The following is a 65,641-nucleotide window of genomic DNA, read 5'->3' on the forward strand; positions in this document are numbered from 1 at the left end:
CACACTAGCAAAGGAGCGTGGGGACATGCAGATGGAGCCACGGACCATCTCAAGATGCTAAGGACAACTCGGTGTCACGTCTCACATGACGTAGCTGTGTCTCCAGATGGGACAGACCATGAGACAGATGCTAAGTCACCACACCCTTGCCACCCTGCTGAAACTCAGAGCACCGAGGACAGAAGCCATATGGGCTTGTACCAAGCTCATGTTCCCATCGACTCCCAGGACCTAGCATAGCTCCTTCTCCATACCTGACTGTGGTTCGGCAGCAGGTCCGGGACTCTGCAAGCTCGGTTCTGTGGAAGAACAAAGCAAATTCATCTCAGTAGAGGCACACACAACAGTCTCCCAGTCACATCAGAAAGCAGGAACCAGCCTGATGTCCACCCAGGCATCACTCTCAGCTCCTGTGGAACCCCTGTTCTCCCTGAGGCACCAGAAGGAGACCTTGAGGCAGAATCAAACCAGGAGTGAGGAGTGATGGGTGGCAAGATCGCTTCAGCCTCTGAACCACACTATGGCTTCATGTCTGCCCACTGTGCAAGCTTGCTTCCTGTCCCTGGCTCTGGCTTGTGTGCAGCTCCCATTGCAAAAGGCACTCGAGAAGCACTAGGCCATGAAGGGCTCCAGATGTGGGCCAGGAAGGTGGTATTCAGAATACACTCTACATTGGACAAGTCTTGTAGACACAAAGGAACTTTCAGAGACATGAATGGTCTCCTAAGGAAGCCATCAGGATTCAGGCCACAGCTCTCTCGTGCTCGCTCTCACTTTCCTCAGTAAAGGAGTGCCACCGTTGTTTGTGGCTGTGGACACCCAGGAGGATACCAGATGTCCCCTGCCTTGCTCTCCAGGACACAGGGACAAACCTGCAGGCAGAAAGTGCCTCTGTTCTGGGCAGCTGTGAGCCATCTGAGCTGCTGAGGAAGGGTGGGCAGGCTCAGGGAACTTGGTCTGCAGTGGCTGTTTCAAGGCATGGGGTTGTGCCAAGGAGAAGCAGCCAGCTGGCTGTGCTCACCGCTCCCTCCAGTCCCTCAGGAGAGAGATGAGCCCTGATGCAGGTGGGCCCCTTTGCAGGTGCAACCTAGCCCCATTCACCCCCAGCGGGTAGGATGTGATCCAGCCCCACTGGTCAGCATGGGCTCACATTCACAAACAGGGATCAACACGCGAAAGCACACAAGCCCAAACTGTCTGGTCATGCTGCAGGAGATGGACTCGTCTCACAATCACAAGCAACAGGGGAGACTTGCCCTGCCCATCTCAGACACCCACAATGCTTCCGAGTCTTCTCGGAAGCTCATCTCAGCACAGGGAGAAGCTCAAAACCAGGCACACAGGATGGGATCCGACGCATACACGGAGTCATGTGGGAGCCGCACAGACTCCTTCCCCAAATCGGCTCCTGGGTGGCATTTCGGGGCACAAGCACACATAACCCTTGCTGGTTTCAGACACACCCCACGAGATCCACTGAATTGCCAGGGCCTTGGAGACTGTGTCCTAAGAAGCTTCCTAGCAGCTGAAACCTGACCAAAGTGGGCCCCTCAATCCCATGCTTCTGGGAACAGGACCGTCAAAATGCCATTCTTCCTGGGCACAAGAGCAATGCTAGGATGCACCAAGAAGGCCAACATGGCCACGGAACAAACCTGCCCCATAACCCTGAGCCTCGCAAGAGAAACCAAGCCATCTGCAGCTGCCATGTGGCTCGGTGACTTCCTGAGGAGCTCAGAAGGCAGAGGCTATGCTATGAGACAACTGCAGGCCCTGGCCAGCCAGGGTGTTCTGGGTCCTGGGCTGTTGCTTGTCATTGGGCTCACTCCCCTCCCTCCCAGGAACACCCCCTCCCCTCCACTACCATGTTCTGGACCAGGATCAGAAACCTACTCCTGCCTCCCCTGTACCTCCCGACCACAGAGGCCCCCGCATGTCAACTCACGCACCAGAAAATGTGCCAGGATCCAGAGGCCCATGGGCCACAAAAATGGATTTCTAGCAGAGTGCTCACACAGCCTCAACGACACACAACCGTGGAGCAGGAGAGGATGCACCAGGGTCCAAGCACGTCTGAGGGCACACACAGGCCCTTGCAGCTTCTTTCTGAGGGCATTCCAGTTGGCCCATGGCTGTCACCCATGTGCCCTGGGAGAGCTGCTGCACTTCCCCAAAGCACTGATGGAACTCAGCCCATTTATCAGGAGAAAGAGCCTTTCCAGGCCACGTCACACAACGATAGTGAACATGAAAGCTACTTCTCAGACAGGTGGCTGACAGGCACCCTTCCGTGTCTCAGTCACAGAGGAAGGATGACATAAGTGCCCCTCAAACATGGGCTTGGCATCACATTGTGCGAGGAGCCCGAGCTCTTTGTCCATACCTGCATCCATGTAAAAATCAAGTTCAGTGTGGCCGGCCAAGTTTAAGGAAAAAGCAAAACAAGAAGGCACCTGAGTGCATTTGCATAACACAGCCCCGCTTGACATCTGGACACAGCCACACACAGTCTCTTACCCCCTACTCCCACCATCTCCTAAGTGGACATGCAGGAGGGCTGTGAAGCATGTCCCACTGGAAATTCCCTGGCATGGCACACTAGCAAAGGAGCGTGGGGACATGCAGATGGAGCCACGGACCATCTCAAGATGCTAAGGACAACTCGGTGTCACGTCTCACATGACGTAGCTGTGTCTCCAGATGGGACAGACCATGAGACAGATGCTAAGTCACCACACCCTTGCCACCCTGCTGAAACTCAGAGCACCGAGGACAGAAGCCATATGGGCTTGTACCAAGCTCATGTTCCCATCGACTCCCAGGACCTAGCATAGCTCCTTCTCCATACCTGACTGTGGTTCGGCAGCAGGTCCGGGACTCTGCAAGCTCGGTTCTGTGGAAGAACAAAGCAAATTCATCTCAGTAGAGGCACACACAACAGTCTCCCAGTCACATCAGAGAGCAGGAACCAGCCTGATGTCCACCCAGGCATCACTCTCAGCTCCTGTGGAACCCCTGTTCTCCCTGAGGCACCAGAAGGAGACCTTGAGGCAGAATCAAACCAGGAGTGAGGAGTGATGGGTGGCAAGATCGCTTCAGCCTCTGAACCACACTATGGCTTCATGTCTGCCCACTGTGCAAGCTTGCTTCCTGTCCCTGGCTCTGGCTTGTGTGCAGCTCCCATTGCAAAAGGCACTCGAGAAGCACTAGGCCATGAAGGGCTCCAGATGTGGGCCAGGAAGGTGGTATTCAGAATACACTCTACATTGGACAAGTCTTGTAGACACAAAGGAACTTTCAGAGACATGAATGGTCTCCTAAGGAAGCCATCAGGATTCAGGCCACAGCTCTCTCGTGCTCGCTCTCACTTTCCTCAGTAAAGGAGTGCCACCGTTGTTTGTGGCTGTGGACACCCAGGAGGATACCAGATGTCCCCTGCCTTGCTCTCCAGGACACAGGGACAAACCTGCAGGCAGAAAGTGCCTCTGTTCTGGGCAGCTGTGAGCCATCTGAGCTGCTGAGGAAGGGTGGGCAGGCTCAGGGAACTTGGTCTGCAGTGGCTGTTTCAAGGCATGGGGTTGTGCCAAGGAGAAGCAGCCAGCTGGCTGTGCTCACCGCTCCCTCCAGTCCCTCAGGAGAGAGATGAGCCCTGATGCAGGTGGGCCCCTTTGCAGGTGCAACCTAGCCCCATTCACCCCCAGCGGGTAGGATGTGATCCAGCCCCACTGGTCAGCATGGGCTCACATTCACAAACAGGGATCAACACGCGAAAGCACACAAGCCCAAACTGTCTGGTCATGCTGCAGGAGATGGACTCGTCTCACAATCACAAGCAACAGGGGAGACTTGCCCTGCCCATCTCAGACACCCACAATGCTTCCGAGTCTTCTCGGAAGCTCATCTCAGCACAGGGAGAAGCTCAAAACCAGGCACACAGGATGGGATCCGACGCATACACGGAGTCATGTGGGAGCCGCACAGACTCCTTCCCCAAATCGGCTCCTGGGTGGCATTTCGGGGCACAAGCACACATAACCCTTGCTGGTTTCAGACACACCCCACGAGATCCACTGAATTGCCAGGGCCTTGGAGACTGTGTCCTAAGAAGCTTCCTAGCAGCTGAAACCTGACCAAAGTGGGCCCCTCAATCCCATGCTTCTGGGAACAGGACCGTCAAAATGCCATTCTTCCTGGGCACAAGAGCAATGCTAGGATGCACCAAGAAGGCCAACATGGCCACGGAACAAACCTGCCCCATAACCCTGAGCCTCGCAAGAGAAACCAAGCCATCTGCAGCTGCCATGTGGCTCGGTGACTTCCTGAGGAGCTCAGAAGGCAGAGGCTATGCTATGAGACAACTGCAGGCCCTGGCCAGCCAGGGTGTTCTGGGTCCTGGGCTGTTGCTTGTCATTGGGCTCACTCCCCTCCCTCCCAGGAACACCCCCTCCCCTCCACTACCATGTTCTGGACCAGGATCAGAAACCTACTCCTGCCTCCCCTGTACCTCCCGACCACAGAGGCCCCCGCATGTCAACTCACGCACCAGAAAATGTGCCAGGATCCAGAGGCCCATGGGCCACAAAAATGGATTTCTAGCAGAGTGCTCACACAGCCTCAACGACACACAACCGTGGAGCAGGAGAGGATGCACCAGGGTCCAAGCACGTCTGAGGGCACACACAGGCCCTTGCAGCTTCTTTCTGAGGGCATTCCAGTTGGCCCATGGCTGTCACCCATGTGCCCTGGGAGAGCTGCTGCACTTCCCCAAAGCACTGATGGAACTCAGCCCATTTATCAGGAGAAAGAGCCTTTCCAGGCCACGTCACACAACGATAGTGAACATGAAAGCTACTTCTCAGACAGGTGGCTGACAGGCACCCTTCCGTGTCTCAGTCACAGAGGAAGGATGACATAAGTGCCCCTCAAACATGGGCTTGGCATCACATTGTGCGAGGAGCCCGAGCTCTTTGTCCATACCTGCATCCATGTAAAAATCAAGTTCAGTGTGGCCGGCCAAGTTTAAGGAAAAAGCAAAACAAGAAGGCACCTGAGTGCATTTGCATAACACAGCCCCGCTTGACATCTGGACACAGCCACACACAGTCTCTTACCCCCTACTCCCACCATCTCCTAAGTGGACATGCAGGAGGGCTGTGAAGCATGTCCCACTGGAAATTCCCTGGCATGGCACACTAGCAAAGGAGCGTGGGGACATGCAGATGGAGCCACGGACCATCTCAAGATGCTAAGGACAACTCGGTGTCACGTCTCACATGACGTAGCTGTGTCTCCAGATGGGACAGACCATGAGACAGATGCTAAGTCACCACACCCTTGCCACCCTGCTGAAACTCAGAGCACCGAGGACAGAAGCCATATGGGCTTGTACCAAGCTCATGTTCCCATCGACTCCCAGGACCTAGCATAGCTCCTTCTCCATACCTGACTGTGGTTCGGCAGCAGGTCCGGGACTCTGCAAGCTCGGTTCTGTGGAAGAACAAAGCAAATTCATCTCAGTAGAGGCACACACAACAGTCTCCCAGTCACATCAGAGAGCAGGAACCAGCCTGATGTCCACCCAGGCATCACTCTCAGCTCCTGTGGAACCCCTGTTCTCCCTGAGGCACCAGAAGGAGACCTTGAGGCAGAATCAAACCAGGAGTGAGGAGTGATGGGTGGCAAGATCGCTTCAGCCTCTGAACCACACTATGGCTTCATGTCTGCCCACTGTGCAAGCTTGCTTCCTGTCCCTGGCTCTGGCTTGTGTGCAGCTCCCATTGCAAAAGGCACTCGAGAAGCACTAGGCCATGAAGGGCTCCAGATGTGGGCCAGGAAGGTGGTATTCAGAATACACTCTACATTGGACAAGTCTTGTAGACACAAAGGAACTTTCAGAGACATGAATGGTCTCCTAAGGAAGCCATCAGGATTCAGGCCACAGCTCTCTCGTGCTCGCTCTCACTTTCCTCAGTAAAGGAGTGCCACCGTTGTTTGTGGCTGTGGACACCCAGGAGGATACCAGATGTCCCCTGCCTTGCTCTCCAGGACACAGGGACAAACCTGCAGGCAGAAAGTGCCTCTGTTCTGGGCAGCTGTGAGCCATCTGAGCTGCTGAGGAAGGGTGGGCAGGCTCAGGGAACTTGGTCTGCAGTGGCTGTTTCAAGGCATGGGGTTGTGCCAAGGAGAAGCAGCCAGCTGGCTGTGCTCACCGCTCCCTCCAGTCCCTCAGGAGAGAGATGAGCCCTGATGCAGGTGGGCCCCTTTGCAGGTGCAACCTAGCCCCATTCACCCCCAGCGGGTAGGATGTGATCCAGCCCCACTGGTCAGCATGGGCTCACATTCACAAACAGGGATCAACACGCGAAAGCACACAAGCCCAAACTGTCTGGTCATGCTGCAGGAGATGGACTCGTCTCACAATCACAAGCAACAGGGGAGACTTGCCCTGCCCATCTCAGACACCCACAATGCTTCCGAGTCTTCTCGGAAGCTCATCTCAGCACAGGGAGAAGCTCAAAACCAGGCACACAGGATGGGATCCGACGCATACACGGAGTCATGTGGGAGCCGCACAGACTCCTTCCCCAAATCGGCTCCTGGGTGGCATTTCGGGGCACAAGCACACATAACCCTTGCTGGTTTCAGACACACCCCACGAGATCCACTGAATTGCCAGGGCCTTGGAGACTGTGTCCTAAGAAGCTTCCTAGCAGCTGAAACCTGACCAAAGTGGGCCCCTCAATCCCATGCTTCTGGGAACAGGACCGTCAAAATGCCATTCTTCCTGGGCACAAGAGCAATGCTAGGATGCACCAAGAAGGCCAACATGGCCACGGAACAAACCTGCCCCATAACCCTGAGCCTCGCAAGAGAAACCAAGCCATCTGCAGCTGCCATGTGGCTCGGTGACTTCCTGAGGAGCTCAGAAGGCAGAGGCTATGCTATGAGACAACTGCAGGCCCTGGCCAGCCAGGGTGTTCTGGGTCCTGGGCTGTTGCTTGTCATTGGGCTCACTCCCCTCCCTCCCAGGAACACCCCCTCCCCTCCACTACCATGTTCTGGACCAGGATCAGAAACCTACTCCTGCCTCCCCTGTACCTCCCGACCACAGAGGCCCCCGCATGTCAACTCACGCACCAGAAAATGTGCCAGGATCCAGAGGCCCATGGGCCACAAAAATGGATTTCTAGCAGAGTGCTCACACAGCCTCAACGACACACAACCGTGGAGCAGGAGAGGATGCACCAGGGTCCAAGCACGTCTGAGGGCACACACAGGCCCTTGCAGCTTCTTTCTGAGGGCATTCCAGTTGGCCCATGGCTGTCACCCATGTGCCCTGGGAGAGCTGCTGCACTTCCCCAAAGCACTGATGGAACTCAGCCCATTTATCAGGAGAAAGAGCCTTTCCAGGCCACGTCACACAACGATAGTGAACATGAAAGCTACTTCTCAGACAGGTGGCTGACAGGCACCCTTCCGTGTCTCAGTCACAGAGGAAGGATGACATAAGTGCCCCTCAAACATGGGCTTGGCATCACATTGTGCGAGGAGCCCGAGCTCTTTGTCCATACCTGCATCCATGTAAAAATCAAGTTCAGTGTGGCCGGCCAAGTTTAAGGAAAAAGCAAAACAAGAAGGCACCTGAGTGCATTTGCATAACACAGCCCCGCTTGACATCTGGACACAGCCACACACAGTCTCTTACCCCCTACTCCCACCATCTCCTAAGTGGACATGCAGGAGGGCTGTGAAGCATGTCCCACTGGAAATTCCCTGGCATGGCACACTAGCAAAGGAGCGTGGGGACATGCAGATGGAGCCACGGACCATCTCAAGATGCTAAGGACAACTCGGTGTCACGTCTCACATGACGTAGCTGTGTCTCCAGATGGGACAGACCATGAGACAGATGCTAAGTCACCACACCCTTGCCACCCTGCTGAAACTCAGAGCACCGAGGACAGAAGCCATATGGGCTTGTACCAAGCTCATGTTCCCATCGACTCCCAGGACCTAGCATAGCTCCTTCTCCATACCTGACTGTGGTTCGGCAGCAGGTCCGGGACTCTGCAAGCTCGGTTCTGTGGAAGAACAAAGCAAATTCATCTCAGTAGAGGCACACACAACAGTCTCCCAGTCACATCAGAAAGCAGGAACCAGCCTGATGTCCACCCAGGCATCACTCTCAGCTCCTGTGGAACCCCTGTTCTCCCTGAGGCACCAGAAGGAGACCTTGAGGCAGAATCAAACCAGGAGTGAGGAGTGATGGGTGGCAAGATCGCTTCAGCCTCTGAACCACACTATGGCTTCATGTCTGCCCACTGTGCAAGCTTGCTTCCTGTCCCTGGCTCTGGCTTGTGTGCAGCTCCCATTGCAAAAGGCACTCGAGAAGCACTAGGCCATGAAGGGCTCCAGATGTGGGCCAGGAAGGTGGTATTCAGAATACACTCTACATTGGACAAGTCTTGTAGACACAAAGGAACTTTCAGAGACATGAATGGTCTCCTAAGGAAGCCATCAGGATTCAGGCCACAGCTCTCTCGTGCTCGCTCTCACTTTCCTCAGTAAAGGAGTGCCACCGTTGTTTGTGGCTGTGGACACCCAGGAGGATACCAGATGTCCCCTGCCTTGCTCTCCAGGACACAGGGACAAACCTGCAGGCAGAAAGTGCCTCTGTTCTGGGCAGCTGTGAGCCATCTGAGCTGCTGAGGAAGGGTGGGCAGGCTCAGGGAACTTGGTCTGCAGTGGCTGTTTCAAGGCATGGGGTTGTGCCAAGGAGAAGCAGCCAGCTGGCTGTGCTCACCGCTCCCTCCAGTCCCTCAGGAGAGAGATGAGCCCTGATGCAGGTGGGCCCCTTTGCAGGTGCAACCTAGCCCCATTCACCCCCAGCGGGTAGGATGTGATCCAGCCCCACTGGTCAGCATGGGCTCACATTCACAAACAGGGATCAACACGCGAAAGCACACAAGCCCAAACTGTCTGGTCATGCTGCAGGAGATGGACTCGTCTCACAATCACAAGCAACAGGGGAGACTTGCCCTGCCCATCTCAGACACCCACAATGCTTCCGAGTCTTCTCGGAAGCTCATCTCAGCACAGGGAGAAGCTCAAAACCAGGCACACAGGATGGGATCCGACGCATACACGGAGTCATGTGGGAGCCGCACAGACTCCTTCCCCAAATCGGCTCCTGGGTGGCATTTCGGGGCACAAGCACACATAACCCTTGCTGGTTTCAGACACACCCCACGAGATCCACTGAATTGCCAGGGCCTTGGAGACTGTGTCCTAAGAAGCTTCCTAGCAGCTGAAACCTGACCAAAGTGGGCCCCTCAATCCCATGCTTCTGGGAACAGGACCGTCAAAATGCCATTCTTCCTGGGCACAAGAGCAATGCTAGGATGCACCAAGAAGGCCAACATGGCCACGGAACAAACCTGCCCCATAACCCTGAGCCTCGCAAGAGAAACCAAGCCATCTGCAGCTGCCATGTGGCTCGGTGACTTCCTGAGGAGCTCAGAAGGCAGAGGCTATGCTATGAGACAACTGCAGGCCCTGGCCAGCCAGGGTGTTCTGGGTCCTGGGCTGTTGCTTGTCATTGGGCTCACTCCCCTCCCGCCCAGGAACACCCCCTCCCCTCCACTACCATGTTCTGGACCAGGATCAGAAACCTACTCCTGCCTCCCCTGTACCTCCCGACCACAGAGGCCCCCGCATGTCAACTCACGCACCAGAAAATGTGCCAGGATCCAGAGGCCCATGGGCCACAAAAATGGATTTCTAGCAGAGTGCTCACACAGCCTCAACGACACACAACCGTGGAGCAGGAGAGGATGCACCAGGGTCCAAGCACGTCTGAGGGCACACACAGGCCCTTGCAGCTTCTTTCTGAGGGCATTCCAGTTGGCCCATGGCTGTCACCCATGTGCCCTGGGAGAGCTGCTGCACTTCCCCAAAGCACTGATGGAACTCAGCCCATTTATCAGGAGAAAGAGCCTTTCCAGGCCACGTCACACAACGATAGTGAACATGAAAGCTACTTCTCAGACAGGTGGCTGACAGGCACCCTTCCGTGTCTCAGTCACAGAGGAAGGATGACATAAGTGCCCCTCAAACATGGGCTTGGCATCACATTGTGCGAGGAGCCCGAGCTCTTTGTCCATACCTGCATCCATGTAAAAATCAAGTTCAGTGTGGCCGGCCAAGTTTAAGGAAAAAGCAAAACAAGAAGGCACCTGAGTGCATTTGCATAACACAGCCCCGCTTGACATCTGGACACAGCCACACACAGTCTCTTACCCCCTACTCCCACCATCTCCTAAGTGGACATGCAGGAGGGCTGTGAAGCATGTCCCACTGGAAATTCCCTGGCATGGCACACTAGCAAAGGAGCGTGGGGACATGCAGATGGAGCCACGGACCATCTCAAGATGCTAAGGACAACTCGGTGTCACGTCTCACATGACGTAGCTGTGTCTCCAGATGGGACAGACCATGAGACAGATGCTAAGTCACCACACCCTTGCCACCCTGCTGAAACTCAGAGCACCGAGGACAGAAGCCATATGGGCTTGTACCAAGCTCATGTTCCCATCGACTCCCAGGACCTAGCATAGCTCCTTCTCCATACCTGACTGTGGTTCGGCAGCAGGTCCGGGACTCTGCAAGCTCGGTTCTGTGGAAGAACAAAGCAAATTCATCTCAGTAGAGGCACACACAACAGTCTCCCAGTCACATCAGAGAGCAGGAACCAGCCTGATGTCCACCCAGGCATCACTCTCAGCTCCTGTGGAACCCCTGTTCTCCCTGAGGCACCAGAAGGAGACCTTGAGGCAGAATCAAACCAGGAGTGAGGAGTGATGGGTGGCAAGATCGCTTCAGCCTCTGAACCACACTATGGCTTCATGTCTGCCCACTGTGCAAGCTTGCTTCCTGTCCCTGGCTCTGGCTTGTGTGCAGCTCCCATTGCAAAAGGCACTCGAGAAGCACTAGGCCATGAAGGGCTCCAGATGTGGGCCAGGAAGGTGGTATTCAGAATACACTCTACATTGGACAAGTCTTGTAGACACAAAGGAACTTTCAGAGACATGAATGGTCTCCTAAGGAAGCCATCAGGATTCAGGCCACAGCTCTCTCGTGCTCGCTCTCACTTTCCTCAGTAAAGGAGTGCCACCGTTGTTTGTGGCTGTGGACACCCAGGAGGATACCAGATGTCCCCTGCCTTGCTCTCCAGGACACAGGGACAAACCTGCAGGCAGAAAGTGCCTCTGTTCTGGGCAGCTGTGAGCCATCTGAGCTGCTGAGGAAGGGTGGGCAGGCTCAGGGAACTTGGTCTGCAGTGGCTGTTTCAAGGCATGGGGTTGTGCCAAGGAGAAGCAGCCAGCTGGCTGTGCTCACCGCTCCCTCCAGTCCCTCAGGAGAGAGATGAGCCCTGATGCAGGTGGGCCCCTTTGCAGGTGCAACCTAGCCCCATTCACCCCCAGCGGGTAGGATGTGATCCAGCCCCACTGGTCAGCATGGGCTCACATTCACAAACAGGGATCAACACGCGAAAGCACACAAGCCCAAACTGTCTGGTCATGCTGCAGGAGATGGACTCGTCTCACAATCACAAGCAACAGGGGAGACTTGCCCTGCCCATCTCAGACACCCACAATGCTTCCGAGTCTTCTCGGAAGCTCATCTCAGCACAGGGAGAAGCTCAAAACCAGGCACACAGGATGGGATCCGACGCATACACGGAGTCATGTGGGAGCCGCACAGACTCCTTCCCCAAATCGGCTCCTGGGTGGCATTTCGGGGCACAAGCACACATAACCCTTGCTGGTTTCAGACACACCCCACGAGATCCACTGAATTGCCAGGGCCTTGGAGACTGTGTCCTAAGAAGCTTCCTAGCAGCTGAAACCTGACCAAAGTGGGCCCCTCAATCCCATGCTTCTGGGAACAGGACCGTCAAAATGCCATTCTTCCTGGGCACAAGAGCAATGCTAGGATGCACCAAGAAGGCCAACATGGCCACGGAACAAACCTGCCCCATAACCCTGAGCCTCGCAAGAGAAACCAAGCCATCTGCAGCTGCCATGTGGCTCGGTGACTTCCTGAGGAGCTCAGAAGGCAGAGGCTATGATGAGACAACTGCAGGCCCTGGCCAGCCAGGGTGTTCTGGGTCCTGGGCTGTTGCTTGTCATTGGGCTCACTCCCCTCCCGCCCAGGAACACCCCCTCCCCTCCACTACCATGTTCTGGACCAGGATCAGAAACCTACTCCTGCCTCCCCTGTACCTCCCGACCACAGAGGCCCCCGCATGTCAACTCACGCACCAGAAAATGTGCCAGGATCCAGAGGCCCATGGGCCACAAAAATGGATTTCTAGCAGAGTGCTCACACAGCCTCAACGACACACAACCGTGGAGCAGGAGAGGATGCACCAGGGTCCAAGCACGTCTGAGGGCACACACAGGCCCTTGCAGCTTCTTTCTGAGGGCATTCCAGTTGGCCCATGGCTGTCACCCATGTGCCCTGGGAGAGCTGCTGCACTTCCCCAAAGCACTGATGGAACTCAGCCCATTTATCAGGAGAAAGAGCCTTTCCAGGCCACGTCACACAACGATAGTGAACATGAAAGCTACTTCTCAGACAGGTGGCTGACAGGCACCCTTCCGTGTCTCAGTCACAGAGGAAGGATGACATAAGTGCCCCTCAAACATGGGCTTGGCATCACATTGTGCGAGGAGCCCGAGCTCTTTGTCCATACCTGCATCCATGTAAAAATCAAGTTCAGTGTGGCCGGCCAAGTTTAAGGAAAAAGCAAAACAAGAAGGCACCTGAGTGCATTTGCATAACACAGCCCCGCTTGACATCTGGACACAGCCACACACAGTCTCTTACCCCCTACTCCCACCATCTCCTAAGTGGACATGCAGGAGGGCTGTGAAGCATGTCCCACTGGAAATTCCCTGGCATGGCACACTAGCAAAGGAGCGTGGGGACATGCAGATGGAGCCACGGACCATCTCAAGATGCTAAGGACAACTCGGTGTCACGTCTCACATGACGTAGCTGTGTCTCCAGATGGGACAGACCATGAGACAGATGCTAAGTCACCACACCCTTGCCACCCTGCTGAAACTCAGAGCACCGAGGACAGAAGCCATATGGGCTTGTACCAAGCTCATGTTCCCATCGACTCCCAGGACCTAGCATAGCTCCTTCTCCATACCTGACTGTGGTTCGGCAGCAGGTCCGGGACTCTGCAAGCTCGGTTCTGTGGAAGAACAAAGCAAATTCATCTCAGTAGAGGCACACACAACAGTCTCCCAGTCACATCAGAGAGCAGGAACCAGCCTGATGTCCACCCAGGCATCACTCTCAGCTCCTGTGGAACCCCTGTTCTCCCTGAGGCACCAGAAGGAGACCTTGAGGCAGAATCAAACCAGGAGTGAGGAGTGATGGGTGGCAAGATCGCTTCAGCCTCTGAACCACACTATGGCTTCATGTCTGCCCACTGTGCAAGCTTGCTTCCTGTCCCTGGCTCTGGCTTGTGTGCAGCTCCCATTGCAAAAGGCACTCGAGAAGCACTAGGCCATGAAGGGCTCCAGATGTGGGCCAGGAAGGTGGTATTCAGAATACACTCTACATTGGACAAGTCTTGTAGACACAAAGGAACTTTCAGAGACATGAATGGTCTCCTAAGGAAGCCATCAGGATTCAGGCCACAGCTCTCTCGTGCTCGCTCTCACTTTCCTCAGTAAAGGAGTGCCACCGTTGTTTGTGGCTGTGGACACCCAGGAGGATACCAGATGTCCCCTGCCTTGCTCTCCAGGACACAGGGACAAACCTGCAGGCAGAAAGTGCCTCTGTTCTGGGCAGCTGTGAGCCATCTGAGCTGCTGAGGAAGGGTGGGCAGGCTCAGGGAACTTGGTCTGCAGTGGCTGTTTCAAGGCATGGGGTTGTGCCAAGGAGAAGCAGCCAGCTGGCTGTGCTCACCGCTCCCTCCAGTCCCTCAGGAGAGAGATGAGCCCTGATGCAGGTGGGCCCCTTTGCAGGTGCAACCTAGCCCCATTCACCCCCAGCGGGTAGGATGTGATCCAGCCCCACTGGTCAGCATGGGCTCACATTCACAAACAGGGATCAACACGCGAAAGCACACAAGCCCAAACTGTCTGGTCATGCTGCAGGAGATGGACTCGTCTCACAATCACAAGCAACAGGGGAGACTTGCCCTGCCCATCTCAGACACCCACAATGCTTCCGAGTCTTCTCGGAAGCTCATCTCAGCACAGGGAGAAGCTCAAAACCAGGCACACAGGATGGGATCCGACGCATACACGGAGTCATGTGGGAGCCGCACAGACTCCTTCCCCAAATCGGCTCCTGGGTGGCATTTCGGGGCACAAGCACACATAACCCTTGCTGGTTTCAGACACACCCCACGAGATCCACTGAATTGCCAGGGCCTTGGAGACTGTGTCCTAAGAAGCTTCCTAGCAGCTGAAACCTGACCAAAGTGGGCCCCTCAATCCCATGCTTCTGGGAACAGGACCGTCAAAATGCCATTCTTCCTGGGCACAAGAGCAATGCTAGGATGCACCAAGAAGGCCAACATGGCCACGGAACAAACCTGCCCCATAACCCTGAGCCTCGCAAGAGAAACCAAGCCATCTGCAGCTGCCATGTGGCTCGGTGACTTCCTGAGGAGCTCAGAAGGCAGAGGCTATGAGACAACTGCAGGCCCTGGCCAGCCAGGGTGTTCTGGGTCCTGGGCTGTTGCTTGTCATTGGGCTCACTCCCCTCCCGCCCAGGAACACCCCCTCCCCTCCACTACCATGTTCTGGACCAGGATCAGAAACCTACTCCTGCCTCCCCTGTACCTCCCGACCACAGAGGCCCCCGCATGTCAACTCACGCACCAGAAAATGTGCCAGGATCCAGAGGCCCATGGGCCACAAAAATGGATTTCTAGCAGAGTGCTCACACAGCCTCAACGACACACAACCGTGGAGCAGGAGAGGATGCACCAGGGTCCAAGCACGTCTGAGGGCACACACAGGCCCTTGCAGCTTCTTTCTGAGGGCATTCCAGTTGGCCCATGGCTGTCACCCATGTGCCCTGGGAGAGCTGCTGCACTTCCCCAAAGCACTGATGGAACTCAGCCCATTTATCAGGAGAAAGAGCCTTTCCAGGCCACGTCACACAACGATAGTGAACATGAAAGCTACTTCTCAGACAGGTGGCTGACAGGCACCCTTCCGTGTCTCAGTCACAGAGGAAGGATGACATAAGTGCCCCTCAAACATGGGCTTGGCATCACATTGTGCGAGGAGCCCGAGCTCTTTGTCCATACCTGCATCCATGTAAAAATCAAGTTCAGTGTGGCCGGCCAAGTTTAAGGAAAAAGCAAAACAAGAAGGCACCTGAGTGCATTTGCATAACACAGCCCCGCTTGACATCTGGACACAGCCACACACAGTCTCTTACCCCCTACTCCCACCATCTCCTAAGTGGACATGCAGGAGGGCTGTGAAGCATGTCCCACTGGAAATTCCCTGGCATGGCACACTAGCAAAGGAGCGTGGGGACATGCAGATGGAGCCACGGACCATCTCAAGATGCTAAGGACAACTCGGTGTCACGTCTCACATGACGTAGCTGTGTCTCCAGATGGGACAGACCATGAGACAGATGCTAAGTCACCACACCCTTGCCACCCTGCTGAAACTCAGAGCACCGAGGACAGAAGCCATATGGGCTTGTACCAAGCTCATGTTCCCATCGACTCCCAGGACCTAGCATAGCTCCTTCTCCATACCTGACTGTGGTTCGGCAGCAGGTCCGGGACTCTGCAAGCTCGGTTCTGTGGAAGAACAAAGCAAATTCATCTCAGTAGAGGCACACACAACAGTCTCCCAGTCACATCAGAGAGCAGGAACCAGCCTGATGTCCACCCAGGCATCACTCTCAGCTCCTGTGGAACCCCTGTTCTCCCTGAGGCACCAGAAGGAGACCTTGAGGCAGAATCAAACCAGGAGTGAGGAGTGATGGGTGGCAAGATCGCTTCAGCCTCTGAACCACACTATGGCTTCATGTCTGCCCACTGTGCAAGCTTGCTTCCTGTCCCTGGCTCTGGCTTGTGTGCAGCTCCCATTGCAAAAGGCACTCGAGAAGCACTAGGCCATGAAGGGCTCCAGATGTGGGCCAGGAAGGTGGTATTCAGAATACACTCTACATTGGACAAGTCTTGTAGACACAAAGGAACTTTCAGAGACATGAATGGTCTCCTAAGGAAGCCATCAGGATTCAGGCCACAGCTCTCTCGTGCTCGCTCTCACTTTCCTCAGTAAAGGAGTGCCACCGTTGTTTGTGGCTGTGGACACCCAGGAGAATACCAGATGTCCCCTGCCTTGCTCTCCAGGACACAGGGACAAACCTGCAGGCAGAAAGTGCCTCTGTTCTGGGCAGCTGTGAGCCATCTGAGCTGCTGAGGAAGGGTGGGCAGGCTCAGGGAACTTGGTCTGCAGTGGCTGTTTCAAGGCATGGGGTTGTGCCAAGGAGAAGCAGCCAGCTGGCTGTGCTCACCGCTCCCTCCAGTCCCTCAGGAGAGAGATGAGCCCTGATGCAGGTGGGCCCCTTTGCAGGTGCAACCTAGCCCCATTCACCCCCAGCGGGTAGGATGTGATCCAGCCCCACTGGTCAGCATGGGCTCACATTCACAAACAGGGATCAACACGCGAAAGCACACAAGCCCAAACTGTCTGGTCATGCTGCAGGAGATGGACTCGTCTCACAATCACAAGCAACAGGGGAGACTTGCCCTGCCCATCTCAGACACCCACAATGCTTCCGAGTCTTCTCGGAAGCTCATCTCAGCACAGGGAGAAGCTCAAAACCAGGCACACAGGATGGGATCCGACGCATACACGGAGTCATGTGGGAGCCGCACAGACTCCTTCCCCAAATCGGCTCCTGGGTGGCATTTCGGGGCACAAGCACACATAACCCTTGCTGGTTTCAGACACACCCCACGAGATCCACTGAATTGCCAGGGCCTTGGAGACTGTGTCCTAAGAAGCTTCCTAGCAGCTGAAACCTGACCAAAGTGGGCCCCTCAATCCCATGCTTCTGGGAACAGGACCGTCAAAATGCCATTCTTCCTGGGCACAAGAGCAATGCTAGGATGCACCAAGAAGGCCAACATGGCCACGGAACAAACCTGCCCCATAACCCTGAGCCTCGCAAGAGAAACCAAGCCATCTGCAGCTGCCATGTGGCTCGGTGACTTCCTGAGGAGCTCAGAAGGCAGAGGCTATGAGACAACTGCAGGCCCTGGCCAGCCAGGGTGTTCTGGGTCCTGGGCTGTTGCTTGTCATTGGGCTCACTCCCCTCCCGCCCAGGAACACCCCCTCCCCTCCACTACCATGTTCTGGACCAGGATCAGAAACCTACTCCTGCCTCCCCTGTACCTCCCGACCACAGAGGCCCCCGCATGTCAACTCACGCACCAGAAAATGTGCCAGGATCCAGAGGCCCATGGGCCACAAAAATGGATTTCTAGCAGAGTGCTCACACAGCCTCAACGACACACAACCGTGGAGCAGGAGAGGATGCACCAGGGTCCAAGCACGTCTGAGGGCACACACAGGCCCTTGCAGCTTCTTTCTGAGGGCATTCCAGTTGGCCCATGGCTGTCACCCATGTGCCCTGGGAGAGCTGCTGCACTTCCCCAAAGCACTGATGGAACTCAGCCCATTTATCAGGAGAAAGAGCCTTTCCAGGCCACGTCACACAACGATAGTGAACATGAAAGCTACTTCTCAGACAGGTGGCTGACAGGCACCCTTCCGTGTCTCAGTCACAGAGGAAGGATGACATAAGTGCCCCTCAAACATGGGCTTGGCATCACATTGTGCGAGGAGCCCGAGCTCTTTGTCCATACCTGCATCCATGTAAAAATCAAGTTCAGTGTGGCCGGCCAAGTTTAAGGAAAAAGCAAAACAAGAAGGCACCTGAGTGCATTTGCATAACACAGCCCCGCTTGACATCTGGACACAGCCACACACAGTCTCTTACCCCCTACTCCCACCATCTCCTAAGTGGACATGCAGGAGGGCTGTGAAGCATGTCCCACTGGAAATTCCCTGGCATGGCACACTAGCAAAGGAGCGTGGGGACATGCAGATGGAGCCACGGACCATCTCAAGATGCTAAGGACAACTCGGTGTCACGTCTCACATGACGTAGCTGTGTCTCCAGATGGGACAGACCATGAGACAGATGCTAAGTCACCACACCCTTGCCACCCTGCTGAAACTCAGAGCACCGAGGACAGAAGCCATATGGGCTTGTACCAAGCTCATGTTCCCATCGACTCCCAGGACCTAGCATAGCTCCTTCTCCATACCTGACTGTGGTTCGGCAGCAGGTCCGGGACTCTGCAAGCTCGGTTCTGTGGAAGAACAAAGCAAATTCATCTCAGTAGAGGCACACACAACAGTCTCCCAGTCACATCAGAGAGCAGGAACCAGCCTGATGTCCACCCAGGCATCACTCTCAGCTCCTGTGGAACCCCTGTTCTCCCTGAGGCACCAGAAGGAGACCTTGAGGCAGAATCAAACCAGGAGTGAGGAGTGATGGGTGGCAAGATCGCTTCAGCCTCTGAACCACACTATGGCTTCATGTCTGCCCACTGTGCAAGCTTGCTTCCTGTCCCTGGCTCTGGCTTGTGTGCAGCTCCCATTGCAAAAGGCACTCGAGAAGCACTAGGCCATGAAGGGCTCCAGATGTGGGCCAGGAAGGTGGTATTCAGAATACACTCTACATTGGACAAGTCTTGTAGACACAAAGGAACTTTCAGAGACATGAATGGTCTCCTAAGGAAGCCATCAGGATTCAGGCCACAGCTCTCTCGTGCTCGCTCTCACTTTCCTCAGTAAAGGAGTGCCACCGTTGTTTGTGGCTGTGGACACCCAGGAGAATACCAGATGTCCCCTGCCTTGCTCTCCAGGACACAGGGACAAACCTGCAGGCAGAAAGTGCCTCTGTTCTGGGCAGCTGTGAGCCATCTGAGCTGCTGAGGAAGGGTGGGCAGGCTCAGGGAACTTGGTCTGCAGTGGCTGTTTCAAGGCATGGGGTTGTGCCAAGGAGAAGCAGCCAGCTGGCTGTGCTCACCGCTCCCTCCAGTCCCTCAGGAGAGAGATGAGCCCTGATGCAGGTGGGCCCCTTTGCAGGTGCAACCTAGCCCCATTCACCCCCAGCGGGTAGGATGTGATCCAGCCCCACTGGTCAGCATGGGCTCACATTCACAAACAGGGATCAACACGCGAAAGCACACAAGCCCAAACTGTCTGGTCATGCTGCAGGAGATGGACTCGTCTCACAATCACAAGCAACAGGGGAGACTTGCCCTGCCCATCTCAGACACCCACAATGCTTCCGAGTCTTCTCGGAAGCTCATCTCAGCACAGGGAGAAGCTCAAAACCAGGCACACAGGATGGGATCCGACGCATACACGGAGTCATGTGGGAGCCGCACAGACTCCTTCCCCAAATCGGCTCCTGGGTGGCATTTCGGGGCACAAGCACACATAACCCTTGCTGGTTTCAGACACACCCCACGAGATCCACTGAATTGCCAGGGCCTTGGAGACTGTGTCCTAAGAAGCTTCCTAGCAGCTGAAACCTGACCAAAGTGGGCCCCTCAATCCCATGCTTCTGGGAACAGGACCGTCAAAATGCCATTCTTCCTGGGCACAAGAGCAATGCTAGGATGCACCAAGAAGGCCAACATGGCCACGGAACAAACCTGCCCCATAACCCTGAGCCTCGCAAGAGAAACCAAGCCATCTGCAGCTGCCATGTGGCTCGGTGACTTCCTGAGGAGCTCAGAAGGCAGAGGCTATGAGACAACTGCAGGCCCTGGCCAGCCAGGGTGTTCTGGGTCCTGGGCTGTTGCTTGTCATTGGGCTCACTCCCCTCCCGCCCAGGAACACCCCCTCCCCTCCACTACCATGTTCTGGACCAGGATCAGAAACCTACTCCTGCCTCCCCTGCACCTCCCGACCACAGAGGCCCCCGCATGTCAACTCACGCACCAGAAAATGTGCCAGGATCCAGAGGCCCATGGGCCACAAAAATGGATTTCTAGCAGAGTGCTCACACAGCCTCAACGACACACAACCGTGGAGCAGGAGAGGATGCACCAGGGTCCAAGCACGTCTGAGGGCACACACAGGCCCTTGCAGCTTCTTTCTGAGGGCATTCCAGTTGGCCCATGGCTGTCACCCATGTGCCCTGGGAGAGCTGCTGCACTTCCCCAAAGCACTGATGGAACTCAGCCCATTTATCAGGAGAAAGAGCCTTTCCAGGCCACGTCACACAACGATAGTGAACATGAAAGCTACTTCTCAGACAGGTGGCTGACAGGCACCCTTCCGTGTCTCAGTCACAGAGGAAGGATGACATAAGTGCCCCTCAAACATGGGCTTGGCATCACATTGTGCGAGGAGCCCGAGCTCTTTGTGCACACCTGCATCCATGTAAAAATCAAGTTCAGTGTGGCCGGCCAAGTTTAAGGAAAAAGCAAAACAAGAAGGCACCTGAGTGCATTTGCATAACACAGCCCCGCTTGACATCTGGACACAGCCACACACAGTCTCTTACCCCCTACTCCCACCATCTCCTAAGTGGACATGCAGGAGGGCTGTGAAGCATGTCCCACTGGAAATTCCCTGGCATGGCACACTAGCAAAGGAGCGTGGGGACATGCAGATGGAGCCACGGACCATCTCAAGATGCTAAGGACAACTCGGTGTCACGTCTCACATGACGTAGCTGTGTCTCCAGATGGGACAGACCATGAGACAGATGCTAAGTCACCACACCCTTGCCACCCTGCTGAAACTCAGAGCACCGAGGACAGAAGCCATATGGGCTTGTACCAAGCTCATGTTCCCATCGACTCCCAGGACCTAGCATAGCTCCTTCTCCATACCTGACTGGTGGTTCGGCAGCAGGTCCGGGACTCTGCAAGCTCGGTTCTGTGGAAGAACAAAGCAAATTCATCTCAGTAGAGGCACACACAACAGTCTCCCAGTCACATCAGAAAGCAGGAACCAGCCTGATGTCCACCCAGGCATCACTCTCAGCTCCTGTGGAACCCCTGTTCTCCCTGAGGCACCAGAAGGAGACCTTGAGGCAGAATCAAACCAGGAGTGAGGAGTGATGGGTGGCAAGATCGCTTCAGCCTCTGAACCACACTATGGCTTCATGTCTGCCCACTGTGCAAGCTTGCTTCCTGTCCCTGGCTCTGGCTTGTGTGCAGCTCCCATTGCAAAAGGCACTCGAGAAGCACTAGGCCATGAAGGGCTCCAGATGTGGGCCAGGAAGGTGGTATTCAGAATACACTCTACATTGGACAAGTCTTGTAGACACAAAGGAACTTTCAGAGACATGAATGGTCTCCTAAGGAAGCCATCAGGATTCAGGCCACAGCTCTCTCGTGCTCGCTCTCACTTTCCTCAGTAAAGGAGTGCCACCGTTGTTTGTGGCTGTGGACACCCAGGAGAATACCAGATGTCCCCTGCCTTGCTCTCCAGGACACAGGGACAAACCTGCAGGCAGAAAGTGCCTCTGTTCTGGGCAGCTGTGAGCCATCTGAGCTGCTGAGGAAGGGTGGGCAGGCTCAGGGAACTTGGTCTGCAGTGGCTGTTTCAAGGCATGGGGTTGTGCCAAGGAGAAGCAGCCAGCTGGCTGTGCTCACCGCTCCCTCCAGTCCCTCAGGAGAGAGATGAGCCCTGATGCAGGTGGGCCCCTTTGCAGGTGCAACCTAGCCCCATTCACCCCCAGCGGGTAGGATGTGATCCAGCCCCACTGGTCAGCATGGGCTCACATTCACAAACAGGGATCAACACGCGAAAGCACACAAGCCCAAACTGTCTGGTCATGCTGCAGGAGATGGACTCGTCTCACAATCACAAGCAACAGGGGAGACTTGCCCTGCCCATCTCAGACACCCACAATGCTTCCGAGTCTTCTCGGAAGCTCATCTCAGCACAGGGAGAAGCTCAAAACCAGGCACACAGGATGGGATCCGACGCATACACGGAGTCATGTGGGAGCCGCACAGACTCCTTCCCCAAATCGGCTCCTGGGTGGCATTTCGGGGCACAAGCACACATAACCCTTGCTGGTTTCAGACACACCCCACGAGATCCACTGAATTGCCAGGGCCTTGGAGACTGTGTCCTAAGAAGCTTCCTAGCAGCTGAAACCTGACCAAAGTGGGCCCCTCAATCCCATGCTTCTGGGAACAGGACCGTCAAAATGCCATTCTTCCTGGGCACAAGAGCAATGCTAGGATGCACCAAGAAGGCCAACATGGCCACGGAACAAACCTGCCCCATAACCCTGAGCCTCGCAAGAGAAACCAAGCCATCTGCAGCTGCCATGTGGCTCGGTGACTTCCTGAGGAGCTCAGAAGGCAGAGGCTATGAGACAACTGCAGGCCCTGGCCAGCCAGGGTGTTCTGGGTCCTGGGCTGTTGCTTGTCATTGGGCTCACTCCCCTCCCGCCCAGGAACACCCCCTCCCCTCCACTACCATGTTCTGGACCAGGATCAGAAACCTACTCCTGCCTCCCCTGCACCTCCCGACCACAGAGGCCCCCGCATGTCAACTCACGCACCAGAAAATGTGCCAGGATCCAGAGGCCCATGGGCCACAAAAATGGATTTCTAGCAGAGTGCTCACACAGCCTCAACGACACACAACCGTGGAGCAGGAGAGGATGCACCAGGGTCCAAGCACGTCTGAGGGCACACACAGGCCCTTGCAGCTTCTTTCTGAGGGCATTCCAGTTGGCCCATGGCTGTCACCCATGTGCCCTGGGAGAGCTGCTGCACTTCCCCAAAGCACTGATGGAACTCAGCCCATTTATCAGGAGAAAGAGCCTTTCCAGGCCACGTCACACAACGATAGTGAACATGAAAGCTACTTCTCAGACAGGTGGCTGACAGGCACCCTTCCGTGTCTCAGTCACAGAGGAAGGATGACATAAGTGCCCCTCAAACATGGGCTTGGCATCACATTGTGCGAGGAGCCCGAGCTCTTTGTGCACACCTGCATCCATGTAAAAATCAAGTTCAGTGTGGCCGGCCAAGTTTAAGGAAAAAGCAAAACAAGAAGGCACCTGAGTGCATTTGCATAACACAGCCCCGCTTGACATCTGGACACAGCCACACACAGTCTCTTACCCCCTACTCCCACCATCTCCTAAGTGGACATGCAGGAGGGCTGTGAAGCATGTCCCACTGGAAATTCCCTGGCATGGCACACTAGCAAAGGAGCGTGGGGACATGCAGATGGAGCCACGGACCATCTCAAGATGCTAAGGACAACTCGGTGTCACGTCTCACATGACGTAGCTGTGTCTCCAGATGGGACAGACCATGAGACAGATGCTAAGTCACCACACCCTTGCCACCCTGCTGAAACTCAGAGCACCGAGGACAGAAGCCATATGGGCTTGTACCAAGCTCATGTTCCCATCGACTCCCAGGACCTAGCATAGCTCCTTCTCCATACCTGACTGTGGTTCGGCAGCAGGTCCGGGACTCTGCAAGCTCGGTTCTGTGGAAGAACAAAGCAAATTCATCTCAGTAGAGGCACACACAACAGTCTCCCAGTCACATCAGAAAGCAGGAACCAGCCTGATGTCCACCCAGGCATCACTCTCAGCTCCTGTGGAACCCCTGTTCTCCCTGAGGCACCAGAAGGAGACCTTGAGGCAGAATCAAACCAGGAGTGAGGAGTGATGGGTGGCAAGATCGCTTCAGCCTCTGAACCACACTATGGCTTCATGTCTGCCCACTGTGCAAGCTTGCTTCCTGTCCCTGGCTCTGGCTTGTGTGCAGCTCCCATTGCAAAAGGCACTCGAGAAGCACTAGGCCATGAAGGGCTCCAGATGTGGGCCAGGAAGGTGGTATTCAGAATACACTCTACATTGGACAAGTCTTGTAGACACAAAGGAACTTTCAGAGACATGAATGGTCTCCTAAGGAAGCCATCAGGATTCAGGCCACAGCTCTCTCGTGCTCGCTCTCACTTTCCTCAGTAAAGGAGTGCCACCGTTGTTTGTGGCTGTGGACACCCAGGAGAATACCAGATGTCCCCTGCCTTGCTCTCCAGGACACAGGGACAAACCTGCAGGCAGAAAGTGCCTCTGTTCTGGGCAGCTGTGAGCCATCTGAGCTGCTGAGGAAGGGTGGGCAGGCTCAGGGAACTTGGTCTGCAGTGGCTGTTTCAAGGCATGGGGTTGTGCCAAGGAGAAGCAGCCAGCTGGCTGTGCTCACCGCTCCCTCCAGTCCCTCAGGAGAGAGATGAGCCCTGATGCAGGTGGGCCCCTTTGCAGGTGCAACCTAGCCCCATTCACCCCCAGCGGGTAGGATGTGATCCAGCCCCACTGGTCAGCATGGGCTCACATTCACAAACAGGGATCAACACGCGAAAGCACACAAGCCCAAACTGTCTGGTCATGCTGCAGGAGATGGACTCGTCTCACAATCACAAGCAACAGGGGAGACTTGCCCTGCCCATCTCAGACACCCACAATGCTTCCGAGTCTTCTCGGAAGCTCATCTCAGCACAGGGAGAAGCTCAAAACCAGGCACACAGGATGGGATCCGACGCATACACGGAGTCATGTGGGAGCCGCACAGACTCCTTCCCCAAATCGGCTCCTGGGTGGCATTTCGGGGCACAAGCACACATAACCCTTGCTGGTTTCAGACACACCCCACGAGATCCACTGAATTGCCAGGGCCTTGGAGACTGTGTCCTAAGAAGCTTCCTAGCAGCTGAAACCTGACCAAAGTGGGCCCCTCAATCCCATGCTTCTGGGAACAGGACCGTCAAAATGCCATTCTTCCTGGGCACAAGAGCAATGCTAGGATGCACCAAGAAGGCCAACATGGCCACGGAACAAACCTGCCCCATAACCCTGAGCCTCGCAAGAGAAACCAAGCCATCTGCAGCTGCCATGTGGCTCGGTGACTTCCTGAGGAGCTCAGAAGGCAGAGGCTATGAGACAACTGCAGGCCCTGGCCAGCCAGGGTGTTCTGGGTCCTGGGCTGTTGCTTGTCATTGGGCTCACTCCCCTCCCGCCCAGGAACACCCCCTCCCCTCCACTACCATGTTCTGGACCAGGATCAGAAACCTACTCCTGCCTCCCCTGCACCTCCCGACCACAGAGGCCCCCGCATGTCAACTCACGCACCAGAAAATGTGCCAGGATCCAGAGGCCCATGGGCCACAAAAATGGATTTCTAGCAGAGTGCTCACACAGCCTCAACGACACACAACCGTGGAGCAGGAGAGGATGCACCAGGGTCCAAGCACGTCTGAGGGCACACACAGGCCCTTGCAGCTTCTTTCTGAGGGCATTCCAGTTGGCCCATGGCTGTCACCCATGTGCCCTGGGAGAGCTGCTGCACTTCCCCAAAGCACTGATGGAACTCAGCCCATTTATCAGGAGAAAGAGCCTTTCCAGGCCACGTCACACAACGATAGTGAACATGAAAGCTACTTCTCAGACAGGTGGCTGACAGGCACCCTTCCGTGTCTCAGTCACAGAGGAAGGATGACATAAGTGCCCCTCAAACATGGGCTTGGCATCACATTGTGCGAGGAGCCCGAGCTCTTTGTGCACACCTGCATCCATGTAAAAATCAAGTTCAGTGTGGCCGGCCAAGTTTAAGGAAAAAGCAAAACAAGAAGGCACCTGAGTGCATTTGCATAACACAGCCCCGCTTGACATCTGGACACAGCCACACACAGTCTCTTACCCCCTACTCCCACCATCTCCTAAGTGGACATGCAGGAGGGCTGTGAAGCATGTCCCACTGGAAATTCCCTGGCATGGCACACTAGCAAAGGAGCGTGGGGACATGCAGATGGAGCCACGGACCATCTCAAGATGCTAAGGACAACTCGGTGTCACGTCTCACATGACGTAGCTGTGTCTCCAGATGGGACAGACCATGAGACAGATGCTAAGTCACCACACCCTTGCCACCCTGCTGAAACTCAGAGCACCGAGGACAGAAGCCATATGGGCTTGTACCAAGCTCATGTTCCCATCGACTCCCAGGACCTAGCATAGCTCCTTCTCCATACCCGATGGTGGTTCGGCAGCAGGTCCGGGACTCTGCAAGCTCGGTTCTGTGGAAGAACAAAGCAAATTCATCTCAGTAGAGGCACACACAACAGTCTCCCAGTCACATCAGAAAGCAGGAACCAGCCTGATGTCCACCCAGGCATCACTCTCAGCTCCTGTGGAACCCCTGTTCTCCCTGAGGCACCAGAAGGAGACCTTGAGGCAGAATCAAACCAGGAGTGAGGAGTGATGGGTGGCAAGATCGCTTCAGCCTCTGAACCACACTATGGCTTCATGTCTGCCCACTGTGCAAGCTTGCTTCCTGTCCCTGGCTCTGGCTTGTGTGCAGCTCCCATTGCAAAAGGCACTCGAGAAGCACTAGGCCATGAAGGGCTCCAGATGTGGGCCAGGAAGGTGGTATTCAGAATACACTCTACATTGGACAAGTCTTGTAGACACAAAGGAACTTTCAGAGACATGAATGGTCTCCTAAGGAAGCCATCAGGATTCAGGCCACAGCTCTCTCGTGCTCGCTCTCACTTTCCTCAGTAAAGGAGTGCCACCGTTGTTTGTGGCTGTGGACACCCAGGAGAATACCAGATGTCCCCTGCCTTGCTCTCCAGGACACAGGGACAAACCTGCAGGCAGAAAGTGCCTCTGTTCTGGGCAGCTGTGAGCCATCTGAGCTGCTGAGGAAGGGTGGGCAGGCTCAGGGAACTTGGTCTGCAGTGGCTGTTTCAAGGCATGGGGTTGTGCCAAGGAGAAGCAGCCAGCTGGCTGTGCTCACCGCTCCCTCCAGTCCCTCAGGAGAGAGATGAGCCCTGATGCAGGTGGGCCCCTTTGCAGGTGCAACCTAGCCCCATTCACCCCCAGCGGGTAGGATGTGATCCAGCCCCACTGGTCAGCATGGGCTCACATTCACAAACAGGGATCAACACGCGAAAGCACACAAGCCCAAACTGTCTGGTCATGCTGCAGGAGATGGACTCGTCTCACAATCACAAGCAACAGGGGAGACTTGCCCTGCCCATCTCAGACACCCACAATGCTTCCGAGTCTTCTCGGAAGCTCATCTCAGCACAGGGAGAAGCTCAAAACCAGGCACACAGGATGGGATCCGACGCATACACGGAGTCATGTGGGAGCCGCACAGACTCCTTCCCCAAATCGGCTCCTGGGTGGCATTTCGGGGCACAAGCACACATAACCCTTGCTGGTTTCAGACACACCCCACGAGATCCACTGAATTGCCAGGGCCTTGGAGACTGTGTCCTAAGAAGCTTCCTAGCAGCTGAAACCTGACCAAAGTGGGCCCCTCAATCCCATGCTTCTGGGAACAGGACCGTCAAAATGCCATTCTTCCTGGGCACAAGAGCAATGCTAGGATGCACCAAGAAGGCCAACATGGCCACGGAACAAACCTGCCCCATAACCCTGAGCCTCGCAAGAGAAACCAAGCCATCTGCAGCTGCCATGTGGCTCGGTGACTTCCTGAGGAGCTCAGAAGGCAGAGGCTATGAGACAACTGCAGGCCCTGGCCAGCCAGGGTGTTCTGGGTCCTGGGCTGTTGCTTGTCATTGGGCTCACTCCCCTCCCGCCCAGGAACACCCCCTCCCCTCCACTACCATGTTCTGGACCAGGATCAGAAACCTACTCCTGCCTCCCCTGCACCTCCCGACCACAGAGGCCCCCGCATGTCAACTCACGCACCAGAAAATGTGCCAGGATCCAGAGGCCCATGGGCCACAAAAATGGATTTCTAGCAGAGTGCTCACACAGCCTCAACGACACACAACCGTGGAGCAGGAGAGGATGCACCAGGGTCCAAGCACGTCTGAGGGCACACACAGGCCCTTGCAGCTTCTTTCTGAGGGCATTCCAGTTGGCCCATGGCTGTCACCCATGTGCCCTGGGAGAGCTGCTGCACTTCCCCAAAGCACTGATGGAACTCAGCCCATTTATCAGGAGAAAGAGCCTTTCCAGGCCACGTCACACAACGATAGTGAACATGAAAGCTACTTCTCAGACAGGTGGCTGACAGGCACCCTTCCGTGTCTCAGTCACAGAGGAAGGATGACATAAGTGCCCCTCAAACATGGGCTTGGCATCACATTGTGCGAGGAGCCCGAGCTCTTTGTCCACAACTGCAGCTACGTCAAAATCCAAGTCAGTGTGGCCGGCCAAGTTTAAGGAAAAAGCAAAACAAGAAGGCACCTGAGTGCATTTGCATAACACAGCCCCGCTTGACATCTGGACACAGCCACACACAGTCTCTTACCCCCTACTCCCACCATCTCCTAAGTGGACATGCAGGAGGGCTGTGAAGCATGTCCCACTGGAAATTCCCTGGCATGGCACACTAGCAAAGGAGCGTGGGGACATGCAGATGGAGCCACGGACCATCTCAAGATGCTAAGGACAACTCGGTGTCACGTCTCACATGACGTAGCTGTGTCTCCAGATGGGACAGACCATGAGACAGATGCTAAGTCACCACACCCTTGCCACCCTGCTGAAACTCAGAGCACCGAGGACAGAAGCCATATGGGCTTGTACCAAGCTCATGTTCCCATCGACTCCCAGGACCTAGCATAGCTCCTTCTCCATACCCGATGGTGGTTCGGCAGCAGGTCCGGGACTCTGCAAGCTCGGTTCTGTGGAAGAACAAAGCAAATTCATCTCAGTAGAGGCACACACAACAGTCTCCCAGTCACATCAGAAAGCAGGAACCAGCCTGATGTCCACCCAGGCATCACTCTCAGCTCCTGTGGAACCCCTGTTCTCCCTGAGGCACCAGAAGGAGACCTTGAGGCAGAATCAAACCAGGAGTGAGGAGTGATGGGTGGCAAGATCGCTTCAGCCTCTGAACCACACTATGGCTTCATGTCTGCCCACTGTGCAAGCTTGCTTCCTGTCCCTGGCTCTGGCTTGTGTGCAGCTCCCATTGCAAAAGGCACTCGAGAAGCACTAGGCCATGAAGGGCTCCAGATGTGGGCCAGGAAGGTGGTATTCAGAATACACTCTACATTGGACAAGTCTTGTAGACACAAAGGAACTTTCAGAGACATGAATGGTCTCCTAAGGAAGCCATCAGGATTCAGGCCACAGCTCTCTCGTGCTCGCTCTCACTTTCCTCAGTAAAGGAGTGCCACCGTTGTTTGTGGCTGTGGACACCCAGGAGAATACCAGATGTCCCCTGCCTTGCTCTCCAGGACACAGGGACAAACCTGCAGGCAGAAAGTGCCTCTGTTCTGGGCAGCTGTGAGCCATCTGAGCTGCTGAGGAAGGGTGGGCAGGCTCAGGGAACTTGGTCTGCAGTGGCTGTTTCAAGGCATGGGGTTGTGCCAAGGAGAAGCAGCCAGCTGGCTGTGCTCACCGCTCCCTCCAGTCCCTCAGGAGAGAGATGAGCCCTGATGCAGGTGGGCCCCTTTGCAGGTGCAACCTAGCCCCATTCACCCCCAGCGGGTAGGATGTGATCCAGCCCCACTGGTCAGCATGGGCTCACATTCACAAACAGGGATCAACACGCGAAAGCACACAAGCCCAAACTGTCTGGTCATGCTGCAGGAGATGGACTCGTCTCACAATCACAAGCAACAGGGGAGACTTGCCCTGCCCATCTCAGACACCCACAATGCTTCCGAGTCTTCTCGGAAGCTCATCTCAGCACAGGGAGAAGCTCAAAACCAGGCACACAGGATGGGATCCGACGCATACACGGAGTCATGTGGGAGCCGCACAGACTCCTTCCCCAAATCGGCTCCTGGGTGGCATTTCGGGGCACAAGCACACATAACCCTTGCTGGTTTCAGACACACCCCACGAGATCCACTGAATTGCCAGGGCCTTGGAGACTGTGTCCTAAGAAGCTTCCTAGCAGCTGAAACCTGACCAAAGTGGGCCCCTCAATCCCATGCTTCTGGGAACAGGACCGTCAAAATGCCATTCTTCCTGGGCACAAGAGCAATGCTAGGATGCACCAAGAAGGCCAACATGGCCACGGAACAAACCTGCCCCATAACCCTGAGCCTCGCAAGAGAAACCAAGCCATCTGCAGCTGCCATGTGGCTCGGTGACTTCCTGAGGAGCTCAGAAGGCAGAGGCTATGAGACAACTGCAGGCCCTGGCCAGCCAGGGTGTTCTGGGTCCTGGGCTGTTGCTTGTCATTGGGCTCACTCCCCTCCCGCCCAGGAACACCCCCTCCCCTCCACTACCATGTTCTGGACCAGGATCAGAAACCTACTCCTGCCTCCCCTGCACCTCCCGACCACAGAGGCCCCCGCATGTCAACTCACGCACCAGAAAATGTGCCAGGATCCAGAGGCCCATGGGCCACAAAAATGGATTTCTAGCAGAGTGCTCACACAGCCTCAACGACACACAACCGTGGAGCAGGAGAGGATGCACCAGGGTCCAAGCACGTCTGAGGGCACACACAGGCCCTTGCAGCTTCTTTCTGAGGGCATTCCAGTTGGCCCATGGCTGTCACCCATGTGCCCTGGGAGAGCTGCTGCACTTCCCCAAAGCACTGATGGAACTCAGCCCATTTATCAGGAGAAAGAGCCTTTCCAGGCCACGTCACACAACGATAGTGAACATGAAAGCTACTTCTCAGACAGGTGGCTGACAGGCACCCTTCCGTGTCTCAGTCACAGAGGAAGGATGACATAAGTGCCCCTCAAACATGGGCTTGGCATCACATTGTGCGAGGAGCCCGAGCTCTTTGTCCACAACTGCAGCTACGTCAAAATCCAAGTTCAGTGTGGCCGGCCAAGTTTAAGGAAAAAGCAAAACAAGAAGGCACCTGAGTGCATTTGCATAACACAGCCCCGCTTGACATCTGGACACAGCCACACACAGTCTCTTACCCCCTACTCCCACCATCTCCTAAGTGGACATGCAGGAGGGCTGTGAAGCATGTCCCACTGGAAATTCCCTGGCATGGCACACTAGCAAAGGAGCGTGGGGACATGCAGATGGAGCCACGGACCATCTCAAGATGCTAAGGACAACTCGGTGTCACGTCTCACATGACGTAGCTGTGTCTCCAGATGGGACAGACCATGAGACAGATGCTAAGTCACCACACCCTTGCCACCCTGCTGAAACTCAGAGCACCGAGGACAGAAGCCATATGGGCTTGTACCAAGCTCATGTTCCCATCGACTCCCAGGACCTAGCATAGCTCCTTCTCCATACCCGACTGGTGGTTCGGCAGCAGGTCCGGGACTCTGCAAGCTCGGTTCTGTGGAAGAACAAAGCAAATTCATCTCAGTAGAGGCACACACAACAGTCTCCCAGTCACATCAGAAAGCAGGAACCAGCCTGATGTCCACCCAGGCATCACTCTCAGCTCCTGTGGAACCCCTGTTCTCCCTGAGGCACCAGAAGGAGACCTTGAGGCAGAATCAAACCAGGAGTGAGGAGTGATGGGTGGCAAGATCGCTTCAGCCTCTGAACCACACTATGGCTTCATGTCTGCCCACTGTGCAAGCTTGCTTCCTGTCCCTGGCTCTGGCTTGTGTGCAGCTCCCATTGCAAAAGGCACTCGAGAAGCACTAGGCCATGAAGGGCTCCAGATGTGGGCCAGGAAGGTGGTATTCAGAATACACTCTACATTGGACAAGTCTTGTAGACACAAAGGAACTTTCAGAGACATGAATGGTCTCCTAAGGAAGCCATCAGGATTCAGGCCACAGCTCTCTCGTGCTCGCTCTCACTTTCCTCAGTAAAGGAGTGCCACCGTTGTTTGTGGCTGTGGACACCCAGGAGAATACCAGATGTCCCCTGCCTTGCTCTCCAGGACACAGGGACAAACCTGCAGGCAGAAAGTGCCTCTGTTCTGGGCAGCTGTGAGCCATCTGAGCTGCTGAGGAAGGGTGGGCAGGCTCAGGGAACTTGGTCTGCAGTGGCTGTTTCAAGGCATGGGGTTGTGCCAAGGAGAAGCAGCCAGCTGGCTGTGCTCACCGCTCCCTCCAGTCCCTCAGGAGAGAGATGAGCCCTGATGCAGGTGGGCCCCTTTGCAGGTGCAACCTAGCCCCATTCACCCCCAGCGGGTAGGATGTGATCCAGCCCCACTGGTCAGCATGGGCTCACATTCACAAACAGGGATCAACACGCGAAAGCACACAAGCCCAAACTGTCTGGTCATGCTGCAGGAGATGGACTCGTCTCACAATCACAAGCAACAGGGGAGACTTGCCCTGCCCATCTCAGACACCCACAATGCTTCCGAGTCTTCTCGGAAGCTCATCTCAGCACAGGGAGAAGCTCAAAACCAGGCACACAGGATGGGATCCGACGCATACACGGAGTCATGTGGGAGCCGCACAGACTCCTTCCCCAAATCGGCTCCTGGGTGGCATTTCGGGGCACAAGCACACATAACCCTTGCTGGTTTCAGACACACCCCACGAGATCCACTGAATTGCCAGGGCCTTGGAGACTGTGTCCTAAGAAGCTTCCTAGCAGCTGAAACCTGACCAAAGTGGGCCCCTCAATCCCATGCTTCTGGGAACAGGACCGTCAAAATGCCATTCTTCCTGGGCACAAGAGCAATGCTAGGATGCACCAAGAAGGCCAACATGGCCACGGAACAAACCTGCCCCATAACCCTGAGCCTCGCAAGAGAAACCAAGCCATCTGCAGCTGCCATGTGGCTCGGTGACTTCCTGAGGAGCTCAGAAGGCAGAGGCTATGAGACAACTGCAGGCCCTGGCCAGCCAGGGTGTTCTGGGTCCTGGGCTGTTGCTTGTCATTGGGCTCACTCCCCTCCCGCCCAGGAACACCCCCTCCCCTCCACTACCATGTTCTGGACCAGGATCAGAAACCTACTCCTGCCTCCCCTGCACCTCCCGACCACAGAGGCCCCCGCATGTCAACTCACGCACCAGAAAATGTGCCAGGATCCAGAGGCCCATGGGCCACAAAAATGGATTTCTAGCAGAGTGCTCACACAGCCTCAACGACACACAACCGTGGAGCAGGAGAGGATGCACCAGGGTCCAAGCACGTCTGAGGGCACACACAGGCCCTTGCAGCTTCTTTCTGAGGGCATTCCAGTTGGCCCATGGCTGTCACCCATGTGCCCTGGGAGAGCTGCTGCACTTCCCCAAAGCACTGATGGAACTCAGCCCATTTATCAGGAGAAAGAGCCTTTCCAGGCCACGTCACACAACGATAGTGAACATGAAAGCTACTTCTCAGACAGGTGGCTGACAGGCACCCTTCCGTGTCTCAGTCACAGAGGAAGGATGACATAAGTGCCCCTCAAACATGGGCTTGGCATCACATTGTGCGAGGAGCCCGAGCTCTTTGTCCACACCTGCATCGATGTAAAAATCAAGTTCAGTGTGGCCGGCCAAGTTTAAGGAAAAAGCAAAACAAGAAGGCACCTGAGTGCATTTGCATAACACAGCCCCGCTTGACATCTGGACACAGCCACACACAGTCTCTTACCCCCTACTCCCACCATCTCCTAAGTGGACATGCAGGAGGGCTGTGAAGCATGTCCCACTGGAAATTCCCTGGCATGGCACACTAGCAAAGGAGCGTGGGGACATGCAGATGGAGCCACGGACCATCTCAAGATGCTAAGGACAACTCGGTGTCACGTCTCACATGACGTAGCTGTGTCTCCAGATGGGACAGACCATGAGACAGATGCTAAGTCACCACACCCTTGCCACCCTGCTGAAACTCAGAGCACCGAGGACAGAAGCCATATGGGCTTGTACCAAGCTCATGTTCCCATCGACTCCCAGGACCTAGCATAGCTCCTTCTCCATACCCGATGGTGGTTCGGCAGCAGGTCCGGGACTCTGCAAGCTCGGTTCTGTGGAAGAACAAAGCAAATTCATCTCAGTAGAGGCACACACAACAGTCTCCCAGTCACATCAGAAAGCAGGAACCAGCCTGATGTCCACCCAGGCATCACTCTCAGCTCCTGTGGAACCCCTGTTCTCCCTGAGGCACCAGAAGGAGACCTTGAGGCAGAATCAAACCAGGAGTGAGGAGTGATGGGTGGCAAGATCGCTTCAGCCTCTGAACCACACTATGGCTTCATGTCTGCCCACTGTGCAAGCTTGCTTCCTGTCCCTGGCTCTGGCTTGTGTGCAGCTCCCATTGCAAAAGGCACTCGAGAAGCACTAGGCCATGAAGGGCTCCAGATGTGGGCCAGGAAGGTGGTATTCAGAATACACTCTACATTGGACAAGTCTTGTAGACACAAAGGAACTTTCAGAGACATGAATGGTCTCCTAAGGAAGCCATCAGGATTCAGGCCACAGCTCTCTCGTGCTCGCTCTCACTTTCCTCAGTAAAGGAGTGCCACCGTTGTTTGTGGCTGTGGACACCCAGGAGAATACCAGATGTCCCCTGCCTTGCTCTCCAGGACACAGGGACAAACCTGCAGGCAGAAAGTGCCTCTGTTCTGGGCAGCTGTGAGCCATCTGAGCTGCTGAGGAAGGGTGGGCAGGCTCAGGGAACTTGGTCTGCAGTGGCTGTTTCAAGGCATGGGGTTGTGCCAAGGAGAAGCAGCCAGCTGGCTGTGCTCACCGCTCTTTTAGTGCACTCTACTCTCCATTTCTATGCACAATCTCCTTTTTTGTAAATCAAGTTCATCTTATCATGCTATGGATATATCAACGACTTTTTTGGCATGAAATCACCCGATACATCATGGGTCTAAATATTATAGATTCTTAGGTAAATGTTTTTCTCCCTTCTATATCTTTTCCCCCTCTTCTATTGATTTTGCTGGTAACCTTTATTCAGTTGTTTTTTAGTGAAAATTTGATATAACTGCCCAACACCTTATCCTTGGCATCACTTTTTATTACTCAATGTAGCTCTTTCCATACCTTGAGATTCCGCAAATTGAACATCTGTGTTTTCACTTGATACTAAAAAAAAAAAAAATAGAATTATTCAGTTGTACACATTTCCATGTATTCCAAATCAATGCATTTGGAAAACAGCCACACAGTCTTTCATTCCCCCTGATATCACAGTTACTAATTTGCTAACGTGATAGGTTTCGTAGTGTCAAATTTTTGACTTTCACGTACAGGAATTATACTAGGAGGCAAATCTCTTATTTTCCTTTGTTCAATTTGCACATTTTCCACTCATATTTGTCTCCATTTGATGGTTTCTGTTGAGTTCAGTACTAATTTAGTCCTATCTTCCAGTGTATTTGAGCAGGAAGGACATTTTGCAGAGTGTAAGTGAACCGTAACGCAAGCACCAATGTTCTCTTCAGTGACTTCGAACACGGCATGTTCCTACTATCAGTGAGCTATTCATGGCTTGTGCATGGGTTTGAATCAGTCTGAAAAATTACATACTTTTGCACTTTCTTTCTCGGGACACTTTGACTGATGCATCAATTTCATCAATAACCCCCTAAATAGGAACCATACTACATTTAATGTAATACATGTATTAAGTTAATTTACATCAGATTTCTGGTTTATTATGAACATAATTCCATATAGGTATAAAATTGGAAAGTCACTGATTTACTTGTCTGAAGGGAAAAATAAGCTTTAGTTTCTCACTTGATTCTTCTGCAAACAGCATAAGAGTTGGCCTCTGCAAGTCAAGGACATCATTTTATCTGCCCTTTTGTCTCAAATTTTGTCAAATAGCTCCTAATCTGTGCCATCATTGTACAACAGATCAGGTCTAGTCTGGGTAGGGATAGCATATTTCTTAGGTTTAGTCCTTAGCTGCTTCCCAGTGTCTATGCTTTTCCCATTACACCTGGGAGCCTTGTCTGCTTTACAGTACAGGCAGTGAAATTATTCAGAAAACCTCAATGTTTGCCCATGATGCCACTTCAATGATTTCTCACCTGAACTTTCTTCTGAAGTACACAATGTACTGATATATTCCATGCTATCCCCAAAGCTCAGTCTAGAATGTTCTGAACTGTTCCTTAGTGACGAGTCATTCTGGTCCTCAAATATCTGCGGATAGTTTCTGATAAAAAACTCTACAATAGAAATCTGTGAGACAAACGGATGAAAATAGGGTGCTGTTTTTAACAGGCAAATACAGAAGTTGTGCATTCTCTGTGAGTATTGGGCATTACAAAAATATGAAATACAAATCTAAGAAAATTCAGTTGATATTAATGCATATGGACCAGTTTTATCCCTACACCACAGTTATATTTTTAAGAATATTCAGTAGCTTGCTAAAAATACTGTCCATCTGAAAAGCAGCATTTCCTGGGTCTTTTAAAATTAATTATTAGTATTTCCTTGATACTAACTTTCATGGTTAATATAGCTTAGCTGTCATTCTATGTAGAGGAAGGTGCAATGATTAAGTGCCTAAATCCTAAGCTTGCAACCTCTTGGATCCCGTATTTATCCACGTTCCGACTGCTCTACTTCCCCTCCAGCTCCCTGTTTGTGACCAGAGAAAGCAGTGTGTAGGATGGTTGAATGCCTTGGGACCCTGCACCTGCATCGGAGACCTGGAAGATGCTCCTGGGTCCTGACTCCAGGTTTTGGATCAGTTCAGCTCCAGCCATTGCAGCCATTTGGGGAGTGATGCAGCAGATAGATCATCTGTCTCTCCTTCCCATAAATTTGTCTTTCCAATAAAAATTAGTCTTAGAAAATATGATATTTGAACTGATGATGTGTACTTCCACAGAATTTACAAAGCACCCAATTAGAAGAAAACATGGGCAATGTGATTCTCTAGTGAGTCACATTAAGCCTGGGGAGCAGAAATTCTTTGTAGATCCTTGGATATGAATGGAGTCAACTGTAAAGCAAGTGTCTGTTTCTTTAGCGGCAGTCCCTCCACAAACACTGCTCTGCTTCACTCTGTCATCACATCTGTTTCAGCTTCGTAAGAGCTGTGATCGTACTGGGGACATTAGGTCTGTTAGGATGCTCTAGAAACTCTGACTCATTTTCACACTGCAGTAGCACAGATGAAACCGAGACAGCATCTTACTGAATGAGCTGCAACACTAAGGGGAAGGACACTGAGCGGGGAATTGTGTGTGCTCATCTTGAACAGGCAGTGTCACTGTTGACCTCAGGAGATTGTTATCAACACTCCTGCCACTGCTCAGCTAAGGAAGCCTTCATAAAGAAACTGTTCAGGCTTACATGGTCCTGAATGATAAGAGATGAAAGTCTACCTCGGACTGGCCAGATACGAAAACCCCTATTTCCTTCTGTAACGGTATGGAAGTTTCTTCCCTAGGTTTTAGCAGCCCACACTTCTGTTTCCTCTTAATACAGAATAAATGACCCTGGCATTCAAGAAGGGTACATGGCACCTTTCATTTGTAAACTTTGGCTGATCACAATGGGAATGGGTCACATCATTACCTTTTTAAGTAATTCCATTTCCAGGGATGAGTTTATTGATGTTGCTTCCCAAAGGTAAAATATGCTTGGTGTGATCGAAACTGCTAACTCTGATGCATTCATCATGTTCATGGAGGCATTTTGAGAGATCTCATGTAAACATGAGCACAACTCCTTGAGTATATCCAGATTACATAAGGGCAGATTTTCTAAGAGCCTAAATAGATACACAAAAAACATGCAGTTACTTTCTTGCTGAAGTAGTGGGTACAAAGGGAGAAGGGTGGACTTTCAGTGACTAAGTTCATGAAAATACAGACAAATTGAGAAATGGGGCTTAATGATAGCACAGGGTTTGTTGTTGTTGTTAAAATCACAATGTGTTTTCACTTGAGATAACTTTGTTAATAGCACATTTACAAGAGTGTACAAAAATGGTGGTTGTACTCCAGAATGGGTGGCAAGGTTACTGAGGAAACCCAACAGCATTTGAATTGCAAACACTGTACTTTGTAATGTAGCAGTGAAGGAATGCTCTCTCAAGGCAATAATCTAAAACAATGAAGCAAAAATCACATTCAAGGTTAGCCACCTAATGAATATTGGCAAAATGTTAGTAAGACCAACTGCTCTTGCAGCAAGTCTCTGGGGTCAGTGAGATTCTTCCTCACCAATGTGATATTCATAATGTACACAATTCCCAGGTCTGCACAGCACTGCCGCGTGATGTGAAATAAAAACTCAATGGGTTAATGTGGCACAGTCTACCCATCTTCTAATTCTTTGTGTATGCGATTATGTGAGCCCCTTTCAAAGTGCACATTCTGGTAGTGGTTAAAACTTGAAAGCAAAAACTACTATTTCTCTCAAACTGTGTTGGCTGTATTTTGAGACACATCAGAAGTCAATGTTAATTATATAATCACCTCTTGATTTCCGTGGCTTTCTCTTCATCCTCTTTGTCAATAATACTAAACCATTTACAGTATAGTTGTTTCGTAAAAATAGTACTGGGGATCAGTCGAAGACAATCCTTGAGGAGATGAAAAAAGAATCATAAACGTTTGTTGACAAATATGGTTTGGAGGAAGTGTACAAGTAGCATTTCATTGTAACATTCATTTTAATCACAATTTTCTAGAAATTCCAACTGTGACCTCTCTAAATCTTAGCTTGCCATTTACACCAATGTGTACATCCAGAAATGGGTGCTTGGATTTCTTCTAAAATGATACATGTGAAATCAGATTCTAGAAAGTTCTGGGAGGGAGGACAAAGTCCTTTATTGTCTACATGTTCTTTGGGGCATAACTACAGCAGTGTGTTAACCTGTTGCCAGGAAACTCAGCAGTCCAAATCAGAAGGTCATTTCAATTTCTGGGTGCTCCGCTTCTGTTCCAGCTCCTTACTAATGTGTGTGAGAATGCTGTATATATTAATTGCCCAATTGCTTAGAACCCTGACACTCACATCAGAGACTTAGATGGAGTGCCCTTTTCCAAGCTTCAGCTTGGCCCAACCCAGTCAAGCCCAGTACATGATGGTCAGCTGGGGAGTGAACAGTCATACAATAACGATCTTCATGTGTATGTGCATGTGTGTCCATGCATACACAAATGCATTTGTGCTCTTGTATGTGTATTAATTTATTTGAAACATGAAAAAAAAATCAATATTTGAAAGATGAAGTGACAGGGAGAGACAGAGACTGATAGAATGAGAGACCTCCCATACACTGCTTTATTCTGCATGTAGCCACACCGGCCAGGCCAAAACAGGGCCATGTGAAGCCAGGAGCCAGGAGCTCTGCCACATGAGTCACACGGACCTGAGTACTTGGGCCATCTTTTGTTGCTTCCCAAGTACCCCCAGTGTGTGCAGGAAGGGACTCACCATCTCTGAATAACCATAGGAACATGGGATGACTTGGGAATTTCTGGGTCTGTTGAGCACTGCATTTTCATGAATGTGGTAGCCTCTCTGACTTGCCTGGGCTTCCGAGCTAATGGGGTGTTCAAAAACCACACTGACCCAAGGAGAACACAGAAATGATATTTGCAACTACACCTCTGCTTCTAGGTTGTGCAAGGGCAAATTCAGTTGGGTGCTTGCACTGATTTGTGGTCTGAACCAACTCTCCAGGCGAGTCATACTGTATTTACCCAGAGTCACACTATAACACTTGCAGAAGGCTTAACGCCACATCTTAAAAAAAAAAAAAATGTAGCATCAGTTTCATGTGTGTTCCTCAGAGTGGACAGTGCAAACTTGTGATTACCCTATCTAGAATATATTGTCATGATTTCAGCAAACTACTGGTAGTTTATAGATCATTACAGAACTGTTGCTTCTTATCACAGGTCATCATGCGGAGGTTAAGACAAAAAGCTAGGATAATAAATTTCCCAAATTTAAAGGGTTTGTGTAAATTTTTAAAAATTACTTCATTTTATGACATTTTTTCATAGGTGCTGGGATTTCCCCAGCCCCAGTTTGTGTAATTATTAAGTAGCAGATTTTGGTTTCACAGTTGCTAAAATTACCAACAATTCAATTTGGCCTTTGTTCCATTATATCTGCCTATAGAAACCCATAATAATTGTGATTTCATTGTACACTTTTAAGATAAATGTACATTTTATATCTTTTATGCTTTCTTAGAAAAAAATTATTAATTTGAAATGGAAAATTACAGACAGAAGGGGAAAGACTTTCCATCTGCTGGTTTGCTCCCCAAATGGCAGTAATATCCAAGAATGGGCCAGGTCAAAGCCGGGATACAGGAAATTCATCTGAGTCTCCCACATGGGTGCACAAGCCCTCTAACTAGGGCTGTCTTCCATTGATTCCCCAGGTGAACAGGAAGATGAACGTCAAGTAAAACAATGAGAATTTGAACCATTCCCCACACAGAATGCTGATACTGCAGGTGACGGCTGCACCAAGTGTCAATGCTGTCCTCTCGTTTGAGTTTTTATAAACTTTTTTTTTATTCTTTTATTTTAATAATCATTAATAGTTGATTCGAGCACAAAGGGTCAAGAGTTACAGGAGAGTGGGTAAGACCATTGTTTCCACATTTTATGTGTGTATCTGGGGTAAGGAGGGAGATAAATGGAGACGCCCCACCCAGCCTCCCACCCCATCCCAGGGTCCCCAACATGAAGCATGCTCCAAGGGCACCGCTCAAGTAGTTTTGATAGTTCAACAGTTCTGAATTGCTGCCAATCTCGCCTTTCCAAGCACAATGTAATCTCTCCAGAATCCACTGGCTGACACAGCCCACCTTACACTTGATTTTAGCCAAAAGGCTGAGAAGCGATATAGCCCACGTTAGAGTCTCTGTTTGCCCAGATTTTCACTGCCAATGTGTGCTGGGGCAGATGATGAATTTGTTCTGTCCTCCATCCTTTTGTGGTACCAGGTGTCCTCTGCAGGTTCCAATAGACTGCCATATCCTCCATTTGCACCTGGATATGCTGTCTACTGTTCCTGAGACTCCAAGGAGGCTCAGCTTTGACACTTGCACTCCATGGTCAGACCATGGAACCTGCAATTCTCTTCATGATTGGGGTTCTGAGATCAGCAGTTCAGTTGGAGGAACCCCCAAAGAATGTTTGTCTGAAGTGATCCCAGACCTGATTCTTGTGTGTGAATGCCAATACAGGGTCTGGCACAGTCCATCGCCCCGATGAGCTTATACATATGCTGGTGGTTGCAACTGCTGGGTCAGTTCTGTTTCCAGCCCTGTCTCCCACATGAACCAACGGGTGGTCAAGCCTGATTCTGTCCACTTTACACTCAGCACTCATGCAAACCAGTGGGAGCTGCAGCCTAGTCGAGGAGACTCCCAGTAATCCCCACCAGGCCTGCCCCCTACCCTGGTTCCCTTGCTTGCCAGTATGTACCACTGACTTGTCCAGTCTGTCCCACATCCCATTCAGCGCTCCTACATGTCAATAGGCACTGACACCTAGTTCAACCCAACCAGCCCACACACATACTGGTAGGTGCCATTCTGTCTAGCCACCCCTGCCCCAGTCCTGGTTTTCATGCTCTCCAGCACGGAGTGGTAACTCCCAGTATTTCCCTACTGGGCCACTTCCACTCCTGAAACATACACTCTCCACATGGTTCTGCAGTTTAACTTGACAGAATTAGCCCCCAGTGCCAGCCTCTGACAGCTGATGCTGTGGCAAAGCCCAACCAACCGTCACCCACTCTAACTTATGCCTGCATCAGTAAGAACAGTCAGCTCAGCCTGACTTTTCTCTGATCTAGCTCACATTAGGCCTACAAGTGTTGTACCTTTGCCTGGTCTGGTCTACCCCCATCCCAACTCACGCTCTCCAGTGGAGTGGTAGTCCAGCAGGGGAACCCTCCACATTCCCCCTACCAGCTTTGCCCCCTCCCTCCCTGGTTCTCATTTGTGCTGGTTGGATGCTGAGCACAGTCTGGTATGGTGCCCCTCGCTTCAGCATTTGCCAGTGAGTGCTGAAGCCTATCCTGCCCCAACCTACCTCCAATTCCAGCTGATGCTGGTGGGGGTTATAGCCTATCCCAGCCCAGCAGGCACCAGTCCCAGCAGTAATGTGTATTGCTATATGTTGCAACCAAACCTGGCCTGATCCACACTCTGTTCTGGTGCTCGGATTTGCCAGTGGGTGATGTGAACTGGTTCAGCCTTGTGTCCCCTGATCTATGCCAAATGTATGTCGGTGGGTACCTTTCCCTGCTCTGGTCTGGGCCACTCCCTATCTTGGTTCTTGTGCTCACCTGCAGGGACTGTGACCTGACAAAGGAGCTTTCCAAGCTCCTCCTCAGAACCTCTCCCAGTGCCAGATCTTGCGCACACTGGTGGGTCCATGGGTCAGCCCTACTTAGTCCACCTCCTGCCCTAGCAATAACAGTGGCCTTTCCTGACTGGCCTTCAACCCATTCCCGTTCTTACTGTTGGATGTTACAGCCCAGCCAAGGTTCGGCCATACCCAGACACTGCTCACACTTGGCTCAGTAAAGGCAGAGACCTAGCCCAGTCCATCATACACCTACCCTGGTTCTCACGAGCACCAGGTGGTGCTGGAGTCTAACCCGACTTGGTACGCCCAGCCCCAGGCCACACTTGTGCCAAGAGACGCTGCAGCCATACCCAGACCAGAACATAGCCCCCACTCTGGCCCCCACACTCACCAGTGGGAACTGCAACCCGGTGACGGTATCCTCTTAGCCCCTAAACAGGCCTATTCCCATTCATAGATTACATGGTATGCCAATGGTTGCTCTGACCCAGCTAGGCATAGCCCCTCACACAAGTGAGGCCTTTGCCTTAGATGCCATGGCCTAGCATGTCTGTGTCTTGGACCATGTGATCATCAGGAAGAGCTGTGACCCAATAGGGGAGTTTCTCAAGTTCCTCCACTTGACCCCCTCCCAGACCCAGATCTCATACATGCCAGTGGATGTTAGGCCAGTGCCTGGCAGAGTCTACCCTTCCACTGTGGCCTGTATGAGCTAGTGAATGTTGCAGCCCAGCCCACCAGACACCCTGTTTTAGGATGCACAATCGGATGCTGCTGCCTTGACCTGCCAAGACTGTCATCAGTTCCTTTACCCATGAGTGATGGTAGGTTCCATGGTCACACCTAGTTCAGCCCATAACCACCCCAACTCTGGAGCTAACCAGCAGCACCTGTATTTCCACAGGGTGGGACCCACACATCACCCACAAAATCGTCAGATGCAGAGAGAGGGAGACACACAAATATAATAAACACAAAGAGTGGGGGAAGGCAGGGACATAAAGATGCACTAAGAGAGAAGGAAAGAAAAAAAATAAAAAATAAAAAATAAAGAGAGAAGGAAAGGAGAGAAAGACAGACAGAGAGAGATCATGCATAGACAAATAAGGATAATATCAAAGTATTAAGGTCAGGCCTAGTCTGATGCCAGAAGCTAAGAGCTTTATTCTTGTCTCCCACATGGCTGGCAAGCAGACCAGTACCTTAGCTATGTTCTTCTGACTTCTGAGAGGCACTAACAGGATGCTCCACCCAAAACACAGCAGGGCTCCAGCTGGTGCTCTGATGTGGAATGACAGCATCCCAAGCCCCAACATTCCACAGCACTCAACATTTTTAGAATTCTAACCTTGCTTCGTCTGTTGTAGGCACTTTCACAATCTTTTGATCTAAACTTTGTGATCAGGACTGGCTACTATGCAAACGCAACTATGAGTACTTGGCTTAAGTACGGTAAGAATGAACATAAGATACCAATGGGGGCTGGCATTGAGGCAGCTCTAAGCAGTCCTTCTTAAGCACCTGTTAAGGAAAGGGCATGAGACTGGGAAGAAGTGACGGTGAAATCAAGGCACCTTGTCTTTGCATCTAGGTGTATTTTAATTCATTTTATGATAGATGTTTGTGTAATGTAGAAAACCCCTGGAATGGTATTCAACAGCTTCAAATGAGGTGTGTTTGGAAAAGTCTGATGTCATGAGCAAAGTGCTATCAATTTCAGCAAATACAGAAGGATTGTTGTGGCCAAACTTCCATAGGAATAATGAGGATTTGGAAGACCCTTTTGTATTAGAAACTATGGTAGCATTATTTTGCATAGTGTGCATATGCAAACAGCAGGAGTAAGTTTTGAAAACTAGGGAAGCCTAACATGCAGAGTCTGTCCAATGAAGGAAGCAGCGACCTACAGTTTGGAATTTCTGATGCGTTCTTCGATTTCTTGGATGCTTAGTCAATCGGGCCAATCACTGTTCTTGAACTGCCATGACAAATGAAACCCTTCACACAGCTTCCTTACTATGCATGGATGATAACACATCTCTCCCTACCTTTAACAAAGCGGCCACGACGAGTGGAGATTCATTAGTCCAGTCAAATTCTCTTCCAAGTGGAACTCTTTCCTTCAGAGACAGAAACGATTTTATATTGTCGATCTTATAGAAAATATTCTGTGTCTGTGGCCCCTTTTCCTTTAAAACATGAAGCATCTCCTGTGTCAAAGAAAAAAGACAGCAAATTATAGGACATTTCATAACCACCAGCCCAGACGATGAACTACACCTGTAGAGAAGAACAGACACAGGATGTGAATTGCAAGAGCTGATGGATGGAAAGAAAGGAAATTTGTCTCAGTGGCTCTAAATATATTTTCCAATCACCCATCTAATCTATGCCCATACACCTAATGGTTTTTGACTGCTGATTTTAACCTTATTTTCCAATTCAGGAAACAAAACTGTAAAAACAAAACATTTTTCAAGCTTTTAACAGCTTTATCTCTACTATTTACACTGCCATTTTCATTGTTTCTCATTGTTTCTCAACTAGGAAAACATTATTGCCACACTTGTTGCCATCAACTCAACTTTCTTTCAATGACTATGGGCTGCACTGCTGCTTCCTATAGTTGCCTACACTCATTTAAAACCAGGGAGGGCCCAGCACAGTAGCATAGCGGCTAAAGTCCTCACCTTGCACACGCCAGGATCCCATATGGGCACCAGTTCTCATCTCGGCAACCTCGCTACCCATTCACCTCCCTGTTTGTGGCTTTGGAAAGCAGTCAAGAACAGCCCAAAGGACAGCCCTTGGGACCCTGCACCCACACGGGAGACCTGGAAGAAGCTCCTGGAATAAAAATTAATCCTTAAAAAAAAAAAAAACAGGATGAATGTCCACACATGGCAAGATGGCTTCTTTGTGTGCCCATCCTACTAGAGTTCACTTCCTTCTACTTCACAGTCAAACCACCATGGGGATTTGTCATTTATTAGGATCCTTATTTCGCGTGTGACCTTGGACATAATATGTTACCTTACTAATGCTTTCCTTTTATCCATTAAGGACATAATCTTAATGAAGACTCTAGGAACTCCATGAACTTGTATATGGTGCAAGGCCTAGGGTAACATCTAGCATGTACCGAAACTGATAAAGTCCTTCCCACTCAGGACGCTACTCTCTGTATCCAGGAGAGTGCAAGCAAATAGACAATCAGCCAATGTGCTTTCCGGCTAGTAAAAATCCCCGTTGGAACGAACATGCGCCAAGTCCCGTGGATTTTATTTGATACATTTTCTCACGATGGCAGTATAAATACACTGCAGGATAATGCTTTGAGGAATCTGAAATACAAATCAGGCTCATGTGAATGAGGTCGCGGGAGAAGTCTGAGTCATCTAGACAAAGGAATGGAGGAACATTTCAAGAAAGAGGTTAGAAGATGCAGTGTAGATGGAAACTCACAGGGAATTTGGCTTTGGTGAGCAGGCTACTGGATGACATTGCGGCAACCAGTGAAGTAGATAGATTATCATTTTTTCCTGTTGTGTTTCAAGGAAGGCTGCATTGCCTAATTGGATTGTGCTTGTATTTGAGGTCAGAAGAAGAGAGCCTGTCAGCCAAAGCCAGTGGTTGACAAAGACTTGCTCCACTTGAAATCGATTTGGATGAGGACACATAAGACCTCAGGATTGTCAGTGCTCAGGAGGCCTTCAGGAGAGCACAATGACACCTACCAAAATTGTTCTTGCAAGGTCATCCATTTGAGGCACATTCAACTCCACGGAAGAATCGGTGTCCTGTGGAGGATCATTCTGGACTGTTGTGGCCCGCCAGCATGACAGGCAGCTTCTGAGGAATCCTGAGGAGAAAGTGAAATGATTAGAGGTACACTGTCAATGACAGATTCTCTTTCTACGTTTCCCATTGGATACATGTTTTTTTGTCTGAATTAGAAAAGAGAAAAACAGAGGCATTTGCATGTACAAGTTCCTCTCATCCAAAATTAGCTAGTTGTATCCCTGTGGCATTAATGTGTTTTCCTGCAAATTTCCTGTAAGGTGGTAGTTGGGAGCCAGTGTTTAGCCTACTGCTTGAGATGCCTAAGACCCATATCAGATGAACCTCATCTGATGCCTTCACAGGGTTCCAGTTCTAACTTCTTACAAATGCAGGCCCTGGCTAATACAATTGAATTCCTGTTTCTTTCAAGCGCAACATTGAGTAAGTTCCTACAATCTACTTCCAATCCCACCTCTCATAAGGGTGACATGGATAAGATCTCAGACTCCTGCCCTGACCCCAGCACTGACACTAATCCTGGTACAATCAAGGCTCTGTGTGTGTGTGTGTGTGTCTGTATTCCAGCCCCTTAATCAAACAATCTATTGAATGGTAAAGATAGATACTTGAGGAAGCTTTTCAGGTTTCATTCTTCTTGAAAGTGATACTTCTCAGATCACTTTTGCCTTTGCGGTATATGTATCCTGCTTACTCAGTGGGTTCAGGAGTCAACTCTCATTTGAAAACCTAATAGTACATCAGACGGAAGATCTTCCTCTCTGTCTCTCCTCTCTGTATATCCGCCTTTCCAATAAAAAAAATAATAAAAATAAATCTTTAAAAAAAAAAAGAAAACCTAATAGTAGAGTTTCAAACCAAGGGTGTTTGATAATATACTTTCATGTTACATTGCCTTTTCTGAGATTTCCTGGTTGGTTCTTGGAGTAAAGAAACGCTATGAATTCACTCTATTCAGAGAGATCTGTGCCATGACACAGGCTGCCTGACCTGCCTCAACCATCCTCTGCCTCCCTCACCCTACAGGGCTGCCATGACACAGGCTGCCTGACCTGCCTCAACCATCCTCTGCCTCCCTCACCCTACAGGGCTGCCATGACACAGGCTGCCTGACCTGCCTCAACCATCCTCTGCCTCCCTCACCCTACAGGGCTGCAAAGATTCCTGGGCTGGTCTGATTTCATCCTCTACACACATCTCTTTATGAGTGCCAAGCTACACAGACTAGATTTTTAACGACTTATCAAGCTCTACCAAGTGCCCACTGAAACAGCTTCCCACAGACAAGAAGATCATGAAGAAAACATGAGTTTTGAATGTCTACCACTCAGATATTCATGTTTTGGTCGTGAGGCACCTAAATGGTTTCCTGAAGTGACCCGCTTATATTTAATATTGAAAAAGGCTTCAGAGGAGCCAAGATGCTGTGACATAGGTGAGTCACATTTCACCAAGTATCTTTCACCAGCTATTCTCTGGCATTTCTGGGCTCCTGAATGCATCACCATCAGATAAAATTGGTATGCAGTCCTTATGCTACTGAATCACAGAGGAAGCCAAATGAGTTCTAAGATATGTCCCTTCATCAGCCTAGATCCTCGGACCTTGAACCTTCAGGTTCACTCCACTTGCCACTTGCACAGCACGATGTTATCTACCCCTCACTGTACTGAGTAATGTAACGTGCTACTTAATTTGCCACATGCCTGGGTAAAATTATTTCATTTCATAATAAGATGCCTAAGTAGGCCTAGACAGCAGTCTTGTTGCCCCCAATGCAGACTCCATAGTCATTCTTCCTGGGATAATCGTCTCCACACGGGCATGAAATCACACAGCAACCCAATACCAAGCATTTATAGTTCCACCATTTTGAAAAGAGGTAAGAAGAAAAAGAAATACATCCTCAAATGCAGACACCTGCTCCTGCATGCTACCATGTTCAAATTTTTGTTTAAAATAGAAAAAGAAACAGTTTCAACTGTGTGCCACCTGGTGTTCCTATTACCCACATGGTTGCATTGTGTAAGTGTAACACCATAAGCCAACACTTGCTTGTAGAATGTACTTAAATCATTCTGCCTTCAAATCATTGAACCTCAGCAGGTGTTGGGTCCCTGTCTCTACATGCTCATCCTCTCGCATAGAGAATACCTCTGTGTTGTGAATTTGTTCTCAGGAATGCAGATATGTACCAAGGTCAGGCCATAGCTGCTAACAAAAGCACTCACCACCCCTAAGCTGGGATCTTGGTTTGTCACGGCATTTCAAGACAAACTGCAATTGTCTATACATTAAGATCTTTGGAATGGACTGCCGAACGCTGGAAGGAGAGGTGGACTTCTCCGGTGTGCACTGATCGGGTGAAAACTCATGGTAATGTTCTTGAATAACATACGGGTGCTCGTGACCTAGGTAGAGAAGAATCTCAATATCCATCAGGCTGATAGTGGTAAGTATAATCAAACACATCAACTGTCAGTGTGGACACTGCACTAACGGCAACTCGGGCTCTCCTGGCTCTTGTGCAAGAAAGAAAACTACATCCTCTGAGTGATTGCGTGCAATCTCTTTGGAAAGACTCTGCATAAAGGGGCTACCTAAGCAGAGGATGTTCCCAAAGTTAAGAGAAAAGGAAATGGAAACCCATTACCTAGTTGAGAAAGCACAGATACTTCAGTACACTGCATGGTGATGACTTCTGCAATGTTCATTGAAAACATAGAAGGCCTTCTAATGCCCGTGTTGAGGCCAATGAGATTTTGCAACTCATGTGTTGAAGGTGAAAATCATTTTCAACAAGCCATCACTTTCCATACTTTCTAATTACATAGACTGCTTTGTGCAAATATATGAGCAAACATTAATAACTGGGTTATACATCTTGTGATAACACTTTCTCCCAAGATGTCAGCTCATGGTGAAAGACTCCTTTTCTAAGTTTCAGATCCATATCCAGCATATTCAACAGCATTGCAGCCATGGTTTGCTGCTACACTTCCTCCCCACGGTGGCCCTCTCTGGTGGTCTTCACAGCTGACAGAGGGAGGGGTATCCTACCAAGAGCTATCCTACCAAGTGTTTTTACACAGTGCATGCAAAATCATTTTTATTAGACTTAAAAATACAGATGGAGTTTTAATACATGTGTAGTTTTAATATATATATGCCTATTTGTATACCCATGTGTGTGAATATATACATATATATGGAGGGGTATAGGACATTATACATGCATATACATAAATATGCATTTATATTGTAGGAGCACATGCATGTGCAAATATGTATTCATATACAGATGCCTATGTATTTACATATGCACCTGAATGTGTGTGCATGCATACATATATCACAATGAGAGTATGCATGGGTACACACATATTTTATGTGTCTGCATACACATGGTCTCATAGATGAATTGCACAATAAAGGGTAGCACACCAAGAAGTGGATACATTGTCGTACGCATCACTACTCCCAATAAAGGAATGACTCCCTTTGAAAGTGTTAAAGATATCTTGACAGATACGCTGGACATTTTACCATTGTCTATACCTATGATGTCAGGATGCAGAGCATAAACTTCCTTTCTGCTCCATCTATAATGAAAATTGATGAATGAAGCCAGAGAACAGGTGCCTGGATCTGCCATGCAGTAAGCATGTGGTAAATCTGTTTTAAATGTGTGGATGATGATTGCAAGAGGCTCTTGGGGTATAATCTTAAGGAGAAACCATCAATACACAGCTTTTAAAGTACAATTTTGAACCAGTTAATTACTTTGATTTTCCCAGACACTTACCCATGAGTGGGAAGGGAGGCACGTTCTTTCCACCATGTACCCACAGTTGGTAATCCTTTTCTGAGCCCTTGGAGACAAAAAAAAAAAAAGAACTAGGCATCAAAGCATGTCTTCATGAGAGGACACTTAAAGACAGAGTTCCTGAGCAATTTTGCATTGCCAAAGAAGAAAACAATTGGGATCAGTGGTGATGCCATTTGATCCATTGGAATGTGTGGCCATAGCTGTTAACAAAATTGACACCTGGCCCTCTCAGAGACCCCAAGGTTGTGCCCCAGATACATGTCATATGACTTTTGATAAAGTCATGGATCTGAGCTATTACAATTCTGTCCAACCAAGTTAAATTCCTTAACACATTTATGCCAATACACTAATGAAGGTAAGTCTATTCCTGATCATTTTTCCCTCCATCAGCAGATTGCTTGGAGAATAGTATGATTTCCTTTCCATGTCCTTGTCCACACACCAAGAATGTGTCTAAACAAAGTAATACCTGCATAACATCCTAAACTCAGCCATCCAAAAAGAGCAGGCAAGTATCTAGATGACAATGAAGAGGGTAGAAGTGAGGATTCTTAGCCTGAGACCAGGTCACATGACGAACAGGATTATCTATGCGATTCTAGAAATGCCAACTGAAACCAGCACAACTACATCACGTTTTTATTCAGCGATTTCAATTCATTTCAAGAGGGAGCAACTTAAAATGATTCAAGTGGCGTGATCATTTATCATCTTTCTGATAGCCTTCATTATTCATAAAATGCATTATCTTTTATTACGCTACACCTTTCAGCTCATGCAAAATTTAAAATAAAAATACAAGAGTGATGTCCATCCATAGAGAATTCTATCTCTAACGCTTCCTATCCCACGTGTGCATGTTTCTAGCGATAACATTCATCGTATATGCAGTCGGTTTTTTAGACACGCAAGAATATTATACAAACATACAAACTGTACATGTGTGTCTATGTGTCAGAGGCAATACGAAAATAAGCTTCTCTGAAAAAGCAAAATTATTTAGCTGAAAGTATCTTTCAGATTACTTACAGTTAATCCCAGTACTGGTAATACCATGCGAATAACATCTTTGGCCGTGTCTAAACTGTTAACGGTTACAATTCCAGACTGTAAAACAGAAAAAGAGAACAGGAACTAGTGATATAAATCTTTCAGCATATCACATAATTATGAAATTGCAAGCCAGCTTTCCAAGGAAGTCTGAGGAATATCCAAGTAAAATGCATATAAAGTAGCAATGCCGACTGATCATTTATTTGGGTGACTTCGCATAACCCAAAGCCAGGAAAAAGAATCTTTAATGTGTAGTAAATACTTTAATGCGGTGCAGAAAGTATAACATAAGTCCAAAGAGAAAGAACAGAAAATCAGGCAGGGCCCAGGGACTGATTCTCAGCACCCAAAGTCCTTTGCTTCATAGAGGGGATTGTTCTGCAAGCAAGGGCTGGGCCCTCTCCCTCCCCTGTTACACTCGGTTCTTAACTTCAGATTGCCTCCTTTCCTTAAGATTTATTTCCTTTTTTGTTAAGAAAAAAGATATATAGAAAGTGATTCCATCTACTGCATCATTCCCCAATCGGCTGTAAAGGCCAGAGCTGAGTGATCCAAAGCCAGGTGCCAGGAGCTCCTTCTGGGTCTCTTGTGCAGGTAAAGGGTCCCGAGGCTTTGGGTCATCCTTTATCAGGCCACAAACAGGGAGCTGGATGAGAAATGGAGCAGCTGGGATATGAACCAATACCCACATGGGACCCCAGTGCATGCAAGGCTACCACATGGTGACAGAACATACAGATCTTAGGAACATGTGTACAGAGAATGCATTAGAAGGCCTGTTCAGGAAAATAATCACAGGAATTTACATTGAATGGAGAAGTAAGTGGACATCCAAGTACAGAAAGCACATAGAACTCTTAATTGGCAGATCATCCACGGCTAGATCTGTTCCTAAGCAAGTAGCTTCACTATACCTAGGTAATAATTAAGAAAAATGTCTTATTTCTTCTCCATATGGGGTGTGACTTGAGAATTGATAACCCAGGGGAATGAGACAAGATTTTCAAGAGGTGATGACAGTCTTTTGAGATTTTCTATGAGATTATGACATTAGACAAGTTTTAGCTGTTAGTATTATGCTCTCAGATTAGCAGGCAAATGCGCTGAAAATATTTAAATGCACAGGCTATCCCAGTACAGAAACAGTAAATACACAAAAATGAAACTCTAAGTCAAGGAAAATATCTTACAGAACAATTTAAGCGTCAGGTAAAAAGAAACATGTGTGATGACAAATGGAAGATGGCAAATTTGAAGATTCCTCAACAAGTCCCAAGCAGTCTCTTTGTTTTCATTATTTTAGATTTGATGTTGATGACGCAGTAGGGAAGGATGTGTGCCCATGTGGACCACTGCTTAAGGTGAGGAGGGTTGAGGCAAGGGGCAAAGTGGTGCTTCCGGTTTTATCTCCTGTATGGGGGCAGGGGGAAGGAAGGGAAACAGGACTGCTCCCAGCAGCCAAAGCACATCAGGGATGGGGGCAGCCACGTGATGTCATCCGAGGATCCCCGATGCAGAGAAGAATGTTTTTCAAGTGTCTTGCTGAAGTGTTTTTGATAGTTCTGAGAAGCAGTTAGTTTCATCGCTCCAAGGTTGAGAAAGTCTTTCCAAGCCTCATTGTTCGACACAGTCCACCTTAATATATCTACTTGCCCAGATACATGCTGTCAAAGCTTAACCAGGAGAGTTGTCCAATCTGTTCTTTCCTCCATGCTCTGACATGGTACTCAGCATCTCTCAATGAGCTGGCCACCATATCCCCTATGTACCTCAGGAAATGCAGTCCACAGTACAGGCATCAGCAACTGAGGGGACCCAGTTCTGACACGTGCTTTCTAAGGTCAGTCCACAAGTCCTGTGATTTTCCCTAAGATCAAAATTTCAAGTTCAGTGGTCCAATCAAGATCTCCAAGAGGGCCCAGTGTGGTGGTCTAGCAGCTAAAGTCTTCACCTCGAATGCACCAGGATCCCATATGGGAACCAGTTCTAATCCCAGCAGCCCCACTTCCCAACCAGCTTCCTGCCTGTGGCCTGGGAAAACAGTCGAAGACAGCCCAAAGCTTTGGGACCCTGCACCCGTGTGGGAGACCGAGAAGAGGCACTGGGCTCCTGGCTTTGGATCAGCTCAGCTCCAGTTGTAGCGGGCACTTGGGGAGTGAATCATTGGACAGAAAACCTTCCTCTCTGTCTCTCCTCCTCTCTATATTTCTAACTTTGCAATACAAAAAAAAAATCCTTTAAAAAAAAAAGAATAAAAAAGAAACATACTGTCCATGTAATTAGAATCTCAGGATGGGAGAAAAGTAAAGAAAAGGGGTTGGGAGGCATTTGAGGTAACAGTGGAATTTCCCTCGATATGGCCTACACAAAAAGTTACAAATGCAAGAGTTTAAGAAAAACAGAATGCAATTCATGAAAGCCATGTTTTGACACAATATTATCAAACTACTCCACCTGAGAAACAGAAAAAATACCAAAAGCAGGGACAGGAAGATGCAAAGACACATACCGATGATCAATGGAGGAACAGATGAGTCACCAGAAGGCAAGGTCAACAAAAGATAATGGGGGGCCCGGCGCGGATAATGGAATATATATGTAAAGTGTCGAGGGGAAAATATCAATTAAATATTTTTTCTAGATTCAGCAAAAATACCACTCAATGCAACTATTTTCAGATGAAAGAAATCTAGAAAATAAGTAGGGAGAAGAAATGTACTATAGGAAACATGTTTCTGTAGGATAAAATGAAATAGCATAAGAAGGAAAAAGAGTTCCAGGTATGAATGAGTAGCATTAGGTATTCTATTGTTACTTTACATATACTATATCAATGAAATTTGACTTGGAAAGATTCCAATATGATTTTCATTGGAATTTCCAAATGTAATCATTTGCCATCATGAGAGAATTTCATGATTAACTCCTTCAGAAAATTCCTCAGGTTGTTGAAAATAGCTCCAAAAAGATGTCTGACTATGAATATCTTCTGGAAAATAACTACCTCTTTTCCCCTGCAATATCATTTTGTGTGGTCTGACACAAAGTCACAGAGTGTGTCTCTGACACTAGTGTAAAGAGCTAAGTCACAGGCAATACACGGTGGCTTGGCAGCTAAATCCTTGCCTTGCACACCCAGGATCCCATTTGGGCACTGGTTCGTGTCCCAGCTGCTCCACTTCCCATCCAGCCCCCTGCTGTGGCCTGGGAAAGGAGTATGGCATGGAACATGACTTGGGATCATGAACCCATGTGAGAGACGCAGAAGAAGTTCCTGGCTCCTGGCTTCAGAACACACACGCTCCGGCCACTGCAGCCATTTGGGGAGTAAACCAGCAGATGGAAGATCCTTCTTTCTCAGTAAATCTGCCTTTCTGATAAAAATCAAAATGATTTTTTTAAGAAAAAGAATAAAGCCACAAAGTGCATCTCTGCTGTCTTGTCAATTCCATGAACATTTGGCTAATGTACCATAACTTCAGAAATTAAATGTGATCCGATGGAAGCCACTCACTCCTTCAAACAGCAGTGAAAAAAATGAGGCACACACACACTAATCTCCTAAAAGGTGCATTTCTTCAAAATTCTATTCGCTGGTGGCAATGTGCTTGCTGTTAGACATAAGCACAACAAGGCAACACCTGACCCTGGGCTGGATCCTGTCCAAGAAAAGGAGCAAAAAACAGCTGAACATATTGTTTCAACCAGTGTCCAGATGAGCACTGTATCGTGGCTACCTGAGAATATAATTTTATTTTAGGATAATGTAGGTGTTCAAAGATTAAACAGTACAGTATATGTAACTGACCAGAAACAGACACATAAAGATGCATATCTAGACACAATGAAAAGTAATAAGCAAATAGGGCAAAATACCACCAAATAGGCACATCTGGGCAATGCCTGTATGGTGCATGATAAACCTGTCACTATGTCACACATACCATTATCTTAAAACAATCTATCAAAATCATTAAGAATATCTTAATAAAAAACACTAAAACAAAACTGAAAATAAATCCATGATCTGAAGGTAGTAAAAATTGAAGGGAAAGATTTAATTCTCAGAATACTGGCTTAGGAAAACATTTGTTTCCAAATGAAGCTTTGCGCATGTTTAACAGGAGATACTCTCCCTTAGCATCCGCATTGCGTAATCCTGAATTCCTATCGCTTCACGTAACCTAATGTTGACGTTTACATACATAACGTTTTGCGTGTGTATATGAAGACACTAATACAAAGTTCTTTTGAAAAGCTCACTCACTCTCCCACCTCTGTCACTGCAATACATCATCTCTCCTTCTTCTGTCTTCTCTCTCTTCGCTCCTCTCTCCCATCATTTGGCTCCTCCTCTCCTGCTTTTTAATGTCTATCACTTTCTATCTCAGTGTGGCTCTCCTTCATTATGCTTGAGTCACATAACTGCAGTTTCAAATTTTTAGCAAAAAACACACTTACGCGGGAACAGTTGTTGATATTCTTCACGTCAATTTTTATTAGAGAACTTGATACTCCTTCCAATTCCTTAGCATGAGTGATATACCTAATAAAATTCATAAAGAACCCAAAATAGATCAATTAGCTAATAATTCCTTTCAAATCAACTCATGATGCAAATTTGTTCTATATATATCTTTTCATTTATGTATGCAAAACCCTTGCCAGAGATATTTAATACATATATTTATACAGGGACTATACACGTATTATTCTGTGTATATATCCATAGCAGTTTTACGCTTATACGATATAAATATTTATAGGGCTCTTGTACATTTAGAATGTCTAACCAAGGTCAAAATATGAGTAGGAAAGTAATTCAGGAAAAGGAAAACATGGCCCAGTGCTGTGAAGTGTAGTTTGAGGATTAAAGGCACAGCTCAAAGCATTCGGGCCCGCACTGGAAGGACCGATGCCACCGTCACACGTTCTAAAGGCTAAGAGGCAGCACTCAGTACAGTAGCCTGTACCGGGGAGAACTTGCTCTATACCAAGGACAGCAGCTGCTGCGTTCAAAAGGTTTTAGGTAGAGAAAGAATAAGTGGAGCAGCTAGAACTTCAACAGTGAATAGAACATTCATGAATATGAGTGAACACGCTTCATAGTACTTGCAGAGGATATCCAAGTGAAAAATTATTTGAAGATTATCTAAAGCGTTACTGGGGGGTGTGATGTGGGGGCACCACCTCCAGAGATATGTGTTCTCTTATCACAAACTGAAGATACAGAAGGTGTAGACTGCAGAAATACCTTTCAAGTAAATTACTCCACTTTTCCTTAAAAGCCACGGAACTGCAAATAGAGAAGTGGGAGAACATATTAACCTATGTAAAAAACTGATTTCATCCAATTTAGACTATCAGCTCAGATAAAAGCACTAGCAGACAAGAGCGGGGAACAGGAGCTCAGGTGTAAATGGTTGCCCCCTCATACCCGGGCTCTCAACGGACTCAGCCCTTGTACAGCATCCTGACTTGAAACTAAAGCCCAAACTGCAACTATGGCATGCTAACTGTGACTGCAGGAACGTCACCGAACTGATGATGTAAGCCTGTTTGCAGGAATTAGACCTCAGAGTACGCTTGTATGTTGAAGTGTTATTCAAATGCAGCAAGTACTGTGATTCGGGGAAAGTTCAAATGAAGAGATTAGGGACGTGGACGGAAGGCTCGCCACGGGAAGGATATTACTCGTGGGGAAGTTGTGTGGGACCTGTATTACTGTACTTCATCGGGATTGTAGAACTGTCCTATGTTCAATGAATGCCCAGGAAACATTGTTTCAGAACTATGATACATTGAAGAAGCTCAAATCTCCTACCGCCAAAAGGTCCATGCTTAAAATCCTTTCTGGTATACCACTGGTGCATCTAATATCTAAAGTGAAAGGTTTCCAAGGCTCAAACATACATGGATGTATCAATTACTAGCATTCAAAATGGGTGTGGCCAATGACAGATCCCATTGCCCGCTTGTGTGCCTAGGTACATTCACCATCCTGTAAAGACATCTGTAATACTAGCTTGTTTACAATATTTTCATTATCCCAAGATCCCTGAACTCAGAAAGAAGTCATTTCCAATTCTCCCCACTGCCAGATCCTGCACTGCTCCTTGACCACCCATTCATCAGTTGCTGAACATGTGATTTCTTGGTTAGATACTGGCTACTTCAAACAATGCTACTGGGAACATTGGTGGATAAAAAAAAAATATGGTGTAATTGTACATTTACAGATTTCTTACATCTATATTCCAGAGTAGAACTGCTCAAGCACAGACTTTTCCTCAGGGCCTGCAACATTTCCTGTTTCCACCACTAAGAGCGCCTCCACTCTGCACTTCTGTATCTCATGTTTCAACAGCAAATTAGACCCTTCCTTGGCTGCACATCCTCCTACACACATGGGCACTGCTTCTAGTGACTTACGTTGATTTGCATTAAAGTGATACAGCCAACAGAAAATGTGTTGCACCCTGGTCGTCCTGGGTATGTTTGTGCTCACATAGCTCCACGGGCAACATAACCTGTATCTATCTAGTGCCCACACTTACCCTCATTCAAAAAAGCATCTAGTCAGACTTCTCAAAATTGCCACATATTCCCACACACCACTTGAAAGACTGAGAAGACACTGCGCAGTAGATCCTAAGAACCATTACATTTTTTACGGAAAAGCAGAGAACGGTACAAATGACTCTTTTCTCCCAATAAGCATCGCACATATTTTCCCTCAATCAACAACTCCATCTCATAATTGACATTAACAACTGGGAAACATTTCCATGGCCTCAAGTTCAGAGTGACCTGTAAGACTTTGGTAGAGTGAAGAGGAGAGTAAAAAATGACACTGAGCACATATGATGGACTTTCCCCGGGAGAATCCCGCTTAGGATGTGCTATAGACTTTCCCCGGGAGAATCCCGCATAGGCTGTGTTGTAGACTTTCCACAGGAGAACCCCACGTAAGATGTGCTGTGGGCCTCTTATGGCAGCAGGCATGATTTCCACCATCCCTCTCTACACAAGGGTTACTCTTAAAACTTCCAGGAAATGGAGCACTGTTCCTATTATCAATCACAAAACTATGCTTGGAAACCTCACACCCATGAACCAAATACGTGTTTTAGATGCCATGTCAGTGAACACGCCAAACAGAAGTTCTAGTTGAAACAAATGTCTCGGTGTAGAGGCTGGAGGACATTGGAGAGGGATCACAAAGGTTTGCTCAAAATACCCACCCCTCATGGAGCCCTCAGTCCCTGATCCCTGCACTCAGTGGCACACCAAAGCTTTGGGGGGAAGAAGACGACAGGCCTGTGCCATGGTTGAAGGCCACATGTGAGTCAGTAGCACATTAAAATGTTTGACTTTCCCCACAAAGAGTCTGTGGAAATTGAATTATACTTCTCTCCATTTCCCAGGCAAGGCCAAGATGACTATGACTGTCCATATCAAAGTGATAGCGCAAGACACAAAAGTGGTACTTACGAGAACTTTGCTGAAAAATTGTTCATAGGCCATCCCAACTGAAATGTTCTTATTTTGTGGGCGTCGCCTTCCCCTTCAGCACCTTTGGCAAGCCATATGGTTTTAAGCGGGATCTGGTATTTCCATTTCAATTTGTTTTTGTATCTAGAGGGAAAAAAAAAAACAAATGAGATGTTTGTTGCTTAAACATGGTGTGAACAGCTGTGTTTGTGAGAAAAACCCAGTTCTCCCCATTCCAGGGTCAAGCACACCCCATTCCCATGTATTCCACACCACAAGTAAGTGAGACTAAGTGTGCCCAGTGAGGGCTGACCCAGGAGCACCCGAGAACAGAGAAGAAGTGAAAGGCGATCACAGGACGTGAGCCGTTTGTCTTTCTTAATGCTGACTTCAGTGAGGCGCACACCATTCTCTACATTTTAAAGGTGTTACTTGTAGAATTGCTTATTCATTGGTAATCAATAGCTTATTGAATTGAATAGTGTTGGAGCGGAGGCATTGAACAAAAGTTAAATACTGTCTGACTTATTTCCAAGCTTGTCTTAAGGGAGAGACTGAACATATATAATCTTGGAAAAACATAAGTGTGGAAACACATCAGATGTATCTAAATCTCGAATCGCTCTCAATCAAAGCCTTTTGGAAAACAGGAAAGGAATTGCATCTCAAAGAATGAAGGCAAGATGTAGGCAAGGGGACGTAAAAGATGTTCTTAATATATCATAGTGCACACGGCATGCACCTGACCCGCCAGACCTCACTTTATTGTCACTCAGATGTGACTGCATTTTAGGAAAGTGGGCCCAAGTCTTGTAGTCTTCACTAGGCCAGGCAGGACTGGAGGCTCGGGTAGGGCAGAACATTAAAATTTCATCTGTCTCTATTCACAACAACATTTCTTGAAGAGATTTTTAAACTTATTTGTCTTCTGATCATGAACACTTGGGTGTAGCAGGTTAACACATCAGTCCATTGCTTCTGTTCTTTCCTTGCAGGTGTGTATTCAACAGTCGCCATGTTTCAGGCTGGAAAGTGCCTGCATTTGTGCTCAGGGCTAAGAGAAACAGCAACCAGCTCCAACTGACATTGCAAATCTGCCTGTCCTTTAGGTTGCCTTCTCTGTCACTCCCATGGTGGGGCTCGTGGAATTGGTGACCTGGCTTATCACATCCAGCACTCAGTGTCTGTCCTTCACTCCTGCCTGCTGCTCTCCAATCCACTGTCTCCCGCGGCCAGGATAATATGTAACTCACCTGAAATCGTCACTTCCACAAGAAAAACCCTTAATAAACATCCCCCAGCTCCTTACTGGGATCAGACGGGGCACTCTGCCTAGAACAGGTGGCTGCTTCTCATGCCACAGGCACAGTTTAAATGCTGCAAGGACTCCTCTCTCACACTGTACCTTGTCCTCGGCACCATTTCTAACCCCCGAGAAGATCGCAGTCCACACTTATCACAACCTTCGGTTGTCTGCTTCCTATTTTATCATCTCTCTGAGTCCCAAGAAAGAGGAACCCTGACTCTCCCATTCTTGATTGCATTTCCTAAAGGGAAAAGATGAAAACAAACCTTCCCAGAATACTTCACAAATAAGTGAAAACCACAAAACCTTTGCAATACCATTCTGTTTGCTTAGAAAAACCGTCCATGAAAACGAATTTTAAAAACAGGAAAGTGGGCACGGCGCGGTGGCGCAAGTGGTTAAAGGTCCTCGCCTTGCACGCCCGGGATCCCATATGGGCGCTGGTTCTAATCCTGGCAGCCCCGCTTCCCATCCAGCTCCCTGCCTGTGGCCCGGGAAAGCAGTCGAGGACGGCCCAAAGCTTTGGGAACCGATCGGCATAGTATCGGCCCGTTGCGCTCACTTGGGGAGTGAATCATCGGACGGAAGATCTTCCTCTCTGTCTCTCCTCTCTGTATATCCGCCTTTCCAATGAAAAAATAATAAAAATAAATCTTTAAAAAAAAAAAAACAGGAAAGTATGCCTGGCATGTACCTACCTAGTGTTTGATATGAGTAACTCATCCTCATAGAGAAAAGCTATGTGTTTTGTAGTTTGACCATTTCTCGTCAGTTTCACAGGTCCATGCAGCAAAAGGCGGCGGCGGGGTTGCTCCGGTGGAGTCGTGCCTTCTTGTCTGGGCCTGCTCAACATGCCACACCACAGAGAAGATAGTCAGTGACCAAATACAATGACCAAAGACAGACCAAGTATTGTGCCAACATTTGCAGTGACACCTGACAAAATTATACCCTCGATTTCCTCAACGAGAATCTCTGACTAAATCTAACAGCGTTGCATGTTTTAAAAGTCTGAAAGTGCAGAGGGCACTCAGGGTGTTAGAGATGCCAACTCTTTGACCAAGCTTAGACGATCCTAAGCAGAGGTCCCCGAGAAGCTCAAGGAAAACTAGGCCCTACAGGTCTGTAAGAAGAAATTCCTGTGATTCTGAGGCTGTTTCTGATCATTGTCGTAGCTGTGTTATTTTAACCAAAGATTTCCATCCTGAGACTGTGATATTGCCAATAAGCATCTAAAAGTCTGAACATGAATTTACAATTAGCAGTAAGTGGAGACCAGTGGACGCTTGAGGGAAATGAGGAAGAAAAAAGGGCTTGAAAGTGCTCAAGCTCGCAGCAAATCAAGAGTTCAGCTGTCTCTAACAGGCTGTGTGCGAAAGGCAACAGATAACAGAAAACAGAATATGTAATCTGCAAACATTTTCTCTATCCACAGGGTCAGAGCGCAAGTTAAAGTCAAATGTCAAAAGCAATTTTCAACTGTTAAGTTCTCCACACGCATATGATGCTAATTCATTCTAACTATAAACGCAACAGATATGCTCTAACAAAAATATGTCCGCTTCCTTTTTCAAAGAAAATGAAATCATATGCTCCTAATCTTTTAAAGCAATTGATGTCTTACAAGAGAGTATATTTCCATTTAATAACGGAATGAATACTCTCCTTTAGCCACCATACAAGTCTCTGTAAGGAATACTAAAACGGAGACCTCAGCTTTCACTCTCCGAGCACTCAAACTATGATTTCAGCAGGCAATCCGTAAAAATCATGTAAAAAATATGGCGGTAAAGATGTCCTTACAACTGGGTCTCAAGTTTGCATGATTATTTCTATAACTCGGATATATTGATTCCCCACAAATATGATGTTCCCCGTCTCATCTAAATCAGTATTCAAATCTAAGGGAGTGTGGCAATGCTGAAAACACAAACTAATACTGCAAGTATCCAAACGTTTTTAAAAAGAAGCCATGCTTAGGTATAGATTGGCTGCATTGGGACCACATCCCAATAGGTCTATGTGGCCATGAACACATTCGACTGAAAATAACACAAAACTCTTTCCTAAACAGGATGGCTCCGTTTTAGAAGTTTTTCACAAGAAAAAACTAAGGGGGAATTGTGTCCCATGGGGTTGAGGAGTTGCCTCCCTGATAATTTTGTCGGCAGGGCTCAATCAGGAGAACCTGAGTATCTTCTCGTGATATCAACAGAATTACCAACTACTCTGTATTTTTAGGTTAAGCAGAAGTATGGAAAGAATACCTCGTGTCTTGGGCCTCTGGGCTGTTCGGGGAGGGGCTGGAGCTGCTTTCAGCTACTGATGACATTCTTCCTTTCCAACTAGATGGGCATATAAATCAACATGTAGAGACAGGCACATGCCTTTGGGAGGACTGAGGGCTCGGCCGTAAGGCAGGCCAGCCCACCACTATGATGTCAGAATTCTAAGGCTCATGCCATAGCTGACAAACTGACCACTCCCAGTCAGTCTGCTGTACTTGGGCCCTGACTTTCAATTCTTTGAAATTAATCTGAGATAATCATGCCTGTACAGGAAATTGTAAAGAATACAGATATTCCTTAAATCTTTCATCCAGTTTGCCCAAGTGGCAATATTTCCCAAAACTATACTACAATACTATTATTACTGTGTCATTTGATAGTGAAACCCCATTTTCTATTCCTATAACAAAACCCCTTTTTAACAGGTAATCTGTCAAAAGAAAAAGTTTATGAACCTTACAGGTTTGAAGGTTGAAAATCAATGATCACGTAGCCTCCCCCGACTCAGCTACTCTTCCTGCTTATAGTCCAGCACCTTCACACCGTGTCCTTGCATGGCAAGGAAAGAGAGAGGTCCAGGCTCCAAAATGGGACTGAGGTGGTGGACTCAATCCACAGCAGTCTATTTCCATTTCTGTCATTGAACTCTGGACTTTCCATCCTAAATGCCGAATAGAAGAAATAGTATAAATATGATGCCTTGCCAGTTGCAATGCTATTGCACATCACAAACAAAATATTTCTTCATTCTATTTCTACTCTTCAATTTTTGGATGAATGATGAACTGTCTACACAGTGACCATTGCAAAAGCATGACAATCAGACCCTGTGGCTTTTGAATCCCCATTCAGTACTTGCCATATACGGGGCACTGGTAAAATCAATGATTGTATTGAAGTCTCAGTGTCCCCAACTCCAAAGCACCTCACAGGGCTGACATGACCATAAAGTGAAACCAAGGAATAGAGAAGTTAGCAAGACAGCGTACACAGTACATGCTACTTCACTGTTAGCTTCTAGCATGCTTATAGAAGACAGGAAGACACTAGTTTTGAACAGCAAATGGCAGTATGGGTGTTTGTGCAAGCACAAAGAGAAACAGGAGAGAAGGCATCACACAATAAAATCCACTGAGCAAGTACCAAGTGACAAGGTACTCGTTTCATTACCTCATCATCAGCTTCTGAGACAAGAATTACAGACGGAGAAACTGAAGCTCAGGGCAGTGTACTGCAAGGGGGCAGATGCCTAACAACTGGTAGATTGAGGTTTGTCTGGTTTCTGAATCACACGATGTTTTTGCAAACAAGCAGGTTTCCCATACGCAGCACTGGGAAAGCACATCCTGCTCAGGTAGGTGGCAAGATCACACTCCTGGCATGCACCTGCAGCTTTACCACTTGCTGTATCTGTGTATGATGCTATCATTTCTGTCACTGAACTTCGGACTCAGTGACCTCTCCACTTCCTGGTTCTGGACTCCTCAGTCCTTGTGTGCACATCATTGCTAACTCCCACACAGCCAGTTTGCATCAGCTCCCAGAACTGCCTGTGGAGGCCTGCTACCTTCAGCCATCTGACCTGCATCAGACAGACTGGGAATAGCAATCAGTACAGAAGTGTTCTAATCTGTGCTTTCTCTTGCCTCTTGCTCATCGCATGGCAGATGTAACACTGTCAGCTATGGCTCTGCATGTCAATCCTGTACATGTCTCATTTATTCTGATCTCCTTCACTGTAATGATCCCTCCTCCTGCTGGCCATCTGGAAGCCCACATCTTCGCCTCCACCCCAGGAAGGATCCCCAGTAGCTGACATCAAGTACCACCTCCTCCACTGCTCTTTGCTGCCCTCTGCTGCCCAAGGCATGGTGTAGCATTTCGCCTCTCAGGTTGTTGGCTCCAGACTGGTACTTCATTCAAATGAGTGAAGCCTGGCACACCAAAAACTACGTAAAATGAACAATACTTCAGAAAATTTTTGAGAAATTCAAAACAGCTGTAAATTTTAGCGCGGCCCTAGGAAAGATACACACACTGTAGTCTGAGGAGAAATGAGCTATGCAATACCTTAAGAGAAAATGACACGATATGACTCCCACCGGTAGCTCAAGACTCACACACATCCCATTTACCTACAGACACTCTTAAAATCTTACTGGCAAACCTTTGCTCCTCATCCAAAGTTGGTCAAGCATCAATCCAATCACGCTCCAATTACAGTACAGCGGCTTCAGTTTTTACACAGAATGACTCCGAAACGCCAATCTTCTTCATTAGCTTATTAGTCACCTTAGCAATCTAAGTACAATTTGAGGAAGCTTAACACGAGTAAAGGCGCACACATGAGGGAAGCACTAAGACATATGTGAGCACAGCAACCGGGAAACAGCTGAGAGGTATCTGTGTAGAAAATGCACACTATAGTTGCAATCACATTACTGCTGCTTCAAGCTACGAGAAACATCACAAGCCTTTCAAATAAGTGATTTCCTTGTTTTACAACGTGTTTAATAAAGTATGGGATAGGAGAAGCTCAGAGATTAGTGGCTCTTGTGCACACAGCTCTACCCCGACTCTCCTTCTCCATTATGAGCTGGACCTAAGCAAGATTTCCAAAAATGAACAGCAAACACTAACGCGAAGAACACAGGACTGGGCCCTTGCCCAGGATTGCTGTAATCAAAGCACAGCTTGTAGTAAGAACGTGGGATTTCCTAGTCTCTCAACTGTTCAAGCTCCCAGAAGGTGACTTACCTTTAATTACTGCTACTCCATGCTTTCCTCGCCAAACCACAAATATCTCCTGCATCTTGGCTGGGCTGGGATGCTGTCTTCCAGTGTCTGCTTTGATGCAGCCAGCGAGCAACCTTCCATTTCCTGTGGACTTCGCACCGTGCAGGTGGAGAGCTCTTTCTCCCTCCAAGCAAGCCGTGGTCCTGTTGCTGGCAGACCACCTGCAAACAGAGCATTCGTAGTGATGCACAGAATCTACCACACGTAAGGGTTCCACACAACAGACTCGCAACTTCTTCTTTAGCTGCTGCATAGAAAATTTGTGTCTTTGTGATCATTTCATAATTATTAAAAACATGAAATACGATAATAACTACACCTTCTATGTCACATCCCACATTGCTTGCCCCAATTTAACCTCTGCTAAGTTTTTTTTTTTGCATGTAAAAAATATAGTAGTTTTCAGTTTCACAACGGAAAATGCAGATCACTACAAAATTCTCTACCTCATTGAGCGTTATACATTTTTTAAAATTCAAAAACTATTGCCAGGGAAATTATGAAATTAAATAATCACCTAAGGCACAAACATTTAATTTTCTTCTCCCTTTAAAAGCAAAAGCTACATTTTTCTACAAGAAAAACTGATAGACAAGAGGTTTGTGTTTGGTATATTCCCATTTTTGTTTCAGTCACCATCACTGACAGGACACATTTTAGAAGAAGCCACGCAGCTCTTCCACATCAGCAAGGGCTTCCGATACAACTCTGACTTCAGCAGGCACCAGCCATGCAACCATGCAAGAACTGTGCCCCCTGTGGCCATGTCTTCCACGGTGCTCCAA

The 65,641-nt window shown here is 49.4% G+C and overlaps 2 protein-coding genes and 2 long non-coding RNA genes across 4 annotated transcripts; all 4 read right to left on the bottom strand.

The window, feature by feature from the left end:
- Positions 1-2,677: 2,677 nt before the first annotated feature.
- Positions 2,678-18,470, bottom strand: LOC121159233 (early nodulin-20-like). Its single transcript, XM_040984205.1, has 7 exons — positions 18,401-18,470; positions 15,812-15,856; positions 13,223-13,267; positions 10,631-10,675; positions 8,037-8,081; positions 5,443-5,487; positions 2,678-2,893 (listed from the first exon to the last, which is right to left on the bottom strand). The coding sequence occupies exons 1-7, from the start codon at positions 18,468-18,470 to the stop codon at positions 2,826-2,828; spliced, it is 363 nt and encodes a 120-aa protein (XP_040840139.1). The 3' UTR covers positions 2,678-2,825.
- Positions 18,471-21,002: 2,532 nt separating this feature from the next.
- LOC121159262 lies at positions 21,003-29,344 on the bottom strand. The gene is made up of 4 exons (XR_005884325.1): positions 28,758-29,344; positions 26,169-26,213; positions 23,580-23,624; positions 21,003-21,035 (listed from the first exon to the last, which is right to left on the bottom strand). It is a non-coding gene; the product is annotated as an uncharacterized LOC121159262 (long non-coding RNA).
- Positions 29,345-31,354: 2,010 nt separating this feature from the next.
- Positions 31,355-44,488, bottom strand: LOC121159263. Its single transcript, XR_005884326.1, has 7 exons — positions 44,335-44,488; positions 38,414-38,520; positions 37,509-37,704; positions 36,005-36,158; positions 35,010-35,051; positions 33,938-33,982; positions 31,355-31,393 (listed from the first exon to the last, which is right to left on the bottom strand). It is a non-coding gene; the product is annotated as an uncharacterized LOC121159263 (long non-coding RNA).
- A 1,511-nt stretch (positions 44,489-45,999) lies between these two features.
- LOC121159234 (rho GTPase-activating protein 20-like) lies at positions 46,000-60,608 on the bottom strand. Its single transcript, XM_040984206.1, has 8 exons — positions 60,471-60,608; positions 58,467-58,610; positions 56,227-56,268; positions 55,434-55,518; positions 50,949-51,026; positions 49,893-49,959; positions 48,319-48,498; positions 46,000-46,148 (listed from the first exon to the last, which is right to left on the bottom strand). The coding sequence occupies exons 2-8, from the start codon at positions 58,490-58,492 to the stop codon at positions 46,000-46,002; spliced, it is 627 nt and encodes a 208-aa protein (XP_040840140.1). The 5' UTR covers positions 58,493-58,610; positions 60,471-60,608.
- Between the last annotated feature and the right edge of the window lie 5,033 nt (positions 60,609-65,641).

Source organism: Ochotona curzoniae, unplaced genomic scaffold, assembly GCF_017591425.1.
Source record: "Ochotona curzoniae isolate NIBS_2020 unplaced genomic scaffold, NIBS_Ocur_1.0 contig_4105, whole genome shotgun sequence".
NCBI classification, from domain to species: domain Eukaryota; kingdom Metazoa; phylum Chordata; class Mammalia; order Lagomorpha; family Ochotonidae; genus Ochotona; species Ochotona curzoniae.

Excerpts from the sequence above, each read along its gene's own strand:
- LOC121159234 (XM_040984206.1), bottom strand. The coding sequence starts at position 58,492 with ATGAACAATTTTTCAGCAAAGTTCTC. Across the intron at positions 56,269-58,466 it reads AATTTTTCAGCAAAGTTCTC|TTCCGTGGCTTTTAAGGAAA; the intron begins GTAAGTACCACT and ends CTCTATTTGCAG. Across the intron at positions 48,499-49,892 it reads GCCTCCCTTCCCACTCATGG|GTCACGAGCACCCGTATGTT; the intron begins GTAAGTGTCTGG and ends TTCTCTACCTAG.
- LOC121159233 (XM_040984205.1), bottom strand. The coding sequence starts at position 18,470 with ATGAATTTGCTTTGTTCTTCCACAGAACCGAGCTTGCAGAGTCCCGGA. Across the intron at positions 8,082-10,630 it reads TGCTGCCGAACCACAGTCAG|AACCGAGCTTGCAGAGTCCC; the intron begins GTATGGAGAAGG and ends GTTCTTCCACAG. Across the intron at positions 5,488-8,036 it reads TGCTGCCGAACCACAGTCAG|AACCGAGCTTGCAGAGTCCC; the intron begins GTATGGAGAAGG and ends GTTCTTCCACAG.